This window comes from Coptis chinensis, chromosome 7 (assembly GCF_015680905.1).
Source record: "Coptis chinensis isolate HL-2020 chromosome 7, ASM1568090v1, whole genome shotgun sequence".
In the NCBI taxonomy this organism is placed as follows: Eukaryota; Viridiplantae; Streptophyta; class Magnoliopsida; order Ranunculales; family Ranunculaceae; genus Coptis; species Coptis chinensis.
Window position 1 is genome coordinate 20,411,068 of NC_141462.1, and position 60,948 is coordinate 20,472,015.

Genomic DNA, 60,948 nt, shown 5'->3' on the forward strand with positions numbered 1-60,948 from the left:
TAGTTAATTAAGTTAACATAGTTAATTTTCATGTTTACCGCTTTTATAGTTTAAGCCAACGAAGGCAAAGTTGTTTTAGGCCCATGAAAGCAATCAATTGTAATTTATTGGCTTTTCCAACATTTTGACCCAACTTGTGGGTTTTAGTTAGATTAAATTTGTAACCATAAAGAAAAGTTATAATGGTGGGTTGACACGCAAGACACCAAACACTTCGTCAATCCCACCACGTCGCCTTTAGCCCAAGGGTCGTGTACGCACACCTTGGGAGGAAATTTATAAACCTCTCACTACAAAGTGTAAGAGGATACTTATGTGCTACTAAGCATGCTTGGATAATTGTATGATTTACATTTCAGTCCCGTCTTTACATTTAACGCTAAGGCTAAACCCGAGCCATAAAAGAACAAAAAGTGGGATTAAGACCCACTATAGAACGGACGTTGCATGAAATGTTTGTTACATAGACCAAATTAAAAAGATAAAATCAATCAAGTAGAGCCAATTTAGTCACGTCCATCAGGACAAACATCTAGCACGAACAAAGAAAGTAGTAAACTACCAAATTCCAATAGACCAACCACCTTCCATACTCCCCTCCCTCAGAAATACCGTGGGTGAGATTCTTGGTGGCACACGATCTAGTGAAGTAGTGATCTTCTCCCTCGACGCATGTAGTTCCTAATAAGAGCCCAAAATTGAAGTTTCAACCCCTTAATAGTATTATATATAGGCCAATTGTGTTTATAATAAATAAGAGTTAGTAATGTTCACGTGTTTTTGTATATTTCAGGTCTTGGAATCAATTATGTGAAGAAATGTGTCACTTTTGTAAGAGAAAAAAGTCAAATTGTTTGCTAGAGAAATTATATGATTAAAGCTCAAGTTTCAAGGAGAAAAGGCCTTTTTAAAGCCTAGTCAAAGCTAAGAAGTCAAAGTCAACGCGGGTAGAAAAAGAACAAAAAAGTCAACAGAACTTCCGTAAGCCGTATCTTTGGACTCAGACCTCGGAATTAGGCATATTATATGTCAAAACGACCAGCTTGAAAAGAGCTTTCTAATGGCCCAAACCTTAATCCAATCAAAGCTGAAAAAGTAGCTGAAAAGGTTATTGCAGTAAATTTCTGCAGAGAAACCCTTTTTGGACTTAAGTAATTAGCTAGGTTTTGGGTTTGATTTAGTGGCCCAAACCATAGCTCCTAAGCCCATGCACGAAATTTTAAACCTAACCTTCTTCTATATAAAGAGGATGAAGGCAAAACTCTATTCTCTCTCCCTCCTATTAGTTAGAATAATTTAGATCTCTCTCTCCCCTTTCTTTAGTTTAGTATATTTTAATTAATTAGGGTTTATAATTGTAGCATCTATAAAACCTCCATTAAAATACTTTCAAGTTATTATTATTATTATTATTTTTTACAAAATTAAGCTAGGGTTAGGCAGACCCTCACCTGCATTGATTCAACTGTTTCGTACATAAGTTTGTCCACTTGCGTCATCATTTACAATACATTGTAATCTATGATCTAATAGAGGGACAAAATGTACAACAAAACTAGATGCGTCATGAAGAGAAGCTAGATAGTCCGCAGCTCGGTTCACTTCTCTATAAGCATGAGAGAAGGATATAAAGGTGAACCTATCTCTTTTCATATCTATAGCTTTAAGCATGTCAAGACAGAACCAAGGGGGTTTCTCTACCTTGTTGATTGCGTTCACAGCTCTCAATGAGTAAGACTTGACCTCCACTTCCTTGTAACCTTCATCGAGACATCTTTGCAAGCATATGTCGATAGCTTTGATTTCCTGAAACAGCACAGACGACAAGCCTCCACTGCCACTAAATCCAGCTGCTACTTGTCCCTCTTTGTCTCTTATAACCCCACCTTGTCCCGCACCATTACTACTCAAGGCTCCGTCTGTATTAGCTTTCACTCGGTTACCACTTGGAGGGCTCCAAACACATTCGATTTGCCTTTGCATCTTGTATTTGGGTTCAAGGTTGAGTCTCTGAAATAGATTCCTTGCGCTGTCCAAATCGCCTATTTCAGGTCTTAGGACTTGCAAATAATTCCTTGTGTCTCTCACCAGTTTCTCGTATATCCTCCTTGCTGACTTGGTAGTGTGCTGAAATCTGCGATCGTTCCTTTCCCTCCAGATATAGGTAGTGGCAGCGCAGAAAAAAAACCTTGTATACCTCTCCCACATCTGCCTCTTTGCATAGACGCATAATCGACGACCACTCCCTGTTTGTTGTTATACTATCTGTGATAATACCAAGAAGTCGCTTGACTCTAGAGATGATTTCCTTGGAATACGAACATTCAAAAAAGAGGTGTCCTGAGAATTCCCGGCTGTTATTATATAAACAACAAGCTGAAGAGTGTAGGATTTTCCTTTGCACCAATCTGTCTTGAGTCGGGAGACTTTGCGAGAACAGCTGCCATGTAATGAATGAGTGTCTTGGTAACACCCACTTACCCCAGACCAGCTTATGCCATTTTTTCTTATCCTTCACTGGTGAGAGAGCCTGATATGCATTGTGTGAAGTAAACTGTCCCCTCGGATGAGGCGTCCACACTACCTGATCCTGTGCGAGATGGGTATTGATGTCCACTGCTCTAATAACCTCCCATTATTCAATTTCTTATTATTCAATTGCTTTCTTATTATTGAAAGCGTTAATAAGAAAGCGTTCCTTTCTTATTATTCAATTGTTTATCTTTCTATTATGTCTTTTTCTCATTCTTTTATTCATTATAGTCCCATGAATCAAACCTAAACCTCCATTAGAAGGGATTGATTGAAGCTTTGATGAGGACTTGATTTGTTAGTATATAATTGTTGGTTAGAATTTCAAGTTAAGGTTTTTGTTGACTTAGAAATAAGAAGAGTTTAATCTAAACTAGATAATAGTGAGTTTTGCCATGGGAATGGGAACAAGCTTTCTCTCATGTTAATTTGTTTATGACTAGAGATAGTATAAAGTAATTAGGAATTATTAAAGGTCTAGTCTTTATATTTTAACCTTGTGTGTGAATATCTAGACTAGGGTTTTCTATACAAATCTATGCTAGCATGTTAAGAAATTAAAAAGTAGATTTCAATCTCTCTCCATTCTTCTCCATATTTTATTGAAGTCATATTCAATTGTTTTAGCTAAATTAGTATAAGTTAAATTCATATATTTAGTTTCGTAGTATAAATTATCATCCATAAATATTACTCTCACCATTGTTTCATTGTGTTTGATTAGTTGAGTTCGTTAAAGTCTAGAGAGTTAAGAGTGGAACGATTTCGTACTCTATATATTGTATGAATATATATATGAGAGTAGAAAATAAATAATTGATAACATAAGAAAACAGAGAGATATAGTTGCATTTTTACGGTTTATCAAATGGCGTTGTTGCCATCTTAAACTCATTCAGGACAAGAATTCAATTGGTTGAATCCAAGGGGCAATCGCCATTCTCTGCCCACCCACCCATTTAATTTTTCATTCTTGTTTCTTATATTTTTGTTTCTATTCAAACTTGATATTCACTGTTTTAAACTAAGAGTGCGTCGCCCTCCCTTTTGCCTTGTACAGAGCGCGCCCGCACTCCCTTTGGACTGTGGACTCACAGTGAAGAATACTGCAATAAAGGTATTTTTAAATTTTTGAAAATTCTGAAAATTTTCAAGCATAATCTTTAAGGTGTTGTTGATGTACTGGAATGTTTTCAGATTTTTCCTAGTTGTTTTACCTAGTGAACTATACCATCTTTACACTGCTGTAACACCGTAAGTTTCTGGAAAAATAGATGAGTAGGGTTACTTAGACAGTTCCAAAAATTCTAAATTTTTTTACAGGAGTATGTATCATAAGTTAGGAGTTTGTAGTAAATATTTGAAGAGTTTTTTATTTGTTTTGACCACCTAACTAGTGGATTGTTTCCAGTGTGTTTCTGCAGTTTTGTAACACTTAATTTCTAGAACAACAACCGATAAGGAGGGTTTTTAGAACTCCAATTGCTCTAAAAGTTTTACATAAACACGCATGATCTGTTAGGAGTCTTCAGTAAACTTTTGGCGATTTTTGGCTCTGTTTTGATTGGTTAACCATTCGATTGTTTGTATTGTGTTCGAAAACTTTTTCACAAACTTTGCAGAGCAGTAGGACTTTCATAATTCCGATTGTTATGAAATTTTGCAGGCTACTTGCTGAACATCTTAGCAAACTATTGTAAAAATTTCAAATTTTTTGGAGTGCACATGTGCCCTAGTTACCTTATATTTGAGCGTGCCCGTGCCCTAACCTCCAGTAACCTAAGTTTGCGTTTTTCTTCAGTTTTATTTTACAGCGTGCACGTGCCCTAGTTACCTTATATTTGAGCGTGCCCGCGCCCTCTGAAGTAAGCCCGATTTAAAGGTTAGTTACAGGTCATATTTTAGTTCAAAATATTTGCTGGTTCAGTGTTCCAAGCTTCTACAGGACACTGAGTTCGTATTGAAGAAACTATTCATAAGCGTAGCAAGGAGGCATTCAGGTTCTCCTTCTTTCACTCCTCGTCTCTTCTGTCAGAGGAGTTTAATTCTAGTATAATCAGGCTTGTTTGACTACTGTTCTTGTTCTTTCATATTAGACTTAGCCTTGCATGAGATTAATGTCTGCTAAGAAAAAATCATCTAACGCTATATATCATAAACGTTAACCCACACGCCTATCCAGAATATCACACACCACACCTGCAACAATGGCTAAAGAACCAGAGACTCCTGTCTCTGATTTTTATAAAGCCCTGATCGATGGACCTAAGTCATGCATCGTACTTGCAGACCCAGTGGGGGATTTTCAAATTCCCCCGAATATATTTAATTTGTTACTAGTTTTCCATGGTTTAGACCTCGAGAAACCTTATCAACACATGTGTAGGATAGAACAAGTTCTAACTATATTCCATCATCCTAGCTTAAGTCCGGATCAGGTTAAACTTAGGGTGTTTCCATTCACCATAGCCGACAAGGCGGTGTCTTGGTTAACTGCCCAAACGCTAAACTCCGTGGACTAATAGGCTAAACTTGTTCAGTTGTTCATGGAACAATTTTACCGACCACTGAAGACAGATGAAATGCTTCAAAAGATTCATTTCTTCCGCCAGAATTCTCATGAATCCTTTTCAGAGGCCTGGAATCGTTTCATTGATCTTCTTAGTGAATGCCCGCATCATAATCTTGCGAAAGACACGCTTGTTCGTGGCTTCTTCAAGGGGCTTTCACATCATCATAAGGGGGTTCTAGATATCATGAATGGGGGTAGTTTTCTTAGTAAAGGAGCCTTGGAGGCTTATAAATTCTTATAAGATCAATCTAAAAGAAACAACAAGTGGGGAGGCAACGATGTCCCCCGCTCCACTCCTTCTTATTTTGAGGTTAAGCCTGATCCCTAGCATAGAACTCTTATCGATGCCCTCACTAAAAAGGTAGATGCCATCTCTGTTCAACAACAACCCACTTCAGTCATGAACATAAACTCTACTCGTTGTAATGTCTGTTTTAGTCTTGAACATTCTGACTTCTATTGTCCTCTTGTCTATGAACAACCACCACCACAGCCAGAAAATATATGCGCTTTTAATAACAACCTTAACACATAATGGAGGCCAAACACTAATTATAATCCACAACAACAAGTTACACCTCCAGGTTTTAATAATCAAAATGTTAGGCCCATTACAAACTTCAACCAGTTTACTTAACATCAAGAACAAGGAAACTTAGGTGACCAGAATAGAGGTTTAGTGCCCATGACCCAGAACTATCAACATCAAGACATGACCACACAACAAGCCTTAGTTCCAGTCACTCCTCCTATGACCACTCCACTAGTCAAACCATCTATAGACGAAATAGTAGTGACCTTGCTGGAAAAACAAAATCAAATGATGCAACAAACGATGCAAATGATACAGTCTTTGTGCCAAACGGTTATTGACATGTCTCTTAACCAAAATAATAACCAAACAGGCGTGCTTCTAGGTCAAGTAGTGCCTAATACTACATCAACAAACACCTCCTTCGAAGTGAACAATATTCACTGTAATGGTAATATAAACCAAAGGGACCTACAAGTAGTCACTACCCTTCGTTCAAGTAGAGTAGTTGATAACAAAGTGACTATGCCTACAGATTGCCCACAAACAGAAGCTGAAAATGAAACCATACCGAATACTGTCATAGAAACTGAAGACCCTACAACTGTAGAAGTTCCAGTCCAACCACAACCAAAAGGTACAACCTTACTGAATACCACCATAAAAATTGATGATCTTACACCTGTAGAGGTTCCAATATGGACACCTAGATGGAAAACGGCTAAAGATAAAGCAAAGACTAATAATACTATTGACCCTTATGCTAAATATAGAGATAAACTACCATTTCCCCATAGACTAGTTATGTCTAAAAAGGAAGTGAATTTTGATGAGATAAGGGAAGGTTTTAAGAATTTGACTATCAACCTACCTTTTCTACATGCTATAAAAAGTCTACCTGGACACGCTACATTTCTAAAAGAGTTATGCACTAAGAAGAGGAAACCCAACATACCCAACGAAGCCTTCTCAACTGAACAATATCCCTCTTTATCTGAACATAACGGAATTGTTAAGTACAAAGACCCTGGTCGTCCTACTGTACAATGCACCTTAGGCAATATCTTCATAACAACTGCTTTATTAGACCTGGGGGCGAGTGTTAACTTACTCCCTTTTTATTTATATAAACAACTAGGTCTAACAAAACTTCAACCAACCAAAATAATTTTGCAGTTAGCTGATCGTTATATTAAGTACCCCAAAGGCGTAGTTAAAAATATTCTCGTTAAAGTTTAAGACTTTTACTATCCAGCCGACTTCGTTATTCTCGACATAGAAGTTGCTCATGATTCCATTCCCATCATCTTAGGGCGTCCTTTCTTGACAACCCCCATTGCCCAAATCAATTGTCGGGATGGCTCAATAACTCTTTCCTTTGGAAATCTTTCTGTGGAGGTTAACATATTTAGACTAAAATAGGGACAACTAGGTTTGCCTATAGAAAGAGAAGTGAAGTCCATTGAGAGTTTTGTATCTAGCATTAGTGCGGCCGATGCTTTTGTCCCCACACTAGTAGATACCCCACTTATGGAAGAAGACAAATATCACAATTTCAACTCCTTAGATAAGATTGATGACATTCTCAAAGATGTAAATGAATACTATAATTATGTGGATGCAACCAAGCTAGATGATGAATTTTATGGGTTTCTAAGAGCCTGTGATGATCCACCCTCTCAAGCACTACCTAGAGCACCACCCGACCACCATCCACCTAAGCTAATCCCTCATAGAATCCAATCATTCTTCCCACCCTTTCCTTCTAACACTTATCCACATTCAAAGTATTTTCCACAACCATTCATTTTCTCACAATCATTCACTTGGACACCCTTTCGTTCAAAAAAGAAGATAGTACACACTCGATTACGTTTTAGGACTATCAGGCTTCGCTCTTATTCCACTAAGTTGCGTCGTAGGAAGTCTTGGTGTTTGATTCTGTTTGGGGGTGCATTCTATGTTAATTATTTATGGAAAGACCTATAACTTTTTCGGTTGTTGATATATTGTAAGAGTATTATATATATATATATATATATATATATAATAGATAAAGTCTCAAGTATCTGACTTTATAAGACCTAATTTTTTGTACAATGCCACCTTTTTGGAGTATAGGCCACAAAATTTTTCAAACTTAAAAAGAGTTTTCAAATTTTGTTTGGGGGTGGTGTATTTTGATATTTCATTTCAAATATTTTTGTCACCCTTTGCATGTCATGTTTACTCTAGTAGAGTACATGTTAGTTAGTATGTAACAGTTTAATTGTGTTTCATGTTATCATATCATCTTTATAATATTTCTGTTATAGGTACTGCCAATTTTTGCCACGTTTTTATGGTAAATTATTTCCTTATCTCTTTACTTTTTGACGACAAAGCGTTCGATTGTTTGGGGGTGGGATAGAAACATTTGCAAAAATTAGGTAGTTTTAGGATGTAAATTACGCACTTTTCTTTATAAAATGTTAAAAATCATAAAAAATAGTTAGTTATGTAATTTAATTGTGTTATTGAATTATTTCATTAACCTCATTCTCCCAAATTGTTTAGGGGTGGTATATTTAATTTTAGCACATTATACGTCACGTATTAAAATTGCATGTATAAATATCGAAATATAGAATCCATAGGCCTTGTTGATTTTATTGGGATGTATAATGTAATAAGGTACCTTAATTTTGTAAAATTTACTATTTCACGGAATTTCGGAAGCTAATCCGATAGTAGTCACGATAGGCGCATGTTTGATTTGTGAACATATGGTATTATTTTATTTATGTTAGAGTCTGCTTATGTCTCAAACGCTATTTATTATTTTATGTTATCCCCATAATGGGTGGAACTCATATATGAGTTGCGTATGTTTTTATTTCTTTATATTAGTATAAATTAACTTTCTTTTTCAGGTGCTCCCATTTATAAGCACGTTTATATGGTACTCTCTATCCTTTATTTTCATTCCATACTTTGGGGACAAAGCATGATTCTGTTTGGGGGATGGTATAGAAATTAAACACGTTGTAAATATTTAAGCACATATTAGGTTGTATATTACGTATTATTTGCCTTATAAAAATTAGGAAAAAAATATATATCAAAAATATAGTTTATGCTATGCACTTAGTGATAATGATATTGTTCCCTTCTCCATGATGATATTAGTCTAGAAATCTCACGTAGTACTTGAATTAAGATTTAATTTTTAAAACTTAGATTAATATGTAGGTAATAGTCATTGCATCTTTTCATGAGCATCTATGATTGTACTTGACAATATTTTTCTGAGACCTAGGTTAGAGTACTTAATACATTATCATATGAGCATCTAGCCAAAAAGCACATATGAATTAATATTTGAGTGATGACACAAGGGAGAAGTTAATTTCGAGTAGAGAAATCACACATCCACTTGCTTGATCACCATACCGTATCCTAAGTGAGAATTTAGGCCCTCTTTGGATCGATATCGATATAGCTAGAAATTCACACCTATATGAAATTTATTATCCGCTAGTCGCCCCACTGAGCCTTTCATTAGCCTTTTCACAAACAACAAATCCTTTACCCAATAAAACAAAATAAAAAATAAAATCAACATACCTATCTAGATAAGTCTGAAAAATAAGATGAGTGAAGAAAATAGAAGAGAAAAACATGTGTATGTGTAAACAAAAATTAGTTAGTTGCTTCAAAAAAAAAAAAAAAAAACTAAAACTTAAAAAATAGAATCAGAAGGAGTCAAAAGCCAAAACAAAAGGGCTAAGGATGAAAACAAAGTGTAGAAGCAAAATAAGAACAAGGTTTTCTCTAATTACACAATATGAAGACCCTATTTTCTTAGATTTGTCTTTTTGATTATCCATTTCCTTCCTTCTTTAACTAACACCTACACCCCGTATCACCTAATAAAGACTTCTAGCTCAATTAGGAATAAGTTGGTGTGATAGTAAGTGATAGATGTGTTTGATCGACCTCGGCTTCCTTGGATTGTCATTGAGATTATGAGGAAATATGTGCCTACTGCACACTGGAGTTAGTGATAAAAGCCCAAAACTGTAGTTTTAACCCCTTAACAATAATACTTTTAGACCAATTATGCGAATAATAAATAAAAGTTAATGCTAATTACGTGTTTTTATGTATTTTAGACATTGAAGTCAATTATGTGCATAAATGTGTCACTTTGGTGATATAAAGGAGCAATGGTTGGTTGCTAAGAAGTTCTGTGATTAAAGGCCAAGACGGGCAGAAAAAGCACACAAAAGTCAGCAGAACTTCCGAAGATCGTATCTTTGGACTCAGACCTCAGAATTGGGCGTACCTTATGTCAAAACTACCGGCTCGGAAAGAGCTTTCCAATGGGTTAAACCTTGACCCAATCAAAGGAGCAAAAGTGGACGAAAGGCCTATTGAAGTCAAAGCCAGCTGAAAAGGGCCCTATGGACTGAAGAAATTGGGCTTTAGGCTCGATTTTTCAGCCCAAAACATGGACCCTCAGCCTATGCACGAAAATGTGGATTTGGTCTCCTCCATTTCCACACATAAAACTTAGCTCTTAAGTATCAATTAGTTTAAGATAGAAGTAACCATTAAAGCTTAGTTCTAGATCTAGTTTTTCAATTAATTAATTAGTTGTTATTCTTGTTTTAATTTCAGTATTGAATCATTGTTTATCATTCATTAGATAAATAAAATAGTTAGTTCTTGATAATTTCGATTTTGTTATTTAAAATTGCTTAGATCTAATTTCAATTCTTAGTCGTTAATGATTTCTTAGTTGTTAATTTAGATTTTAATTATTGTTTAGTTGAATTTAATAAAGTTAGAATCTTTATATTATGTCTTATTCAATTTCATATGGAAATGATAGTTTGATGAATCAAGGCTAAACCTCTATTAGAGAGGTTTGATGAAGCCTTAATGAAAACTTGATTGTGTAATATAGAATCGTTGTAAGAGTCAATTCCACTCTAGAAGGTCGTTAATTCACCATGAGAATGGGTGGACATCCTCACATGCTAGTTATGAATTGGTAGAGATGCCATGTATAATTAGGGATTAGAATGACCAATTCTTACCGTAAAAACGTAAGAATTGGATTACAACAATCTATGCTAGTTTCTTAAGTTGGATTCAAGGTGAATTCAATTCCCCCCTAATTCTTATTCTAGATTCAAACTTTAGTATTCCGTAGCATTTCGTAGTATAATTTGTAAAACTCTCATTGACTTTGGTAGGATTGATAGTCGTAGGAAACTTGAATGCTAAAGAACTAGGAGTGGAACGAATCTTCTATTCCAACTCTACTTCAATAGTATCGAGTAGAAATCTTTGATAATCACGAGTATAGTTCAAGTTTTACTTGCGTTTAGAGTGCTTTGGACCTCAAGGTTTTTTCCGAGAAAATTGGGCCCGGCACTTTGCATGGCCTTTTAGAACTCCAGCTTCGAACCGAAAAAAAAGACATATTTAATTATTTATTAATTAATTAAATTAATTATTTTCAAAATTAAATTTGGATTGGACTCGGGATCGTGGGCTTTTTTGGGCCCGAAAGCTTGGGTTTTAGGACCCAAGTATATAAACACTTTTTCTAGAAAATAGGGTTCCCGGAGAATAGAATATATTAAAAATGGGAAGCAGCTTAAAAGTTGGATTTCGGAGGGTGGAGCCTATCGGACTTCGGAGAAATTTGTAAACTGTTCATACAGTGAGTAGCTATTTTGCTATTTCACGGATTTTTGTTCACGATATCGGGTATACTACCTAAGATTTCTCTTGATTGATCTTGTTCATTTTCTGTTTTATTCGACGTTGTCGTGTTGTATTTATTAAACTCGCTCAATATCGGTTTTATCAAACTGTTGAAGCTCTGGAAGTTTGAAGCTTCGGGCGTTAATGGCGGCGTGGGCTTTGAACTTAAATCTTGTTGTAGTGTTTCAGCCGAACTTTGGACTGTGCCTTAAAACCGTCGAAGCTCTGTAAAGCTTGCGGTTCGTTAATGGCGGCGCACCCCGGGATCGTTTTTTGTATTCATATGGTAAAACTTGTTGGGGTCGTGGGTTGATATCGGTTTGTCGAAGCTCCGTTTCGACAGTTTAAACTACCGATTGGGCTGTGTTTTTGGTTTAATTGGGTGTTGGTGTATTGGTTGAGTGATGTTTTGAGCCGGGTTTTGTTGGAGCTTGGAGAAAGCTTCGAACCGCATCGATAAGGCGTTAGTTCCATTTCGTGGTGGTGTTGGGTTTTATGCGTTTTGTCTTATTTTGGTATTGTTGGTTGGGATTGATGATGGATTGAAGTGGGGTAGTGTAGGGGGTGTGGGGCTTAATTAGAGCTTGGTGGAAGCTCATTAATGGCGGTCGAATTTCTAGATCTAGTTTGAGGAAGATGGGGGATCTAATTATTTGGGGATTTTGTTTTAGTAAAGTTGTAAGATTTTTCGATTTGGATTAAAACCGATTGGTCAAAATGGGTGGTCGATTGGAATAGTGGTGGTCGATTTGGTGGTGGTGGAGGTGCTGGAGGAAGGAGATGAATTTGGGCACAGGTCGGTCTCTTTGAGCTTTTTTTGGGCGATTTTGTTTGGGCCAATTATTTCATTTTGGGGCGAAATTTCAATAGGGGTTGGCGAAATTTCAGTGGTAGTTGGGCGAAATTTGAGTTAAATTTTCGGACCACATTAGTGTGTTGGGCGGTTTTGTTTTAAGTTTGGACCCGGTTTTTTGTTTGGTTTGGGGCCGTTTTCCTTAAGTTTTATGGACCCGGTTTAATTTAAAGTTTTGGGCGAACTTCGGTTGTGTTTTGGGCGATTCGATTATCGTTTTTTGGGTCCGTATCTAATATTGCTTGGGCCAGTCCATTGGACTTAAAATAGATCTTGCTGGGTCTTTACATGTTTAGACTTTTGGGTTCTAAGGTTTGGGCTTGGCCAGTTGGGTCCGAACCATGACCTTGGTCATGAGCCCATGAGCCATACACCTTTGACCTTAGCCATGAACCATGGCTATGACCCTGAACATGTCGAACACGGAAACGACGGTTTGACTTTGACAATGACAGTTTGACTTCGACCATGACGGGTTGATTTTGACGTTGACCATGATGGGTTGACTTTGATTTTGACCATGATGCGTTGACTTTGACCATGATGGGTTGACTTTGATTTTGACCATGATGGGTTGACTTTGACCGTTGACATTGGACTTTGACTTTGACCATGATGGGTTGACTTTGGCTTTGACCATGATGTGTTGACTTTGACCATGATGGGTTGACTTTGATTTTGACCATGATGGGTTGACTTTGATTTTGACCATGATGTGTTGACTTTGACCATGATGTGTTGACTTTGACTTTGACCATGATGTGTTGACTTTGACATTTGACCGTTTGACTTTGACCGTTGACTGTGAAATGTTGACTTTTCCAGTTTTTCACATGTTTGTTTATATGGACAAATATAATAATAAAACGTTGTCGGATATTGTATAACTTGGTTGGTCATTATCTAATTTAGATTTGACGTGAGTAGTGTGTAAAGCATATATATATTGGGCTTTGATTGTGGACTGTGGACTGTTTAATTGTGCTACGTAATGTTGTATATTATATGGACACATATGGTAATAGAATGCTGTGGAAGCTAGTATATATTTGGTTGTCATTATCTAAGAAAGATTTGACCTTGATGTTATGTATTTTTGACACGTGACGATATTGAGATGTTAGGAGATATTATATTCCTAATACATTATAATAAAATGTATCACGATCACGTTGAAGCATTGTGACATGATATAATATCTTTGGGATAGTTATATCAATGCCATATCTTGGAGAAATGTATATACACTCCATTATTTTATATGTGAGATGCTAATATAGTATTGGTGAATATTTGCCCACGGGGAGTGTGGTGTAGTGCAATAATATATTGCACGTGAAAGAATGAAAATGGTTATGAGGTAACGAGATATTTCTATGTATTGTGGCTTAGTGCAATAAGGTAATTGACACCAGCGTGGTATAGTAGAAATGCTTATGAGTCATAAGCGTATGACACCTGAATAAATTACTAATCGAAAATCCTAGAACGACTACCACAACTCATGAGATTTGCCTTGTGTGGGCTTATGTGATATGATTGACCCATGTGTTGGGTGTATATATAAGATGTGATTGACCCATGTGTTGGGCAATCATCGAATAGTGGCTTGATATATTCCGTTCGCCAAAATAGAGCGATGATCATGATATTTTATGCGAATAGTGGCGGTGCTTACATAGATTTGGCTTCCGTGTGAGGATTTACGGTGTCGCGGCATCCATTTCGACTTCTACGCCGGAGTGGCTCATTATGTAAAAGGGAGGCATGTGGATGTACATGTTCGGCGTTGGGTAGCGATTGTGGTAGCCAGGAAACTAGGTAAGACATAGATCTGACGTGATTTTAGGGACACACAAAGAAAGCCCGAAATAATCTAATTATGGTAATATGTTTGGTTGGTTATTTGTTTAGTTAGAACCTAAAGCCTCGATGGAGGAACTACATGCCTTATTTAGGATCGCGATAGTTTGTTGTGTGGTTAGTGGGAAGTTAAAGAAAGCCTCGATGGAGGAACTACCTGCCTTAATTATTGTATTTGAGTATGTTATATTAGTCGTTGAAAGTTAAAATTTCGGTGGAGGAACTAAGCGCCTTGTGGATTGTGTTTATATTTGTATAAGTATATGTTGTTCTTAGGGCTACTCACACCAGCATTGTTTATAATGCTGACCCGATTGCATGTTTGCTTATCGGGTGTGTTCATTCAATGAACATAGTTGATAAGTTTTGATGGGTTTAGTGTTGAAGAAGGTTAGGTAGCTGCTTGCTTTTGGTTTTGCATTAGCGTTACATCTCGGATCGTTTTGTTTTTCCCTTGAGGTGATATAACTTTTTAGTCAAGACAATGTTTTTGTATTCTCATTTGTATATTTTAATTAAAGAGTTATTGAAAAGAGATTTGTAACATAATCTTAATTGGGAATTTTTGTAATGAAGAGGACTTATGTATAATTGAAATTTTGATTGGTTTTTAATTATCCGCATATTTTAAACTGTTTATGGGTTTTTAGAAGTGGAGAGTGCGTCCACCTCGGAAATCGAAGAGTCGGGAACAAATAATGTTTTTTCCGAATTCTGTCGAAATTCGGGGTGTGACATGCGCCCTACTTAGGCCTATTCCGGAAGCGACTGCGCCTACATTGAAAAACCCAATTTCCACGGGGATTTTCAAATTTCCATTTCATCATAGTTTTCAGTGTTTTAACTTGTTATACACACTGAGCACGCATAAACAAGACGCTATTCATAAGTGAAGCAAGGAGGCATTCAAGTACTCTTTTCTTCCACACCTCGCATCTCCTATTAGAGGTTCATACTAGCATATCAGGATTTTTTAGAGTGTTGTTGTGTTTTGTTAAGATTGGCTTAGCCTTGCATGAAATTAAGGTCAAGCCGAAGAAAAATGCCTAACGTAATCAACCGGCAACGTCAACAAACACGCCTTTCTAGTATACCACTCACTACACCTCTAGCTAATATACCACACACACCACCTAAAGTAATGGCTGAAGAAAGAGAGTCTCCTCTCTCTGACTTTTACAAAGCCTTGAACGATAGCCCTAAATCTTGCACCGTTCTATCAAACCCAGTGGGGGATTTCCGAATCCCCCCAAATATATTTAATTTGTTACCCGTTTTTCATGGGTTAGACCATGAAAAGCCTTATCAGCACATGCGTAAGATTGATCAAGTCCTTACTACATTCCACCATCCTACGATTGGTGATGAACAAATTAAACTAAGGGTATTTCCCTTCACTTTAGCCGATAACGCGGCGTCTTGGTTAGCTGTCCAAGCGCCAAATTTTGTGGACTCGTTGGCTAAACTTGTTCAACTATTTATGGAACATTTTTACCAATTTCCGTCCAAATAGCTAGCGTCACAATGCCTACATTCAAGCTAGCAAGCGTTGTTACAAACAGTTCATGTATAGAAGCACCTGACGAGCATGATCATCTTGTACTAAGATATTGTCCTATCTAAGTTTTGTTACAAATAGTAGTGAATAATGAGCAAATTATAGACAATTATTTTTTCTGCAATATAACACAAAAACCCATATCTTCGTTGTAGTATATATGGATATAATATGGAACCGTGTCATTCGATGGGGTGAGTATGACGAAATCTGCAACAAACAATGACTCAATTGCCTATACTCATTACCATCTATATCAAATCCATAAACAGCCTTCTTAAGAATAAACCTTAATGTAGTGACTTAAGGTTTCATCAATTGCAAATCTTTGTATGATACTTAAAAGAGCGGAACTCCAAGAGGATAAGCCATTTAAGTATAGATTTTTACCTTTGCGAAGACTGAAGAGTATAGTTTACCTTGTTCAAATAATCGAATGGCGTAGACTTACAACTCCTAATTGATTTGAAGCAATCTCCAAACTTACCCAAATCTGGAAGAACACAAACAAAAATTTTAAATTCTTATTATTGTTATAAGTCATTATCAAAGAAAGCTTTAAGATTTAACTATGATTAATTATCGAGATAACAATGGCAGCCTGATGCATGGAATTTGTCCATATAGAAATCAAATTAAGCTTGCATCTTAGAATTATCAAATTAAACATTGTTTTCTATAATCATTATCAAGTGTACCAATCTAATCGAGTTATAAGTATGTTTGTGCTCAATAACTGTTTAAAACAGGTGGATGAATCAAAAGTGAATTGAAGAAGACCAATAGAAGTAAAACTAACAAAGAAACTTCATTAGAAAAAACCTTAAAACAGAATTCCACTTATCGCATATCCTAAATATAAACATCTATTTCTTGGAGAACACTTTCCCAGAGGCTACATCCTTTAGAAGAACATGCTAACCTCCTCTTCCAATGGATAACTAACTTCCAAACATACAGACACCACAAAGCTACACTACACGCTGCTCCTCTCTTCCCAAATTGTCCATATCCATATTCATAAAAGGTCCTCATTGAGAGTATGGACATTATAAGAACCTATCATCTCCAGAACTCCAGAATTCGTTTCAATCCACATTCCCATATTCCTTCCAAGTGTCAAACTAACAGTTCACACTCCTGGAACTCCAGTTACGTGTACATGTCAAAGCTTTCGTTGCTGGTCTAGACTCTAGACTACCTTTCTCAGTGGCAGTTTTCTCAATAGCAAATAAGCGGATTGCCCAAGACACCCAAAGGCAGAACAATGATCGGGGTTGATAGCAAGCTTAGCATTGATAAAGACAAGGATAACATACTTGATAGATTCCAATCTAGTAAACGTCTAAGAACAATTATGCCAAAACATTCAACGACAACCATAGCAGAGTAAACCAATGTTGGTTAGAAGATCCCTGGACAACCATCATACTGGAGAATATCAAACATGGCAATGTCTATTGTCAACCCCTTATAGAAGCAAGATTGATGCTCCCAAAATATTAATAGATTTCCATTTGTGTGTTTATCCAGCAACAATAAACTTCTTACTTGTGCATATGTTCTCAGAAAACAGGGGTAATAAGTTTGGTGGTTTAAGAAGAAGACAACATTATATTGATCCATTCTCATCTATCTACAATCCAAGTCTTATATTATATTTATACATACTATTATCATTCGTTAATGTGGTATAACAATTATGGGATTCGCAACATGAGTTACACTTGGCCACTCTAGAGCTAAGTCCAATGATCACTTTGCAAAAGATCTTCCGAGCGTAATATGTGAAGTCGGTGTGACCGTGTAAGCTAAGTGCAGTGCACTACGCCCAAGGACATCCAATGGAAGTATCGAGTAAAAAAAGTATTTACCCACCCACACCAATACAATTTTGCATTGAGTCGTTGCCAAATACAATTTTGCTTTGAGTTCATTTGTGTTCCCCCAGGGAAATAGCTCGTTGTTCAAAGATACCCGAACACATAATCTAGATTGTTATAGTCATTCATCAGTTACAAAATTGTTAATTTTTCCAGTAGAATGTTTAGCAACTGTAGAAAAATTCCTTCATCAGTGGTTTCATGCTAGGAAAGAGAAGGTATGGATAAACTACAATCCTATTATGTACGGAGCTGACTGGTGAGAATTGGAAAATTAGAAATTTGTTAATGGAGATTACCAACTGTACGTAGGTCATGCATGTTAGAACATATTCCACGTAGTGGATCAAACCAACTATATAGTCATGATACTTGGATGGAGAAGGAAATATAACTAAGTAATAGATAATTGAATCAAAATCTTGACAACAAACGCATGAGAAGATACTGAAATTAACAAACAACATAGTAAAAAGAAAATAAAGAGGTGATTGATCTTACCATTGTGCCAAACTCCTCGATGGAACAGGTTTTAATTCTCGATGGTGTTTGATTCGAGTTCGCTAAAATATACAAACAATGCAACATAAGAAATTATTTATTGGTTAGCAATGGCATCTCACCCCAGCCTATTGAGGTATTGTTCATTGAAGTTTTCTTACTTTGTAGGATAAGAGATCATATTCATGAAAAATAGAGTGACCTAGAGATTCTTTCGGTGTCTGAGAAGTTTTGATAAGTGAAGGGGAGGGGGGGTAAAGTGGTGAAGGGTTTGAGAAGGTTTTAATAATTGGGTTTTTCCACTAAGAAAACAGAAACACGTGGTCATCGTTCTCTCGTAGGAGAGTGCCACCTAGGACAGACACTATCCACATCAGATGTACTCTGCTTTAATATAGAGAGAGGCGATAGAATGTAGGCCCCGTGCATACACACCAACTCTTTTGAAAACTTGCTCAATAATCATAATTATACATATAAAAAATTTATAATAAATCATTTTAATTGGGGGCAAAAAATTCCATTTTAGTTGCTAGCCCGTTTTAATTTCCTAACAAATTATTTTAATTAAGTTTTAACCCGTTTTTTAAGTGGGGGAGATATCCCGTTTTAATAGTTGACTTAATTTAGATGTGTGATTACCGTTTTAATAGGAGAAGTATTCTCGTTTTAATTAAAATTGCTAGATTTTTCCTTCTCAATAGGGGAGGAATTCCCGTTTTAATTGGTTATAGATTTCCGTTTTAATTAGAAGTGTTAGAATTTCCCTTTTCAGTATGGAAGGAATTCCTGTTTTAATAGGAGATGACGTGGAATTTTAAGAGGGCTAGAAAAATACCCCTTGTGAGATCTTTAATATTAATACTAGAAAGTAGGCCCATGCAGATGCACCGACTCTTTTGAAAACTTGCTCAACAATCGTAAGTATACATACTATACATATAGAAATTTTCTAACAAATTGTGATTTCCGTTTTAATTTCCTAACAAATTGTTTTAATTAAATTTTAAAAACCCATTTTTTAATTAGGAGAGGTATCCCATTTTAATAGTTGACTTAATTTAGAAGTGTGATTCATGTTTTAATAGGAAAAAGAATCCTGCTATAATTATATATGCTAGATTTTCCATTTTCAATAAGGGAGGAATTCCCGTTTTAATAGGATAATGATTCTCGTTTTAATTAGAAGTGCTAGATTTTTTTTATTATTATTTTTTTTTTTTTAATAGGAGAAGAATTTCCGTTTTAATAGAAGAAGATAATGTACGTGGATTTTTAATAGAGCTAGAAAAATACCCTTAGGTGCTTTGATATTAAGACTAGAAAGTAGACCCGTGCATGCACCAACTCTTTTAAAAACTTGCTCAACAATCATAACTATACATATATAAATTTTCTAACAAATCGTGATTCATGTTTTCGTCGCAAACCCGTTTTAATTTTCTAACAAATTGTTTTAATCAAGTCTTAAAATCTCGTTTTAATTTCTCAACAAATTATTTTAATTAAGTTTTAAAAACCCATTTTTTAATTGGAAGAGGGACCCCATTTTAATTTAGGAGTGTGATTCCCATTTTTAATAGGAGAAGGATTCATGTTTTAATTAGAAGTGCTAGATTTTTCTTTTTCAATAGGGAAGGAATTTCCATTATAACAGGAGAATGATTCCCGTTTTAATTAGAAGTGTTAGAATTTCTCTTTTTAATAGAAGAGGAATTCCCATTTTAATAGGAATTGATGATGTGGAATTTTAAGAAAGCTAGAAAAATACCTCTTGTGAGAGCTTTAATATTAATACTAGAAGTAGACCATGCATAAGCACCGACTCTTTTAAAACTTATTCAACAATCATAACTATACATATATAAATTTTCTAACAAATCGTGATTTCTATTTTCGTTGTTAACCCATTTTAATTTCCTAACAAATTGTTTTAATCAAGTCTTAAAAACCCGTTTTAATTTCTCAACAAATTGTTTTAATTAAGTTTTAAAAACATGTTTTTTAATTGGAGGAGGGATCCCGTTTTAATTTAGAAGTGTGATTCCCGTTTTTAATAGGAAAAAGATTTCCATTTTAATTAGAAATGCTAGATTTTTCTTTTTCAATATAAGAGGAATTCTCATTATAATAGAAGAATGAATCCCGTGTAAATTAGAAGTGCTAGAATTTCTTTTTTCAATAGGAGATGAATTCCCGTTTTAATAGGCGTTGATGACGTGAAATTTTAAAAGAGCTAGAAAAATACCTTATATATATATATATATATATATATATATATATATATATATATATATATATATATATATATATATATATATAATTGAAGTGTGATTCCCGTTTTAATTAGAAGTGCTAGATTTCTTTTTTCAATAGGCAAGAAATTTCCATAATAATAGGGGAATGATTCTCATTTTAATTAGAAGTGCTAGAGTTTCTCTTTTTAATAGGAGAGGAATTTCTATTTTAATAGGAGTTGATGACGTGGAATTTTAAAAGAGTTATATTAGAAAAATACTCCATGTGGGAGCTTTTAATTTCTCAACAAATTGTTTGGAGGAGGGATTTCGTTTTAATTTAAAAGTGTGATTCCCATTTTTAATATGAGCAGGATTCCCGTTTTAATTATGAGTGTTAGATTTTACTTTTCCAAAAGGAGGGAATTCCCATTATAATAGGAGAAGGATTCCCATTTTAATTAAAAGTGTTAGAATTTCTCTTTTCAATAGGAGAGGAATTCTCGTTTTAATATAAATTGATGACGTGGAATTTAAGAGAGCTAGAAAAATACCCCTTGTGGGAGCTTTAATATTAACTATAAGGTAAATCCGTCATACGCACCAACTCTTTTAAAAACTTACTCAGCAATCATAACTATACATATATATATTTTTTATAACAAATAGTAATTCCTGTTTTCGTCACTAACCCGTTTTAATTTCCTAACAAATTGTTTTCATTAAGTCTTAAAAACCCGTTTTAAATTCTCAACAAATTGTTTTAATTAAGTTTTAAAAACCCATTTTTTAATTGGGGAAGGGATCCCGTTTTAATTTAGAAGTGTGATTCCCATTTTTAATAGGAGAAAGATCCCTGTTTTAATTAAAAATGTTAGATTTTTCTTTTCAGTCGGGGAAGAATTTTTATTATAATATATAGGAGAAGGATTTCCGTTTTAATTAGAAGTGCTAGAATTTCTCTTTTCAATAGGAGAGAAATTCTCATTTTAATAGGAGTTGATGACGTGGAATTTTAAGAGAACTAGAAAAATACACCTTGTAGGAGCTTTAATATTAATACTAGCATGTAGGCCCATGCATACCCACCGACTCTTTTGAAACTTGCTCAAGAATATATACAAATTTCAAGACAATTGTTTGAATTGGGAATTCCCGTTATAATAGGAGAATGATTATGTTGACCACAAAGATCCCTAATACTCTCCTCTCTATCTCTCTTCCCTAGCCTCACTCTTTTCTCTCTTTTTTCTTCCTCTTCTTTTCTTTACTGTTCCTTTATATATCTTTTTCTTTTCTACTCCTGTTCAATGATCTCTCTTTCCATCCGATGATCCTTAACTTCCCACCTGTCCTTTTAGGGTTCTGCGGCCTCGCTCCTGTGCTTCCACTTCCCCCTTCCTTATCTCGCGTCTGGTATGACTCGAAAACCCTGCTGATGTTACTCCTTGCTGACGTCACTTTAGGGTTCCACGGACATGATTCCCTATTTCGCGCTCCCATCTCCTTACTATACTCCGGGCCTAACGACCTATCACCTCAATGGTCATAAAATGGGTTGATACAGATGCCCCCTCTCGGCCCTCGAATTGATATAGGTCCACGGGCCGAGACTCAACAGTTGGCTCCTCAAAGAGTTGTCTTGTCTGGGATACTTTGTTCGAATCCAAAGCATTATCTCTTCTGACAACCACGTTTTAACTCCTACCTTGACCTTTGAATCCTTACCATGTGTCCTTGGGCACGTGTCCCACAACGCACGCCTAACTGTCCTTGCCTCTTCAATTCTCGCAAACACATGTACCTACCTCTGGGTAGTTCGTTTCTCTACTAACGTGTTCTCTTTGACCATTTTTGCCCTTGCCTAATCGAATCCCGCCCAAACACCTTCTAAAGCACTCCTTCATCTTCCAAACTCTACATTTTCTTTTTTCACGCACTGCCCCTTCATTTTCCCTTACTTTCTTCTCCCATTTTCTCCACTTCTACAACCTTACTTTCTTCATTTTCTCCCCGGTGAAGCTTTCTTTGCACCTCACTCCTGATCCTCCATCGTACCTTGCTTGGCAACTGCTCTACCCCGATCAGGTTTGCGTCTTTCCCTTTCATTTCAATTTTGGTGCATATTTGTTGATCACGTTTATTTTTTCACTGTTCGTTCACCTTTTTCCTCACTGGGTGCCCTACACCAATCTTGTTCCCCTTCTCCTTCAAATTCTGGCTCTTGCAATGTCAGATTCTGATTCTAGTGGCTCATCCGCAACCAGATCTGCCATTTATGTGTCCTCGACCCCCACAATCTGTGTCCTCGCCCCCCTGATCTACCGACTCCTCCCCCAAATCTAGATCTTCCAGCCCCGCCGCTGACCAATCAGAGTCCCCTTCTCCTTAGCCAACTCATCCATCCGCTACCCCCTCCACCTCTGGGAGACCCTCTACGCTTCCTCCTCCACCATCTTACTATCGCAGACCTAACCTGGCTGCGGTCCAAGCGGCATACGTTATTCCTGAAGACATAGTCTTAGAACATGTGCCTGGTGTCACCCATTTTCCTCATCTAGTCCCACCGCGACCAGGTTATCTAGTAGCCACCGGGTTACGCTTCCCCCTGTCTTTATTGGATGTTGAGGTTTGCAACCACTTCAATATCCCGCCTTGCCAAGGCATCAGCAACTTCTGGCAGATCATGTATGCCACTAACTACTACAACAAGTCACACACTCCGCAGATTCGCCTCCATGACATCACTGCCCACTACTTCTTAAAGAAAAGCACCAAGTTTGGGAGTATATGATATCAATCCTTCTGTATGCGTCCGCGGAAGAAGTCTTTCGTTCTCTGCGTGACCACTTCTGATAAAGTCTGGCACCACTACCCACTGTACATTTTGGGGAATTTCCTTTCCGGGGACCTACCCCCTGAAGTATCCTTGAGGCAATTTTACTTCCTTAGAAGCGGTGAGTGTGGTTGTACTAATGTATATCTTCTTTTATATGTTCCAGGTTGGATTCTGGACTCGCTGTCCCAAATATACACCGATGTCTCTTCTGATATTTTTTCCAAGCTTCGCGACCTAGGGAGCGGCCAATGCGACATTCTTGGCATCGATCCGGATAAAGGCAGTCCGCTCCTCCTTGACCCCTCCCTCAAAGATATTGGCAAGTACCAGGGCCCTCTTTACCGATTGCCGCCGCTCAAAGAAAGGAAACCCAAGCCTTCTAAGCATAAAACTAAGCACAAAGTTCATCGGTCCTTTGGGTTTACTACTAAGATCTCTCATTCCCAGGTGCTTGCTCGGAAGGCCGCCGTCAGAACTTCGGCTACCGCGCTCGATAACATCCCAAAGTCGTACTCCTCCATTATCGACTAGGAAGACGATTTTTCCAGCCTCATAGCCAGTTCTGCTACCATGGATGTGTCTAAGCTCAAACTTTGGGATAGTGATTCTGATGGTGACGAGCCCACCGACTCCGCTACCAAGGGCCTTCCTGCTAAAAAAGCTAAGGTCTGCCTCCACCGCCTCTGCCAGGGAATCTTGACCGGCTTCACCACGGCCTGTGGCTCCAACACACCGCTCTGGGAAAGAGGCAGTTCCGATTGGTCCCCTGCCTACTGGGCCAGTGGAAATCTGGCATCCCCAATTAAAGGCTAGGGACCGGGACGTCACCACTTGTGACTCCGCTCTGGAAAATCCGGCGGTGACTACGTATCTATTCTTCAGCTCCCACCTACCCAGGGATCAGGCTTATGGGGATTTTGGCTCCTTCGCCTCCCATCGGGCTGCGATCTACACCAACTGGGAAAGAGTACGTCCTTCCCCTCTTTCCTTTTCTTTTCTTACTGTTACTTTTCTCTAACTTTATCCTCCCCTCCAGTTGAGCCTTGACGTCGGATACGTCATCCGCGGCCTCACCAATACCCTGGACGCGCTGGAGTCTGTAAAGAATGAGATTAATGGTCCAGAGGGGTGGAGGGCGAAGTACGCGCAACTGGAGAAAGAGCGAGATGATGCCCGCCTAGCCGCGCTTAAGCATCATAAGGAACTCCAGCGCGCCGAACAAGCTCACCAGGACTATGTGGCTGGCGTCACCTCAAAGGTTGAGAGCCAAAGGGAGGCAGATAGGGTCGCTGCTTAGGCAGTTCTAGACAAATCTTTGAAGGACACCGCGGACCATTTCAAGACGCTGGCCTCCAAGAAAATAGCCATGGAACTAAAGCAACAACTAGACGCCCTTGCTACAGCCGGATGTGTCCTCCCTGCCCCGTCTCCAGTCCCTGTCATTCCAGACTCTGTGGCCCCATCCACAACCCCTGAGTCAGAAGTCGCCGTACAGCCCGTTGAGGCGACCTCCCCCATAAATGTAAATGGAGCTGCCTCCAGGGTAACGGGGATCATCAACAAGAAGATGTGTTCGAGGATCCACAGTGAACATTGCCTGTATATTTTTCATGGGCTGCCTTGCTTTTATCAGCGCCCTCTTGTGTGTTTGTCATACAATTTTGCCTGGATTTCTGGGTACCCCCAGCAGGCCGTACTAGAAATTGTTTTCTCTTCTTTTTTTTTTTTGTCAACCTATGGTTCTGAATATATTCTCTTATCCATGCATTAATTTGCTTATTGTATTGCCACTTATTCACATTACATAAGTCCCTCATGCACGCCCATGGCCATAGAAATGTCGGGGGCAACCTAGTTTACCCCCGAGTAAAATTTGGACTTCATCGTCAGCGAAGGTCTCATTCCCTGCTGCCATGGAGATATTGGGGGTAGTTCTGTTTGTCCCTAGGTTGATTTTGGAGATGTTGGGGGCAACTCAATTTGCCCCCACTTTGAATTCAAACCTCATCATTTGCGAAGAGCTCATCCCCCCCCCCCCATTGCCATGGAGATGTTGGGGACAGCTCAGTTGGCCCCCAAGTTGAATATGGAGATGTTGGGAGCGGCTCAGTTTTCCCCAAGTTGAATTCGGACCTCATTGTCCGCAAAGGGCTAATCTCCCACGCTGCCATGGAGATGTTGGGGGCAGCTCAATTTGCCCCCAAGTTGAATATGGAAATGTTGGGGGCAGTTCAGTTTGCCCCCAAGTTGAACTCGGACCCCATCGTCCGCTGTCTTTGGCCTAATCCAAATACAAACAAATTAACACAAATCAGGGAGATGGAGTTTGCTATCACTTTCATTGACATATAAAAGGGCTCAAAATATCATTACAAAGCTCAATGTTCACATCTCATGAAGCAACTAAACTTTTCTTTAATTGAAAAACTATACACAAAGTTACTCATAGAACTTCTTCAACATCCTGATGTTCCACGGCTACTTAATGTTCTCTCCCATGAGCGTCTACAACTTGTAGGTCTCGAAAGTTCCTGCCTCTACCACGGTGTATGGCCCCTCCCAGTTGGGGCCCAACTTTCCATCTGTTTCCTTCTTGGTTGCCGGAGTCACTCGCCGAAGAACACGGTCACCAACATTGAATTTTTGCGACTTCATCACGCACTTGTTATATTGTCTCTGTAACCTTCTATGGTACTCTTCCAATCTGATGCGCACGGTGTCCCTCCTTTCCTCAGAAGGTTCAGCTCCCCAGCCAATATGGTCTCATTAACTCCTGCCTCAACAGCTTTAGTTCTGGTTGTCGCGACTATCATTTCCACAGGAATCACCGCCTCCACACCATAAGCCATTGCAAACGGCGACTCTCCGATAGATGTCTGTGGGGTCGTGCGGTATGCCCAAAGTACCTGGTGTAACTCCTCTGCCCAAGACCCTTTATGTTCCTCCAACTTTTTCTTTAGATTATCCATTATAGTTTTGTTCGAGGACTCTACCTGCCCATTTCTCTCTGGATTGTAAGGGGTCGAGAACCCTTGCTTGACTCTGAATGCTTAGAGAAATACTTTCACTTTTCCCATTGTAAACTGGGTACCATTATCCGCGATGATGGTGTGCGGTAGTTCGAACCTACATATGACGTTTTCCCACATAAACTTCCTCACTTGCTTCTCCTTCACCTGTTGCAGAGCCACGCCCTCAACCCATTTTGTAAAGTAATCAGTCGCGGCTAGCATAAACCTCCCTTTGCCACTCGCCATGGGCAGGGGTTCGACGATATCCAACGCCCACATAGCAAACGGCCATGGGCTAAAGACCTTGTGCATGGGTTCAGCTGGTGAGTGTATCAGCGGTGCAAAGCTCTGGCATTTCCTGCACTTCTTGGCATATTTTGTTGCATCTCTCTTCATGTGAGGCCAAAAATACCCCTGTGACAGGAGCCTATGAGTCGTTGTCCTCCCGGCCGAATGGCTCCCACAATCTCCTTCATGAATTTCTCCCAACACCTCTTGCACCCTCTGCGGTCCCAAACATTTCAACAGAGGTCCGCTAACGCTTCGTCGGTACAAATCCCCATCCAGCAAGGTGTATCTTTGAGATAACTGTTCCATTCTCCTCCTTTCTCGCTTGTCCTCTATCTCTATCCCCGAAAGGAAACTCTTAATGGGTTCCATCCACCCCGGCTCTTGCCCAGTAATTAGCCATATTCCCTCTTCCACTGCGGCACTCAGTTTACTCAACACCCTGACTTCGATGGATCTACCTTCGGTTCCAGGTAATACCGCGGCCACATATGCCAATGCATCGGAGTGTCTATTCTCTCCCTTGCCTAGATGTGCAAAACTAATCTTTTCGAATTCGTCTGCCCTTTTCCGCAATACTTCCAAATACTTTGCCATCCTTGGACATCAAGCCACGAACCCTCCGTTGACCTGACATATTACCAAATTCGAATCCGAATACACTATCAGCTCTCTCACACCCAGATCCCTGGCCAAGTTTAAACCGGCTATCACTACTTCATATTCAAACTCATTGTTTGACGCAGCGAAACCCAGCTTCATTGATAACTCCAGACGAGTATTCTCGGGCATGGCCAACACCACCCCAATTCCACTACCTGTATCGGTAGTAGACCCATTTGTAAAGACTCTCCATCCGTTTCGCATGTCCCAAGGATCCAGAGGGTCGTGGTTTTGGTCCATTTCCTGTTCCATGACCATCTCCTCCCCCCAGGTAGGGTCCTCAGCCAAAAACTCGGCCAGGAATTCAGCCATAGCTTGTGCCTTCCTTGCGGTCCTGGCTTGATACTCAATGTCATAAGAACTCAGCATCACCGCCCATTTCAACATTCTCCCTGATTTCTCCGCCTTCAGGGCCTGCTTAAGCGGCAAGTTAGTCACCACTATCACCGAGTGAGCATCAAAATAAGGTTTCAACTTCAGCATGGAAAAGATCAAAGCCAAGGCAAACTTCTCAATTCTACTGTACCTTGCTTCGGCGTCCAACATCATCTTGCTCTAGAAGTAGACCGGCCTCTCTGCCTTGTCCACTACCCTTATCAACACTGAACTGATTGCATATTCTGATACCCCCAAATACAAATACAGCTTTTATCCCTGCCCTGGGCATAACAAGATCGGGGCCTTTCCCAAATACTCTTTTAACTCCTGGAAAGCCCTTTCGCATGCCGCAATCCATTGAAAGTCGGTCGTCCTCCTCAAGAGTAGGTACAAAGGTCGGCACTTATCTGAGGAATTCGCTATGAATCTGTTAAGAGCTGCGACCCTCCCGGCCAACCTCTGAACCTTTTTCACATTCCGCAGAGACGCCATTTCCAACAGTGCCCTTATCTGATCCGGGTTTGCTTCTATTCCGCGATATGTGACAATGTATCCCAAAAACTTTCCGGATGTCACCCCAAACATGCACTTTTTTGGGTTCAGCATCAGTTTGTGTTTTCGCAGTATAGAGAATGTTCACTTAGCCCTGCCAAATGCTCTTCCTTGGCTATACTCTTCTCCATCATGTCATCTATATAGATTTCCATTCCCTTTCTGATTTTTCTTTTGAACATCTTCTCCCCCACTCTCTGAAATGTTGCCTCGGCATTCTTTAGCCCAAAAGGCATTCTAGTATAACAGTACGTTCCCTCCTCCACTATGAACGCGGTCTTCTCTTGATCAGGGATGTACATCACCACCCAATTATAGCCCATCGATGCATCCATGAACGAGAAAATCTTGAATTCCGCGGTTCAGTCCACCAATTCATCTATCCGCGGCATGGGGTAGCAATCCTTCGGGCACTCCTTATTGACATTAGTAAAATCAACGCACATTCTTACTTTCCCGTTCTTTTTAGGGACCACTACCACATTTTACAGCCATTCAGTAAACTTGCATTCGCAGATGATGCCTACCTCTTTCAACTTCTTCACCTCCTCTCGAATCCTTTGCGCGTACAGTGGTTTCATGCCCCTCATCTTCTGCTGGACTGGTCGAGCCCCTTCCCTCATATGTAATCTATGACAAGCGAACTCCGAATTCAATCCCACCAAGTCCTCGATTGTCCATGCAAACACATCCCTGTTCTCAGTTAACAAGGCAATCAATATCACTTTCCAATCCTCCGACAAACTTGCTCCCACATTCACGAACTTCTCCTCATCCGCGACCCCTATATTCACGACCTCCATCTCATCCATCGTCTTGGCCCCGACGAGCAACTCCTTCTCATCGGCCACGGATCTATAATTGCTATGCTAGCTTGTCACCCTTTTCCGGCGCCTCTTTATTTGGTGCGCGGACTAAACCTTTCACTGTCACTTGCTGGATGTTTTGTGTCACGACCTGATCACCCCTTATCTCATATGTTCCCCCATTAGTCAAGAAGCGGACCACTTGGTAATACGTGGATGGGATGGCCTTCATCTCATGGATCCATTTTCTTTCCAAGATTGCGTTGTATTGCGATTTGGTATCTACTATCATAAAATGGGTAAAAACCAACACCAGCCCTGAAGTCACCAGCAGTACCAATTCCCCCAACAGCTCCGTCATGCTGTCATTGAAGCTGGACAAGTTAGTTTGAAGGGGCTTCATCTGCGTCCTGTCAATGCCCATCTCTTCCATTACACCCTTGAATAATAGGTCCACTGAGCTTCCACAGTCTACTAGGAGCCTTTTCACCATGTAATTGCCCATCGCTATTGTGATCACCAGTGCATCCTCGTGAGGAGAGGTTACAGACTCCAGATCTTTCGGAGTGAACTCTATCCTGTCAACTCCCTTGCCTGCCCCTGGAACCGGCCGCGGAGTACTCAGAACCTCATTTGTCTGCTGCAAGCTGGCTGTCCTCCTCACCTTATCTCTATGGGTGTTCCTTCCCAGTGTTTCTCCACTAAAAATAACATTAATTGTACCTAAGATCCTAGCCGCGGTAGGAACCCTTTCGACAGGCTGCACTTCCTTGATAAACTCCTTCAGCTTTCCTCTCTCAATCATCCTTTCTACTAACCATTGCAATGCAAAGCATTCATTGGTGGCATGATTTCTGACCTGATGATATGCACAAAACGGTTTTTCCTCTATTTCCCTGGGTGTGTTCCGTGGCTCTTCATAATACTACTGTCCCTTGATTAACTGCAAAACTTCTTCCAATGGTTTGTTTAGTGGTGTTAACTCTATTTCGCAATAAGGTTTTCCCTCCCTGTATTCTCTTCTGGCTTGATCCCTGCCACTTTCCGCCTTTTGTGTTTCCCCTCTGTAGGCTCCCCTCTCTCGTGTCGTGGTCCTTTCTCGGTCTCTCCGATCCTCCACTCCCACAGCTTGCACTGACTTTTCAGACTTCTTGTGTTCCTTACTGTTTCTCTGCAAAATGTCCTCGTACCTTATATATCTTTCTACCTTCAGATACAAAGCATGTAATGTAGTAACTTTGATCTTAGATACAGACTCATGGACTCTGGTTCCCTGTTTCAGTCCATGCTGGAATGTTATGACCGCAGTGCGATCATCCAGATTTTCCACTCGTAGTGTCTCTTCCTTAAATCTGCACAAAAAATCCCTCAGTGTCTCGGTGGGCTTTTGTTTTACATTAAAGAGATCCGCGACATCTACTACCCTCTTTTTCTGGTGGATGAAATGATTTACGAAGGCCTGCTCCAGTTCCTCAAACCTTCGTATACTCCGCGACTCCAATCGATAATACCAGTCCGACGCTCCTCCCTTCAGGCTAGCAGGAAACATCATACAGCGGAGCCTATCATACTCCACCTCTTGCCATAGCGGCATCTGCTACCTAAAGTGATGCAAATGGTCCACTGGATCCCCTTTCCCATCATATCTCTCAAACTCGTGGTTGCGTGAACCTCTTAGGTACCTCGAAATTCCATACTGAGTCAGCAAGTGGATTCTGATTCAGGCTAGTCACCACCTTCTGTGCCGCACCTTGTTTCTCTTTTTCCGCCGCGTGGCTAGCTTCTCTGTCCCTTTCAATCATTGCCTGCACCATTTCCATGGTAATGCCTCCTGTATTGTTTGCTCCGGGTTCTTGAGGGAGTTCATCGCCTTGTCCCTCCACTTCACTACCCTCGGGTTCTGCTGTTTCCGCTCCCCCCTGAGTGGTTTCCCTTTCTCTCCTCAACTCATCATTCTCCTCTCTAAGCCTCCCTATCTCCTCTTGAAGCAATCTAGTCAATTCTGCCACCGTATCTTCGACTTCCTCTTCTGGCATCTCCTCATTCTCAATATTCACCGTTTCTTCCTCCCTTACCTCAGCTCTCACTCTTTTGGGTCTCCCCCTTCCTCTTTCTCTCCCTCTTCCCCTCTTAGTTGTAGGAGCCATGCTCTAACCTTTCCTTTTTCTTACTAGGTCGTGGACTAACTCGTCCCCACAGACGGCGCCAAATGTGTTGACCACAAAGATCCCTAATACTCTCCTCTCTATCTCTCTTCCCTAGCCTCACTCTTTTCTCTCTTTTTTCTTCCTCTTCTTTTCTTTAATGTTCCTTTATATATCTTCTTCTTTTCTACTCATATCCGTTGATCTCTCTTTCCATCCGATGATCCTTAACTTCCCACCTGTCCTTTTAGGGTTCCGCAGCCTCGCTCTTGTGCTTCCACTTCCCCCTTCCTTATCTTGTGTCTGGTCTGACTCAAAAACCCTGCTAACGTTACTCCTTGCTGATGTCACTTTAGGGTTCCACAGACATGATTCCCTGCTTTCCACTCCCATTTCCTTTCTATACTCCGGGCCTAACGACCTGTCACCTCAATGGTCATAAAATGGGTTGATATAATGATTCTAGTTCTAAATTTCATGACAATTGTTTGAATTGGGAATTCTAGTTCTCCTATTTAGAACTGTTGAATTTCATGACAAATTTAAAATGGGAATTCCTCTAGCCTCCTATTGAAAAAGGAAATTCTAGCACTTCTAATTAAAACGAGAATCATTCTCCTATTATAATGGAAATTCCTCTCATATTGAAAAAGAAAAATCTAGCACTTCTAATTAAAAAGAAAATCATTTTCCTACTAAAAATGGAAATCACACTTCTAAATTAAAACAGGATCCCTCTCCCAATTAAAAAAATTGATTTTAAAACTTAATTAAAATAATTTGTTGAGAAATTAAAAAATAGTGAACACTTCTCCTTTTAGAAACCAACTTCAAATGGGACTCTCTTTTGCTCCCACAAAGGGTATTTTTCGAGATCTATTAAGATTCCACGTCATCTCCTATTAAAACTGGAATTCCTCCTCCCTATTAAAAAGGAAAATTTTAGCACTTTTACTTAAAATGGGAATTTATTTTCTAATTAAAGCGGAAATCCTTCTCCTACTGAAACGGTCCTTTACCAAATTAAAAATGGGTTTTTAAAGCTCAATTAAAATGATTGTTAGAAACTAAAACGGGATTCTTTTTTCTTATCCCAATTCAAACGATTATAATTTCATAACAATCGTTTGAATTGGGAATTCCCATTATAGTAGGAGAATTATTCTAGTTCTAAATTTTTGTGAGGAATTCAACAGTAATGCTAGACCGACACACTTATTTGATGTATTATTTGGACCTACTAATATGTCAAAAGTCATAATCATTGATTTATATAGAGATACGTGTCCGTGTGTATTATAATGCAAACCAACATTATCCAAATAGTGAGCCGCAATAGTAGGTCTAAAAAGTAGGTCCGTGCGGCACTACTCGGAATTCAATGACTGATAATTATTAGCTTAAGTTTTTTAAGTTGATTTAGCAATGTTTTCTTATTGGAGTCGTATAAAATTTCCTTGTCAGATGTTGATGGACTTATTAGAGTTGTGTTGTATTAAGAAACTTCTTAAGATTAAGAGTTCATATTGTATTAGGAAACTTCTTGTGATTAATTACGAGTATCCACTTGGCATACATATGTCTCAAGAATGCGCCATCTAGAAAAGAGATTGTCCACAAAAGATGTACTCTGCTTTAATTAAGAGTTCATGTTGTATTAGGAAATTTCTTATGATTAATTAAGAGTGTCCACATGGCATACATATGTCTCAAGAATGTGTCCCTTAGGAAAAAAAAATTGCCCACGTAAAATGTATTCTGTTTTAATATTGAGAGAAGTGATATATATATATATTGATATTGATTGACATGATTCTATCAATATTTAATAACACTAAGACCCAGTAGGATCCAAAATTTGGTTTCTTATTACAAGGAGAAATCCTTTCAAGTTGCATGATTGCTTAGATATGGCATATCTATCTACTTTATTTGATGTAGCTCATTTTTGACTCGGTACTGATCAATAGTATGTAGAGTTGCGCAAATACCCTGTTAGATAACCAGATTTCTGTCTCGACTCTTTAGACTTTGAGAGCCCAAAAATTAACTGCTTGAACTTTGATTATCATCAGAATAAAAATCCGTCATCCCTTTTCAGAATTTCCACCAAGCAACTATATAAAGTGTAGGCCAGCTAAAAGGATATTCAGAGCATCTAATTAATGTTCTAGATGATCATAAGGTCATTTTAGACGGACTTTTCCAGTTAAAGAAAATTCGTTGGCATTGGTTTGATTTTTGAATGATAGGCAACCACTATACTATAGGTTATAGAATGCAAAAATCGTATTTGAATTGATTTCCAGAGAACTGATAAATGTGCAGTTTTAATTTCAATTACCAACACGAGGTTGCGTTTTTAAGCGCTTTTCTGCAAAATTATAATTCTCAAATCTAACCATACGCCTGCTTCCACAATATAAATTACTTCTGAGCTTCGTCATACATTTCAAGCAGGTAAGAGAAAAATAAAACTTTAGAAGCACACTTCGCACTGTGCTTGAATGCACTTGGCCACAGTACATGAGCACAATCAGTTACTACTTTGTTAAATATATAACTAAAACGTTTATATATTGGTACTACAACTAATCGATCGCATTTCTAATATAAATTAGTATATATACAATCACATACTTAACAACACTAACTGAACTTCCATGGAAGACATTGGAGTCTAGTACACGACCCATCCCAGGTACTTCTGCATACCCCTTCCTTGCCATCACAACATTTACAGCCTATTCCAAGGGTCTTGAACACCTTTGAATACCCTATATCAATATCAAACAACTACCATAATAAGTAAACATCATCAAAAGTATATAAGTTGAGAGAGAGAGAGAGTATAGTATAAGTTGAGGGTTAACTTGATTCTACTTACTTGTTTGCTCCAAGATAGGGTGGGGTCTGGAATCAGCACCAGGTAACCTATGAGCTTGAGCAAGAAACATCAAAACCAAAACCAATAAAACACAAGGCTTAGAAAGAGCCATTTTCTCTTTGGAATGACAATATGATTGAGAGCAATATAACAATATATGTGATTGGGAGCAGTTAGCTGCTTAGCTATATATTTGAACAACAAGGCCAATCAAATAAGGACTATTCGGAGTGTCGAATATATATATTAAATGACTGATTAGCAATATATACTAATTATATACTGTAGTTTATTAACTCTTTCAAGTGTGAACTTGTTTTGGTATTGTTGGACTTCTAGAACAAATTTGTTGGGCGTACGAAAATTTCCACGTTAAATACGTCGTTTTGAGAGTGGAAGGTTCCTCTCAAGTTGGTTGAAATACCCGGCCCACAATTTGCGCAATTCGGAGTAAAAGATCCTTCCATTTGTTTTTTTCTGACTGATTTTGTTTTTTTCTCTGAAACTTGTTTGATGGTGTGATTGTGGTGACATTGACGTACACTTCTTGTACGCGCAAATGTTAATATGTGGTCACGGAGTTTTGGCCTCGATGGACACACTAATAAGTTGAAAGTTCTGATGCTGCAATAAATACTCTGAACAACTGTTTGCGGACAACTGTTTATTGATCAATTTAAAAGGTCATATAGCAGCCCTTTGCAATTTGCATCCACGTCTGCTTAAATATGCGGCTAATTTTTTTTTGGTGAAGTTAAATATTCGGCTAATTTAAAATAGATTATCTATTGACTTAAAACTTTTCCTTCTAGAATGACAAATCGAATGATTATAAAGCCATTTGATTTTGTACTCTAGCTCACCGAGGAATAGGCTGCATATCAAATGCGGCAATCGAACACTTCGTATGCTTCATGTTTGAGTTTGAGTATTAGTGTATTACCATTTCACCTCATGCAATACAAGGTTGAGTGAAACTCAAGCCTACCGCTAGAGTCGAGTTTCAGTATAGTCAGGGCCGTCTTTGAGTTTTTAATGGCCCTGTGCAAACGGCGAAATGTGGCCTTCTTTCCGTCTTCCATCAACACAAATTGGATCATCGAAATATTTCTCTTCTCGCATTTTTGGCTGCAAAATCATCAATGAAGCTTTCAAAGTTAATTTTATTTAAAAATTCATTTTCAATAGATATTAACGCTAGCCCATTTAGACTTTCTTGTGACATAGTCGATCTAAGGTATGATTTCAATAATTTTAATTTTAAAAAACTTCTTTCTGCATACGCGTCAGTAATGAGAACAATCAACAAAATTCTATAAGCTATGAATGCATTAGGAAAACAATCATGTCGTTTCAAGAAATCAAGTTAGGTGAATAATATTAGACTAGATTACTTTTGAATTAAATTGAGTTATTGAAATAATATTTAAGAAAAGGAAAAATTGATTTTAATCTCTAACTTACTTGAAAAATAATCAAAATTTAGGTGAATAAGTAATTGAGATTGATCGAAATGAAAATTAATACAAATCCACAATTGTAAATAAATAAATTATTGAGAATGAGAGGATACTAGATGGTCATAAGGTGAATGAGGGGTTTTTTTTTTACTACTTCTTTTTGTATTTGAGTAATTGAGGACAACTCAAGCAATTAATTGGAATGATTTTCCAAAAGAAAACGTTATTAATTAGGAAGAGAGAGATCTAGTCATTGAGAAGATCTCCTCATCTATTATATTTATTGTTATTTTTTTTTATGAACATAATTAACGAGAAAAGAGAATATGAGAGAATCAACTGTTTACGGTAAAAATTTTTGGTTTTTTGGGTTTTTCATCGGTTTGGGCTTTTGATTTGTGAAATAAATCTTTTCCACTAAAACTATTTTTTTGGGCCTTATATATTGGGAGCCCTATGCAGTCGCCCACATGGCACCTGCTCAGGGCCGGGCCTGAGTATGCTAACGCTCACGTAATGTCGAACGAGCTTAAGCGAGCAAGAAAGAACTTGATACTGTGTCTAGCACAAAATTCATTGTAAACAACTTCTTTACACTCTAGGTTTTGGTATTCAAGCCGAGCCATTGGAGTTTATCTTCCAAACAAACAAATTTATTTTTCAGTCATGAATATTACTAAGTTATTTTTTCTTCTATCAGAGAATATAGTTTGGAGAAAATAAATTTAAAAGAAGTATGTATATACAAAAAAGGAGGGGGAATCCAAAAAACCAATTTTTAAATGAAAATAACTCGTAAAGACAAATAGTCCGGATTTGAAATAAATGTTTTCCGATTTTACCATTTCTGTCGTTTTGATAAGGTATGTTTCATGGTGATGTATGAACAGTGATTGTGATTGTTCATAGGGCTGGAAATGGAGCGGGTTCGGGTCGGATTTCCACTCAAAACTCTTTACCATATTTGGATCCATCCAAATTCGAGTCGGATTTTGGATATCCATATCCATTAAAAAACAACAAAAAATACACTATTTTAATAATTTTCATATATAAATGTAAGATATAAATTAATTTTTAGGCATCAAAATAGAACAAGAAATGGGCCTCAGCCCTTTGTTTATATTTTGGTTATGTGAAAACACCCTCCCATCAGCCCATACCACATAACCTCCTGTTTTGTGCATCTCATCAAATAAACTCTCTATTATTGAAATTAGAAAAAAAAAATCACGGTATGCTTTATTTTCCCAAATTTTTTTGCTTCCTTTTTTACCCTTTTGATGTAAGGTGCCATATTCATCATCATTTAAACGAAAAAGAACACTGATTCAACTTTGACATTAGAAGAACAAGGTTCGGCGATGAAGAAATTAGGTTTGGCAAAAAAAGATATATTTTTCAACAATGAAGAAATCAAGTTTAACAATGAAGAAATATGGTTTCATGAAGAAGAAACAATAAATAATCACTATCTTTCTCATTTCGATTGATTGCTGTGAATCTTTGTTTTTGCTTTATTGATTCTTCTTTTTTCTTTCTAATTTGAATAAATTAGGTTTCCGTGACTATGTAAATTTATTTTTACATATTGATTTTCCTTAGATCCTGTGACTCTATGTAAATATGGTTTTACATAATCGTTTTAGTATGTAAATTTAGTTTTATATGATGATTTTTCTTTGCAGCTGTGACTATGTAAATTTGTTTTTACATGGAAATTTCAGTATATAAATTTATGTTTACATAGTGATTTGTGTATGCAGATCTCATGATTGTAAATTTGTTTTTATATGAAAATTTCAGTATGCAAATTTATATTTACATAACAATTTTACTATGTTAATTTATTTTTACATAGACATTATGTATGCAAATTTATCTTTACATATGAAATTGACTATGAAAAAATATTTTTGCATATGTTTTTTCAATATGCAACTAGTAATTATACTATGTAAAATTGTTTTTGCGTAGTATAAAGTTTATTATACAAACTGATTTCTCATATAAGTTTTGTAATACATAGTTTTTTCTTGCATTGCAATTTACTTATGCAAATTTACTTTTGCATGGCAGTTGACTATGTAAAGTTATTTTTGCATATGTAAATTAATAAGCTTAATTTCCATAGCAATTTATCTGTGTAAATTTACTTTTGCATAACACTTGACTATGTAAATTAATATTTGCATATATAAATTAATGTTTGCATATGCGAATTTATTTTTACATAGCAAATTGATTGTGCATTAGATTTTGCATACAAATTTTGAAGTATTTAGGTTTTTGTTTTGCAAAACTGTAAAACCACATTTTTTTTTTAAAAAAACACAATGATTTTTATTTAGTACACTGTAGATCTTGTTTCTTTTGAGTAACAACTGTTGGATCTACAAATCTACAATCATCTTTACTTTTTCTTTTTAATGTTCCAATAATTTCTTCTTCTTTTTTTCCATTTCAAACGTTTTTGAAGATAGAAATTTAATCCCTGTGTTTTTGGGTTGTTTTTTTATATTATATTTTTTTTTCGATGGAAAGAGGTTGTAGAAGACTAGGAGAGAACGTGGATATTTTTCTTTTGGGGGTGGAAGGGTATTTTGGTCAGTTTTCGAATGTGGTTTTGCATTTTAAAAAACAGGAGGTTTTTATCACTTTGTCCGTGTAGAGGGAGGTTTCATGTACCGGTTTATGGAGGAGGGAGATTATTCTTAAAACAAATCTTGTTAAAATGATTCGGGTTTTCGGATATTCGGGTCGAATTCTAGTCACAAATATAGAAACCATATCCGTTAAAATAGATTCGGATATGGTCGGATTCGGGTTGCATCCCATACTATTTCCAACCCTAATTGTTCATACCTAAAATAGGTGAACATATCTCATACACTATGTTGAGATATAAACAGTGATTGTTCATACCCCAAATATGTTAGAACAAATACTCTAATAGGTGTTTTTAATTTACTAATTATACATATATCGAGTTGTTTTGGTAAGGTCGGGCTATTTTTTAATTTCGCGTCAGGAGTAAATTTGAATTTTTACCACTTTGGGCTTTTTTTATTTCGCGTTAGGAACATACTTGTCCTAAAATCTACTCGATCTTTGTGAGTAATTAAAAAAAAATAGTTTTGAAAATGATTTTTTCGTCCTTTTTGTATTTGAGAGTAACTCTCTATACGTATATATTGATGTCACTGAGGAATATTTCCTTTGAACCCAAGTACGTAACTACTACGTATATATCAGTCTCAGTCTCAGTTGAAGAATATTTCCTTTGAACCCCTTATTGAAAGGCTAAGTTGCTAGTTGGGAAAAAAAAAAGTAAAAGTAAAGCTAGAAAAGAGCTTCGAAAATGAAAACGTTAAAGTTTTAGAATACGTGGTCGGCAGGATTCGAACCTGCGCGGGCAAAGCCCACATGATTTCTAGTCATGCCCGATAACCACTCCGGCACGACCACTTGCTTGTACGTTTCTTTAATACAATATATAAATTCGTTATGGTTTCAGCTTCCATTTCGGTATACAGTTTATAATGTATTACGGTCTAATTTGTTAAAACGACATCATATAATCTCTCAACTTATCAAGGACAAAGAAAATTCATACTTCTGCAGCAGCAATTCAGCATCATATATGCTAATTTCTAACTTCTTAGTACTGTTAAATAGACGTTAACTTCATCCAGATATTGCATGATAACCACCATGGCACTAATAAGTGATTTCGGGTAATTTGTGCTCAACAAGAGGCAGCTTCAAGAAAAGAAAAAATCTTCACTGAAATTTTCGTCTTATCAACGAAGAATATCACAATATCTAGCCGATTCCTAAACTTTCAACAGATATATTCCGATATATTTAGCTGATATATTCCGACATTGCTTACTATGCCTAGGAGCATCTAGAAGTTGAAACTTGAAAAGTGCCATTGAGAAAAAATCGAAAACAATTTGCTAGATTCTAGTCATCTGCAAATACAAAAGAAATTTATTTTTATTTTATTTTTGAAATTTATAAAAGTAGTAAAACATCTTTCATATGCATCGTCAAGTGACAATTACTACACACGAATCTACGCAAACAATTGCTCAAGAAAATTATCATTTACCGCATAGTCTCATACAACTTTTACATAAGGACTCCAAAGTCCAAACAACAATAATACACAAGGCAAACTTACGATAATTCAGACTTCAACACACACAATACATTACTCACTCCGTTACTCTCTTACATATTTAACCAGAGATATCAATGGCCTTGACATCAGGTTTCTTAACTTCAACCTTAGGAACAGTAACAGTAAGCACTCCATTCTCCATTTCAGCTTTCACTTCATCAACCTTAGCATTCTCAGGAAGCCTAAATCGCCTTAAAAACTGTCCACTGCTACGTTCCACGCGATGCCATTTGTCATTCTTTTCTTCCTTCTCTTTGCTTCACTCTCCACTAATCTGAAGAACCCTCCCTTCTTCAACTTCCACTTTCACTTCTTCCTTTTTCAGTCCTGGAAGATCAGCTTTGAACACATGACCTTCTGGTGTTTCCTTCCAGTCAATACGAGTGTTCGCGAATTGGGTTGTTTCATTTGAGAACTCAGAGCGGAATGGAGAAAGTGGGAAGTCTTGGAATGGATCCCATATGTCTAGAGAGATTGGGTCGAAGATGTTGCTTCGTCGGCCACCAAAGATGCTTGGAATGATCGACATTTTCAGATTTGGATTGGGTATATGTATGGAGTGAAGAGAATGTGATGGAAATGTATGCAGATATTAAGTGCCTGAAAGAAACTCTTTGTAACCTTTTTTGTGAAACTTAATATGGTGTGAGTGGTTGGATGATGCATATTTATAGTGATCATCGATTTGTCCTGAGTTTTCCAGAGCAATGTATAATTGAAACGTAAAACTCTAGTAAAGTTCTATACATTTCCAGATTTTTCAAGAGCCTGGAACCTTCAGGAACTATTGAGGCCTTCGGCTTGGTCGTTGATTACTTACAAAGCCCATGTTTTGTAACCACTCTTAAGTCTTACCGGATTAGGATGGGTCCGGAACTGATCTTAATACACTTAAGGCTAAAACCGAGTGGGCTGGGGTTTGATTGGACTCTAGTTTAAAGTCTATGTCCTATGTTACTGGATTGGATAAGACTAAATAGAGTTTCAGTCTTGGCCCAACCCATTGTCAGCCCTATGGCTGCATTATGCTCCTAAGCATACAAAGAGACATACCGAATTATCAGAAGGGAAAAACAAACGAAAAAAAACAACACACGCACACAAATATAACATAGGACTGTCTGAAAATTCTCCTAATATATGAAGCTTCACAAGAATTTCCTAAGACAGCAAGTTTGATTACACAGTCAATCACAAACTCAGAACTCACCAATTCGGAAAATTTGTTTAAACAAACCTTGTTCTCAGTTTAATGAGAAGTGACTCAAATGAGATTGGATCATCTGTGCCCCGAACACAAAGTTCAAATTCTGCTCTTCCCTCTGCACAGACAAGCCACAACTTTTTGAAAACATACTTATGGAAGAAATGCACACCATGACGTTGCATGATGCAGAAGTGGTGTTGTTTGGTGTAAATGGTGCTCCCACAGTTTTAATGATCCAGTCTCCACTCAAAAAATGACTCACGTTATCTGCAATTCCTCGTCCAAAAAGTGGTGTAACTGCAAATGTCTTACTTGTGAGTGCTGAGCAATTGACTGCCAATCTCTTACAGCTCACTTCAACTGAAACACCAGTATAGTCTATTTGGATCTCTTAAACAAAATAGGGATATGAAATGAGCGCATAGCATTAGAGCCTCCTGCAAAGAGGAAGCAAGAAAACAATATAAGTGCCAAAATGTAGTATAAGATGGGAACCTAAGTAGTATCATATTCTACCGCAGGATGTTCTAAATGGCAGAGTAACTACAACACCGTCCAACCAGTTACCAGTCCCATAAATGTAATATGGTCTTATAGTTTCTTACAACTGTTCACTGTGTACTAAAGAGGTGTTTGTGTATGCAGTAAGAAACTACTGAGACCCAAGTCATCGATCTGTAACATGATAATTTGCACCATAGCAACTACTACAAATTCTTCATTCAACTTTTACAAACAGATTAATTTATTATTTTACTCTTTCTTATCCAACTGATTTCCCATTGTTGCATGATGTTTTATGCACATTCTGTATATGGTCTCGCAATTTGTTGAGACCCACAACTAAGATTCGTGTGTTTCAAGTTCAGCCACATAGTAGCTTGAGAGTTCTTTAGACATTTGTGTTTACAATCACCTCTCTAGTGTCAATTTTCAACAAATTCTCATGAACATTAACATCATCGTCAAGAGTTCAAGACAAAATAATAATATAAGAATAAGCCCTCTAGTAGGATGATGCATAGGGGATGGTCATTTGTGCTTTCCATCTGTCTTGAACTTTTCCTCTCTCCATCTCCGCCTCTCCCTCTTTCTTTTCTTCGTTTCTTTCATGACGCACCCTTTCCCTCTCATCTCTCTATCTGAACCTGAACGAGGCTTTACTTGTTGTTCACTGCCAGTGATTTTACTACTTACTACCTGTAACAATCTAGTTGGGGAATACATGACACAGCGTATTTTACACAACCATAAAGAAGGCCATCAATTGTTCTGGTTAACAAATTGGTCGGTGATACAACTTACTGAAGGCTGATGTCAGTTTGTCTTCAAAATTTTCAATAGTTGATGAAATTGCATATCTTCCTTAGGAGACAAAACATAGATGTCACAATGAGGTCATATTTTAACGTGAAAATCACACCTTAATACTTACCACTTGCAAGTATGCTATAAAAGTAGGATACATCCAACAAGTAACATGACTCGAATTTCCTAAGTGTTTCAGAACTAATTTTAATATGACAGCAAAGTGCTAGTAGCCTAGGAGATACATTTTCCCTCATCAGCTCCATCAATTATCATTGTTATGATTGTCATGGCAAAAACTTAGCCAAAGACTCTCAAGGCTGTGTAATTAAAAGGAGATGAATGCCAACATAAAAACAAACAAAAAGAACGGACGGGGAAAAAAACTTAAAAGTATGTAATTAACAAACCGAATAAAAAACTACCAACCTCAACGCATTCCAAATATCTCTTCGGGAGGATCATATATATGTCTATCAGGAAATATTTCCTCGAAATCTTCCTTAACCCTGTTTCTCAAGAGAGGATGTGGTAGAAGTCCCTTCAGCAAAATCCGGAACGGCAATTCTTCTGGTGGATCGGGAGACTTCTTCATGTCTTCATAAATATTCATCGCATCTGCTGGCGATCCATACCGCAGGAAACCCCGAATGACTTCAGAATATGTTTGACAATCAGGGAACAAATCCTCGTTCTTCATAGCTTCCCAAACTTTCATTGCCTCCTCCATCTTTTTACTTTTCGACAATGAAACAATTAGATCTTTATACAGGTAGACATCCGGCTTATACCAGTCCTGCTTTTGAATTATACAGAAAATCTGAAATCCAAATTTCTTGATTATAAGTCCCAATACACATTGGCTCAACAACACATAACTGATTGAAAATTATGCAACTAAGCAAAGCGACAGCCACAATGAAACAAAGAATAATGAGCACAAAAGATTGTATATGCAACTGGTAATGAAACGGGTCACAAACAAAAGATTGACCACGAAAAAGCCTCTGAAAAGTAAAACAAACCTCATTCTCTAGAAAAAAAACTCTTATGTTGCCTTCTGCATTTCTCAGTTATAAAGTACTCATCTAAAGAGTTCTACAGCATAATGATACATATCTTCAAAACTAGTCTACAAATGTACAAAATTTCATTTTACAATAAGCAGAAGGCATTTTCTATTAACTTTCCAATTGATCATTAAGGTTCTAAACTTGCAGAAATCCTAACTAAGATGGAGACATAAGATAAAAGTATCTTAAACAACAGAGCCAAAGCAACTTGAACAAATATTGATTAAGAATATACATATCTACAAAACTAGTCTGCATGTGTGTAAGATTCTACTTAAATAAGCAATAAGCAGAAGCATAAAAAAATTAGCTTTATAACTGCTCATTATAAGCATCAGTCTTCCTTTAAAATCAACAACTGAAATGTTAAAATGTATACCTTGAGAGCCAAAGAAACCTCTTCTTGTCTTTCAAGTTCAGTAAGAACAGCAATCAAGTCCATCTTCAATAGTCTCAAAACATGTGATTTAATGAACTTGTTAAGGTTGTCTTCATCCTCTTTAAACCTTTTCAAACCGGATATAACAAACAATGCTTCTTTCCCAATCATTTTTTTACCTTTCCATAGTGGCCCTCTTGGTCTACCATCATGGTAATTTCGCATATTCAAGAACTGCTCTTTTGAACTGATTTCCACATTTGGGTTTTGTAGTTTAGTTAGTGAAGATGATTTTTGGAAAGGTATGACAAGGTTTTGAAGAATTGTTGTGGATATAATTGGGATTTTTGATTTCCATATGGCTCGAATCGCCATTTCTGTGGAAAATTAGTCTTAAACCCTGGTGGTTAAGGGCTTAAACCCTGGTGGTCGTTGTTTTGTGAAGAGAAAGAGTTGCTTAGAAACAACTCCTTTTAGGAGCGTGCCACCACACTAACAGACAAGACCCTTTGTGTAATGATTGCGAATTTGTACGAATGGTTCCAAATATCACCATATTTCCGATTCGCAAATCGTCTCGTTGTTTTTCATGAATATTGTAGTTGGATTGATAACTTTTCGATCAAGAAAATATGAATGGTTTGGTGTTTAAAAAATTTGAAGTTATTCACTATCAGCTCTGAATTTTGCAAAAATGATTTGCTCATAGTCTCATACAACTATTTTATTTTCTCCGTTTAACAGTCTAAACTCTTAAGTGGGCTACTGGAAACTGGAAAGCAGAAAAAACAAAGTCCTATGATCAAACAACACCTCCCACCACAAACAGAAACTACAGACAACAATCAAATGGCAGTTGTTAATATATTAGAATCGAGTTAATAACCACCTTACAAACTTCTAGAGTCATCAGCCACCCCAAAAACACATACATTTGTATTTTTTTTTTTTATAGTACACATACATTTGTATTGCACTATTGCACCTTCAATGTTTCTTTTTTCCTTGATAATACACCTCGTAAAAGCCTGAGTATGTTACAAGCATGAGTAAGCTAGCTTTCTGTTTTATTGATACCCAGACACAGCTCCACTTGTACATACAGAAGCCGCTTAAAATCTGATCAAAATTGAGAAAGATTGTATAACACCTGCAATGAACAACCGCTGTTACTCACCAAACAAATACTAATGGAGAAGTGGGCCAAAGGACACGGTTCCAGTTCTACAACAAATGCATTTCAATATTGTTGATGATAAAAACTGGACCAAGGGGCAGTGACTCATTTTCTTGAAATATACTGAATTAATGTAAGTACCAAAAGCTGCACAATTCATTCAATTGCAATCTCATTTGCAGAGAACCACTAACTCATAATAGAACAAGCCGCAATATAATTAAGTTGCCTATAGAATCTAAGGGGGTGTTTGGATCCTATTTATTTATTGCCAAAAAGTGTTTATTAGTGAAAAAACATTTTTTGAAAAAATAAATGTGTTTGGTTTCTATTTAAAAAAAAATAGTTTTTCATCCAAAAAACACTTTTTGATCCCAAAAAGTTGTTTTATGATAATTAGGTAAAACTTGTTTTTCAAGTTAAAAAACTATTTTTCTTTGAAGGAAACACTTTGAGTGCTAAAGGCAAATGAACTCCCCGGATGTTTTAGACTTTAGTGATTTATGCCACGATATGCCAAAATATATCGAGAAACATAGTGTGAAATCTATTTTCATAAAATAGGTTTTAAGAAAAATCACAACCAAACATGTTTATTGAAAAACTGTTTTTAGAATAAATACTTTTTCATAAAAATGTTTTTTAAGAAAAAATGATTTTTTGAAAAAATGAGAACCAAACACCCACTAATGCTTTAGCAAAAAACAATTGCAACCAGTTTCTACAGTTCAGAAGTAAACCCAAGAAGCCAATGAGCAATTCGTGAAATTGAACAACAAAAACTAAAACACACATCTAAATATGCATTCACCAAACCAAACAAGCATAAATCACAAGAGATGACCATAAACCAAAGACGCATGAGAGCTGTTACCTCAAGTTCAATTAGAACTGTGAGTTGCTGAGAAATGTCACCATACATCTAGCACTTTGGAACATCCTATCTACTTTCTGCCACACTGAGCTTTGAATTTCAAGGAGTTTCGTTGCCTTATCCTGCAGAGTCACTTGGCGTCGAACCGTTTCACCATGTATCTGATCAAAATAAGATATGCCAGGGATGAAAGTCATTCGTCATTTCATCAATGCTAACAATAGTCATAACAGCCCCCAGCACAGTAAAAACAGTGGGGTAGAAAAGAAGAAGGAAACCCACTGTCCCATAATCAGTTGAAAATCAGAATTTTGGTTCAACTGACCCAGATAGGATTTTATGCACAACATGTTACGTCCTTGATTCTAAGGGGCCAACATGTGTAGTCAATATTGAGTTTCTGATTTCTATGACTGAAGTCCAATTAACCGATCATATACTAAAAAGTAGAAACAGTAGCAAGTGGCCTTAAAGCACAAAGTACATAAGTTGTGTTCCATTGACTTGTACATAATAAAAGTGTATTTGTGCAAAGCTCTTATCCTTGACTCAAATAAGCACATTATTATCGGGAGTCAACACATTTTCTCTAAAAAGAAAACCTAATGGCCGCCGCCGCAACTCAAGACAGCTATCTGCTTCTATCTTCATCTATGGTTCTCTTCATCTCGAAGAGGAAGATGATGCTATTATACTGCATCAAGAGAAGCTTGGAGCACATATCTCTCTCCCATTGAACAAATCTAATTCCACAAAGCTTCTCTCCCTCTTCACTTCTACGGTTGGTGAAACTTTAAGGAAGAAAACGAATGTATACTGATTTTTGTAATTTCCGAAACAATTTTCAAACAGTGTTTAGCGAAAACTTACCAGTAAAACGAGTTCCTCATGCGATGATTAAAATAGGATACGTAATATGTCAGTATGGTTTTGCTGGAATCGGCTTTTGCAAAATTTCATGGAATTTCGCTGCATTGTGTTCTATGGTTCTAAGAATTACAAAAAGTGTCGACTTGGCCAATCACTTGAGTGCACATGCAGCCTTTACACACCTTTAACATGGATAAGACAGGTAATTTCCTCATGTCCAAGTCTTAACATACAGCAGGTTGGAATGTGAGATTGATAGATTTTCTAAACATTGACGTTCTGCCAGGGGTGGGCCATCAAAACAACTTTGACACCCTCCAGTATCATCGACATAATTCATTCATTTGTGGCCTTGTGGGGATCACAAAATCCTCTATGTTTTACTCAAAGCTATGACTCACACCCAGTTATTAGTATGATAAATGCAGTAGCTCATGCTTGTAACACCCCAGGCGCAGAACACATTCTGGCACAAGTACTTTTTTCATTTATACTACTTAGCCGAAATAGAGTACGTGATTGGTACCTTCAGAAACAATCTTATAACAGCTTGGATGAACTCAAAGTTGTTCCTGCAGGAAATCTCATGTATAAAATAATCCAGTAGAAGTTGAATGTAATACAATTCAGGTCTCTTTTCAGGTTCCTGCTGATCTTCATCATCTATAATTTGAAGCATCCTCAGTTCCATATCAAGGGCTGATGGAGATAAAGCTTTGATGTAGTTTGTAAATTCTAAAACTGCAAGAGAAATAGGATAAATAATTTGAGGGATTTTTTAAAAAAATAAATGAAGACATTTTAATACTGATGGGCTGATCCGAACTGAAATAGCAGCATCTTCATTACTAAAATACTAAGTTACATTGACACGGATACGTGTGTCCGCATCTGAAACGGATACAAAGTGTCGGACACGGAAAAATACCAAAAATTAAGTATATCATGTACAATATATGTGCGTGTGTCGTGTCCGACATGGACACGTATCCGACATGGATTATTTTAAAAATATGGCGTGTCCATGTAAGTAACATAGCTAAAATATGGATACACTGCAGTTATATCAGTGATTCTTCTCATTTTCTTTGATATGTTCAACTGCTATGGCTCATCGGTCCAGAATAATTTGAAACCATACAATAGAAAAGTCAAAAGGCAATCTAGTCACAGATCCCAACCACTTGGGCTCAACAAGGAGGTTATGGAAACAACAACCTTAACAGGAATCGACAGCAAACAAAGAATCTGTCCAAAAGAATTACTAAACGATATTAATACATCCTAAAAAAAAAGTGATATAGAAGATGCATGATGTCAACAGCACAGTCATTGCTGTCATCCTACAAGGAAATCAACTATGTCGAAGCTACCAGAAGATAGGTCAATTGGCGCTCAATGTCTAGCAGGACAATTAATTAGTCCGCAGCACACATTATTACTCAATAACTTAATAAAGCAATAAAGAAACAACGGGGACTACTTACAGTTCTCCATTTCAGCAGAAGACTGAAGAAGTTTGGAAAATTGTGATTGTGGTAAATCAGGTTTTCTTTTACTGTTTTCCAGTTCATCGCCTTTTAGATCTTTTGCTTCATCTGAATCGTTAGGTTTGAACAAAATTTCTCCTGAAAAAGATGGAACTGAGGGCAAGAAGAATGGTGCCTTTTCTGGTTTTTTCGGTGGCTCAATTGGTTTGTTGCGAACCTAAATATCACAGAGATATCAGTATTCTTTCAATAAGAGAAAAGTTTCAACAAAAGTATGCAAGATATTGAGGTTCATAAGAAACTGAATCCAAATAATAAGTCAATATAAATGAAGTCTAACATCAATTCAAAACACAAAACTCTGTCAGGTAACTTAAGTGCTTGGAAAGGTAATAGAGGTCATGGAATCAGTGGTGTAGATACTTTAATCAGGGTAAGCAAGATAATAAACAACAGTCTATCTGTTTTGGTACACTTCCATTCTCATTAGGATGATAATCTAAAATTGAGTATTGCATCCAGGATCTACAGGATTATGATAGATGAACTTCTTACTTCTCCATGCTCTCGGTTTGGTGCAACTTAAACTTCACCGTAATCATTTTTTGATGTGTTAGGAGCTAGTTGATAGGTGACGACTTTCTGATTGAATCAATTCAATAACTACTACAATTATTAGTCAAAACAGCCAAAATGGATATTCATATAGAATACATTGCACACTAATTCAATATAGAAAACAGCCAAAAAATAGATATTCATATAGAATACATTGCACACTCATTCAATATAGAGACCAAAATTTCAAAAATAAATGCATAGATTGCCTATGACATGTCCAATTTTAATTCATAAGCAATATTATTCTGTTTACCCTGAAGGCCTGAACAGACCACCCCAATTTTCGTATCTTTAACTTGATAAGGTGAGCACACACCAGGGTAACAAGTGATAAACTAATCATAAACGAAAGTGCTAACTCAATATGTAAGAGAATCTGAGGGCTGACATTGTCTATATGTCCCTCTTTTATGGGTAGCAAAACTCTTTACCAATTAAGAGAATTAGTAACGTTCAGGGGGTGAGATTGCAGACAAACCCCCCACCCCTTTCCCCTACATGAAATTTAAAAATTACATAATAGACAAACATATGAGTTGAAGTAGAACTAAAAAATTGTGTTGTCAACAAAACAAGAGCTTCTTGAAAAAAAATAAAGGAAAAACAAAAACCTTTATAATGTCCAAATTGATTAGGCCTTGCCACTGGCTCTTTGGAAGCAATGACAAAGTAACAAGTTCAGGAATTTGAAAATCAAAATGCAGAGCATGGAGTGTATCCTTCATATTTGACTGCTGCCCCGTAGAGTGATCAGACATCACATCCTGAGTTCCTTCTTTTGAAGACACAGCTGGTAACTTAACGCTTATGACTTCTCTCCCACTAGCATATGAATCCAAGTTAGACAACCCGGAGAACATTGCTTGGTTGACCCTGAAAATTAACAAAAGGAAAACCTATTCAAACACACACAAACTTGTGCGCAAAGCTAGGCATACAGATTCAGTTCTACAACATACCACAGGTAGACCCCATTTTGATCAACATGCGAAGTTGCCAAAACATCCATATTGGGTGAAAGAGACAACGCTGAGATAGATACGTCAACACGTAAAGCATCTATCTGCCTAGCCAAGATAACATCCCAAATTCTAAGACTACCATCCATACTAGATGATAAAAGCCATTTGCCGTCCTCACTGAAACATACGTCTGTAATGCGGTCGGAGTGACCCTCAAACTTCCGAACCATCCTTAAGGCGACAACGTCAAACACTCTGATAATCATGTCATCTCCTACGGTAGCTAAAAGACCTGGACATAATCAAATGCGGTTTAAGCAAAAAGTTCTTCAAAGAAGATTATTTAATTCAAGGGAAAAACTGATTTTTGGTTAGGTACAAAAGAAATATCCATTACCATTGGGACGGTGGTAAACAATCTTCACAACGGCACAACCAACTTCCCATCTATATTTTAACTCGCGTTCCTTGAAGTCCCACACCTACAGAGTTCGCCAATTAAAATAAGTAACTGTAGAGTCTGGTGAAACTTAATAATGTTACCTTTTTCAGAATGAAGACTTAAATAATATAAATAGAGTTAGCAATTCTAAGGAATACATGATACATGTAAGCATAACGAATTTCAACAAAGAATGAATATATTCTGTTGTCGTGTCTATACAAAAAGGGTGAGACATGCTGTCTATACAACAATGACCGGATCATCACCACATACTCTTCTCTTCATAAAAATTTAAGGTTTTATAATTTTTATTACGCTAAAGCTCGAAATATTGGAAAGTGAATTTTTATTGGAAAATTTAGATCATTTTTTCGCCTCCATGCAAGTGTGGTGGATCGATAAAACAAAATTACATTGACGTCACAAACTCACAAGTGTGAGTACAAAAATGGGACCCAATCTCCAAATTATTACTACCGTAGCAGGATGGTAAGGAAATTTAGTCCCACAAATAGTTTACAAAATATTAGAATCCCATCCCACCGTGTAATATCAAAGGTGATAAACTGATAATCTTAGAAGAAAGGATTGGTCATTGCCCAAAGAGAAGAGGAGATCAAATCCCAAATATATGAGAATGATCCAAAACTTTACATATAAGTTACTTAATCCAGATTGTGGTTGGTGTGTTAGTAATTGTCAACATATTCTTCATATTATCTGCATATTAATATGAAAGTTAAGGTGTGTGTGTTAAGGTGTGTGTGTGATATACATATTAGCACAATAGAATAAAAACATTAGATAATGCTGTGGACGAAAGTTAAGCTCGGACCTTTATATCTCCATGATATCCTGCACTCATCATTAGAGTATTTGTAGCGTCACAAGCAACTCCAACGACTTCCCCATCATGAGCAGAGCCTTTTCCCTCAGATTTGTCCACATAAATGCCTCGGCTAATCCCTGATTGGAGATTGAATCGCTCAATCCATCCACCCTCTGTTCCCAGCACAGCAAAATTTCCACACACACTGATGGAACAAGCCTGTCAAAATAAATATATTTGATTGGCATAATTTGAAGGGTGCCAAGAAGTGAAACACACCAGCTACAGAAAAAGAAATAGAAAAATCTCTCTAAATTTTCAGTAGGAAGCATAACTAAAAGAAAATTCCAAAAGGATAGGAGAGAGGAAACTTAAAGGAATGGATGCAGGCTATTTTAGTGATCAAGGCCTTTTTCTTCCTGGGCCATATAAACCAACTTGCCCTTTTACTTTAATGAAATCCTCACCTTTATTAATAAAATTGAATAAAAGGCAACCCCCCCCCCCATCCTTTTCCCATAACCTATCATTTGACTGTTCAATTGTGTATTAAAGAAGTTGAGATTGTTTATGTTTACATGTTTATAGAAAATGGTTCCAACTGTTTGCCGAAACAAACAAGTTTCCTAATTCCTCAATGAAGTTCCAGGTGAAACACGAGCGGGTTTCCCATTAAACAGATTGTAAAAAGTTTCACAGCAATTACCACCAGCAGAAAAGTGTTCAGGCACTAGGCAGTGGATTGTGCAACTTTATATGTATTTTTGCAAACTACTCAATCAAAATGAAATGCAAAGAATAAAACGTGAATACATAAATAAGGAGGCCGAGTAAAATTAAGTGACCTGATGAGAAAAAAGAATACCAACATTTGAAAGCATACCTTAACAGGTTTTTGGTCATCGCAGCATGGTGTCAGAATGTGCTCACCAAGAACAAAATTCTGAAGTCTCCATACATATGCCCGTGGAGTATCCATATGACAGGTAACAACATTGCACCAATCCCGCTCACGAATTTCAGCTAACATTGGCACATGAAGAATGAAGAAGTGAGTTATCACAAAGCTAGAAGTAAAAATAGAAACATATGTAATGTTTTCATTCGCAAAAACTAGGTTTCATTTAAAAAATGGGAATCATGCTGTAGAAAAATCCAAAATAGAAGATGGTCTATCAATAAAACAGGATATAGACAAGTATTCAAGGTTTTCATACCATTCTTTTAGATATATGGCTTCTAATCACCCATGTGTAACAAATGTATCGAATAAGTGTCTAGGTCCCATAGCTACAGATCGGTTGATTTGAAAATTGAATCATTCAGATTTTAATAGCTAACAAAACTTGTCCCAAAATAAAGCATACAAAGATATGTACTACACGGCATCATGTATTACATATTCACTCTAATGTTTTACAACAGATCCAAAAAAATATTAAAAAAAAATCAGAGAACAGAAACAATTTGTTTTCAACACAGTTTTTATCATTGCTGTTGTCTTTGTTATTGTTCACTCAATTGTCAAGTGCAATCAAAATATGGGACCGGTTTCAGGCATCTATACAATGGCAGAGGGAATGGAGCGGCGACCTCCACGTGAAAAATCCAAACGTTAACAGGAAATACAGAATTTAAATGATAGAACCACAGATGCGTATCTTTAAAACACAAGATTCCATAGAATGGTAATCTGTGGTTCGATTGGGTAATGGCAAAGGAATGTAACAAATAATAATTGCTTGAACTGCTCTTAAAAAGAGGTGCTGCTCAACCCAAAAAAAGTGTTTTGAAAAACTTTAAATAAATAAGGAAAGCACACACCAAACACCGCAGCATTGAAAAAATATATTGTTACCATATTACCAAGAAAAGCAAACTCTTACTTGAAGGACAATGCAGGAATTACTAGTCACAAATCAAGATGAAACAGGATCTTTCGTGTGCAGATGGGAGTCCATTATGAGCTGTTGATAGGATTTTTCTATGTTTTTTCTTTTGAGTATTTAGTAGCTTGTACTATAGGATATCTCATCCTTTTTCTTTTCGATATATATACACTCTATACTTTACCGATAGAAAAAAAAAAAAAAAAAAAAAAAAAAAAAATGTGAAAACTTTACTATGCAAAGAATGACGAGTCGTTATTTTTTATTATACTTTATCAAATACTATAACAAAATTTGACACACAAGAAGCACAATTCATAAATAAGATATCATACCGAAATCAAATGAAACAACTGGCTTCAACTTTATCTCTTCTTCCTGAGACACAAAAATTCCCAAAATTAAGTAGCTTGTGTGTTATATACATCATTAAATGTATCAAGCAATTGGGAAAGCTGTTTGTAGTAATGGACCCAAGGAAACTATTGAACAACTGGTGAATGAGTAGAAGCATAGGGGATCCCTGAACAAATGATATCACCTCAAGTATCAATGCTTCGTAAGATCCTGACTTACAACCTATGAGTTTTTTTTTACTATAACAGGTGAGATTAGATGACATGAAAATGGAGTAAAGAACTCCAAAGTGATATAGTCTTGCATAAATACTTCACCCGTCATTCATCAAGTCCCTTTTAAACATAATTAGCTGGGAGATTAGAACCTCAGCAAAATCGTAACCATGTGACATAGCCAAACGTGAAAAACACAACTCATACTCATCATACCTTCATCCTGAGTCTCTTCGCTCTTTTAGACACATGACGCTGAGAAAGTTCTCGACTTTGTTGATCCTGATAATCCAACAAAATATCAGGGTAGCCTCATACATAGTGAGTAATTTTACGTAAGCTAAGAACTGATGACCCACAACAAGGTACGCCATCCATTTTACGGTGTACAAAAAAATATCAGAGCAAAGCAGCACAAAGACAATATAATAGATCAATAACATATAGATTTTACGTGCTCGAAAATTTGGACAAAAGAATAAACAAAATGCATTCATGACTACTAGTATTATGTTCTCTATGACCTGAAGTTGGGTCTTATGACTTAGGAGAACATAAGATTCTCGAACTCATCCAAAACCCAAAAGAGTTCCGTTGGATAGTTGACAATCAGAAAGAGCTGATCCATCTAAGGATAAATCAACCAAGGAGGAAAGCTTGGGACTGACATCTCCTTTTTTGTCTACACTATTGATGAAAAAAGTAACCTGTCATATATCATGCAATGAGGTCAGGGGAAAACGTGATTTAGGGCCTATATTTACTCATCTGTGGTTTGTGAATATCATCCTATGCCTATCATTAAAAACTGAAACATCGCAATGTCTTCCTGTGCGGCTGTGCATATATATGTCCACTGGGGGTAAGAATTTTATTCTTTCAGATTGGTATGATCATGTTATGGTGCATGTGGGTTGGAATAGGTCTTGTTGGTTCATTCTTCTTTATGCTTGCTGATCAAAAAATAAGAAAAAGAAAAACAACTACCACAAATTTAACAAAATAAGCTTTCTGACATGACTGCCTAAAAAGGACCAAAACAAGATTTTATTTTCCGACATCCAAAAAAGGTACAATATTTACTTCTGAGAATAGGTTGTTTGCAATTCAACTTTTTTTTGTTTTTTGTTTTTGCCGGAGGTCAATAGGGCAGCTGATTCATTGGACACCACTAAAGGCCCTAGTTACCTAAGTTTCCTTTTAGACGTTAGGTAAAGGGGAATTCTACAACGTAAATTGTGTGGTGCACTAGTGATGCTAGCTTTGTAAACAAAATAAGTCAGTATACTGCCAACTTGTGGCCAAAATCCAATATAAAGTTAACCATTATAGAGTAGCTTGCGTCGTGAACAATAAAATACTAATCAGCATATTATTCGTTTATTCATATATGCTGGGAAATTAACAATAAAAGTTACAGTCGGTGGATAGCTAAAGTCACCATAGCAATATAAGGATTTAGGATTAGATAAACTGGACCTTGATCACAGTTCACAGAGAATGATTCAGAACAAATTTTCACAAACAGAATAGAGTAAAAAACTAACAATGTTATGATAGTAACTATGCCCTGAACGGAACATGGGCACGCTTCTGACTAAGTAATAAAAATAATACTATTAAAGTATTAATATAAGTAATTTTAAGACTGAAAAGAATTCGTATCGCACTTGGATGACAGAGAAAAGACGAAAAGCGCGATCCTGGCCAGCAGATAGAATGTGTCTTCCATTGGCATAGAACCTGGTAAGAAAATAAGAAGTACAGTAAAAGAGAATTTGAGAGTGAAGGCCAACTAAAACAGAGTACATAAGGTCCGAACATCAAAAATGACATGAGATATACGAAGCTCAAAAAACATTGGATGAAAAAGGAACAGATAAATTGTGCAAAAGGTAAGTACAAGCATATTTAAACATTTCTACTAATTATAGTTTGAACACTGCAATGATTTCAAAGGCACAGAACAGTAACTATATATTATCAATGGACACAAGTAACAACTTCACAAAGGATTATTACTCAACAAGGAATGCTCTTAAGAAAGATCACCATTTGAGGATATTAACTAAGACCAAACATTCCATATATCTTATTCTTTCTTGCATTAGTGTGACATCTTTTATATCACCCTTTCTATAAAATGTTGTGATTCACATTAAATGGGCCAGAGTTGTCAATGTGTCTACTAGAACCACTAAGCAGCTATAAAAAAAACAATGAAACCTATCATAAAATAGCCTTTCACTTCTTGCCTCTGGGGCCTGGTGTCATCATATAGAACTGTTTACTTGGAATCCCTGTGCAACTATATAATACTGATACTCCAAATTGTGTCGAATACACGGATACATATCCGGGTCAGAGATAAGGCCAAATATTTTAACACACATAGAACAGTCGCTAACTAGAAGTGCCAAAATGCCTAGCACCAAGCAGTCGTTTTTTATTTTTGGAAATATTTAGACTACAGGACCTGAAATCATATGCTCAAAGATGCATGTTTATTATTTGAAGATTCAAAAAGAAATATTAAATCATTTGCCACACGTACATGGAGTTGTGTGCAGTACTCCATAATGGATAAACACCTACTCATACTAACCCTAAGTTGTGAATCCAAATTGGAGAAAGTTCTATGCCCTGGGAATCAATAGGGCATCATAGCCAGTATAGTTTCTAGAATTTACACCCTATCTTCAAAACACTCATCCAATTGGGGATGTAAACAGTATATGATAGTTAACACACTCATTGGAAGAGACATGGGGAGTAAACCGACACATTATACATTGGAGATGTATTTGGGCCCATGTGGGGGTGTAAATTCCTAATGGCAGCACTATGGGGAGCCTATGTGGAGGGGTAAATTTACACCCTCCCACTGAATTGCCCTTACTAGTTTTACAAATGCAACCAAAAGAAGGTAGAAACAGGACCAAGAATGTTCAAAATAAATCTAAAAACATTAGTGAATTTCCAATATCTACTTCAGCCTGATCCTTAGGGCTTTTGATCACAGCTTGATTGTCCCTTTCCAGTATGTTATGCGCCCAACTTGACAGCATGAAATGCAGCAAAAAAATCTGTTTCGTCGGCTGATTTTAGAACTCCATAATTTGATAGCACCAGTTTTCGACTTTCATGTGGTATTTGTATAATTTCTAAATTTTATTTCATTAATAAAACAACATTTTCCAACCAAATGGATTGCATAAATGAAACAAGAAACATAAGACAATCACAAAGGAATCCATAATCACCTTATGCAATTTGGAGGAGCACTATGCCCACTTCTAAAGCGTAAAAGACGAGGATCCCCATCACTTGTGTCAAAAATCCACATCTGTTTCATAGAAGAGAAATATAACCAACTTAAGGTCAAAATTGAGTAATAGAAATCTAAAGACAAAAGGTATAGAGCTATTAAAAAGTTTAAAACTATGTCAGCACACAGTCATCAAAAACAGATTTCCTCAAAGTAATTCTTCCAAAACATAAAGGAGAAACAAATCCATACTTTTATTGAGTTGTCTGCTGAGGAACTCATAAGGACAGGCTCATTTGCAAAGAAATGTAGAGATATAATTGAACTGTCATGAGCATCTCTTATAACAGTCTGGAGCCTTCTTTTCTCAAGATTCCATATGCTTATGACACCTGACGAACCACCAGATGCTAGAAGAGGTTGTCCATCTGTAAAATCATATTGAGAAAACGCTAAGAGCAATTATTTGAGAGTTCTATCTTCTATGTGAGCTACTTCTTTTTTTGCGAATAGTATTGCGTAAGGTAAGTACACAATACAGGCCTTTATCATGTTAATGACCCATCTCACAAATCTGTAAAGAAATAACACAGACTACTCTGGAAGGCAATACATCAATTATAAGGAGAGACACCAACAGCAACTTCTGAGCCACTACTAGATGTGATGCTGAATACACACCAGTATTATAGTATTATCAATACTCACTCGTAGATTGATATTATTTGAAGTGGTGCTTGCTGGTTTTGTGCAGCACACAAGGGTACAAAACGATTATATGGCTGAAGGCTTGGCTATACTTGAGAGCATAAATAATTGTTAATAGTGGATGGTTCTCTCTTTTTAACCAATCACAATTATTCAGACTTGTGATTGCTTTGTTAATGGTGCTGCAAGAGGAAATCAAGGACCTTCGGAACTTGGAGATTTTAAAGTGACGAGGTTGTGGAAATTTTATGTGTTTTTTGAAGGAACATTAGGGTAAAAAAACATATATAGGTGAATGCATGGCTACACGAACTAGCAAAAGCGCCGTATACTTCAGAGTTCAGAGCCAGGTAAGTAAGATGTACCAAGACAGAACAACTGGCCTCTAATTGAATGTGAAAGTAAGATAACAGATATGATCAAAGCTGTTCTTTTTCTTGCCGTCCTGAGGGGGGGGAATTAATAAGATTAAGAAGTCATTACCAGTCCTGAAAGACAACGCAGTTACAGCACCTCGTGTAGAATGTGTGAAAGTAACTAGCTCTTCATCATACCGGAGATTATGAACATGGATATTTCCATCAGCACAACCTACTGCAACTACATCAAGGGCAGGTGAAGTAACACAAGTAGAGATAGACGATTTCCAGCCTTTGAACTCATAAATTTTTTCCTTTGTGCTGATATTCCACAGCTGGAGTGTGCCTTCCTGACTCCCAATCAGTACCTACTTACAATAACAAGAGAACTTCAAAATGTGATGCTGACACAATCTTCGTCTTCAGAGGTGACAACAATTGCAAACATCAAATTAGAAAAGAACACAGTTACCTTATTCAAGTAAGTATCTGGATGCATTATGCAGCTAGGAGTGAACTCATCTTCTAGCAGGATGTGTCTAACTGGCGCAAGATTCTGATCAATCCCTTTAAATGCCCATATAAATAGATTATGTTTAGCATCAACACTTAAGATGTATTCTCCAAACAAGAGCAACAAATTCACTTTTTCATTATGCCTGCTCCAAGTTGCAACCTGTTAAAATATCATTGTCAAGAGTCATCCAAGGCAACAATGGAAACAATAAGCACACAACACACTAGAAAAATAAAATATATCACTACCTAACTAATATATCTTTTTAGAATAACAGAGGAGGGCGGGACTGTGGGAGAAAATAAGCAGCAAAGTAGCCATGAAGCCAACCAGTAATGTCAATCAAAGAGAATATTAAGTCGAGCTTTTATCTAACACTTTCTAACCATAACCATTCATGCCATATCTTTTTCGGAGACAACAACGAAATGAGACGAATAAGAGAGAAGGGGAATCTAAGTATTTCTACAAACCTGATGAGCACGTTTAAAAACACCAATGTGATTTCCATATGCAGCAAATGTGTAGTCACGGAATGACGCAAGGGCTCGAATCTTCTTCGGCAATTGAGGTCCTTCAATAAAACTTTTTCCAAATTACAATAGAGGAACAATAATGAAAGTAAACGTATATCCAGCATATTATGGAACAAGTAAAATAAGAATCGTTTCAGTAACCTATCAAACTTCAAAAGCAAAAGGTGGATTCTAATTCAGGAGTTGCATAAAATTTCACATAATATAATTAAATTTGTTCCGTTAAAGGTTTCATGTGAGATTCTTTGCGAATACCATTCAGAAGATGGAACCTATTACTTTGCCAACGTAAACATTCGTTTGAAGAAGGCACTTGTTGTCTAAATAAAGGATCTCATTTGAAGATTTAAAATTTTATATTTTTGGTTTGGACTTTATTCTCCCACTAACTACCATAGACCATAAACACAAGATATGTAAAAAAGCAAGGTAAATAGAAAACAATGAAACAAGCTTGAGGCCAAGGCAGTGATAGTGTCAAAGTCATGATACTAGATGTGAAATGTTGATAAGAAAAGAAAACACCTTAACCAATAACAAAAACTAGTACCAATAAGTAAAGATGACAGTAGATAGTTTGAAGGCTTACCAACAAGAACCAGCGTAAGTTTCGCACACTGCAAAAAATAAAAGGTTTCAGTTATTTTCCATTCAAAATCAACTAGTACTACTTACATTATCAAATAGTCTCTTCGTTTTAATTACAATGATGACAATGCACTCCAATATAAGTTGGTACCAAACAGTATAGTTTGTGAATTTGCAACTTACGTCGTAAACTTGAAAAGATTTACCGACACTGACAGTGACAAAGGTTTCAGTTCCAAGTCTCTGAACAGAAAAAGGTACACCACTTGTGATGTAACCAATTGCTCGAAATGGTTCGAATATTCCCATTCTTTATGAAACGATTTTGAAGAATTTGTTGGTTCAACGTTCTGGTTTTTAGGGATGGGAAAAAATATTTTTGAGAAGAAAAGAGATGAGGGTTTAGGGTTTATGTTTGGCGGGTCGGATTTTGGGCCTAACCCCAGTTACTAAGTCCATATTTTAAGCAATTCAATTCAATATATATTAGCCAGAAGTCCAGAACAAGGGTGCGACTGTGGGTTGACCCTCTTGTTGTTTTGTAAGTGCGGTCTTCGAAGACCGTAATTTGCCTTCACCATGTCTACTTCTTAGGCATCTGATTTTACTCATTTTAGTATGTTTGATATTTTTCATCAGGAACACACAAAGTTTCTCTGTTATAAAAACTATAAATTACAAGCATGTTTGATAGATGAGGAGGTATCGCTGCGTATATATTTTTGTGACCCTACCATATGATGGTTACACGGTAATCTGTTACAGTGTTACCAGAGTTTGTCTGATTGTTTTTTGGGGAATTTTGAGTTAACCCCCCACAGATGAGTAGCGGTTTGACTAAACCCCCCATTTTTAAAATCATTTGAGTTTGCCCCCCACTCCGTCAATTTTGTGTGTAACAGACGTTGGTATTTTAGCTATTGACCATTTTACCCTTATGAAATATTGCCACCCACATTAACACGTTAAACCTAGCTTTGCGAAAACCCCCCAAACGTTGCCATTATTTAATTCTTGCACTCTCTCTCTCGTATTTTACATAATACCTATTTTGCCCTTATGAAATAGCCGTTGAGTTTTATATAAATCTCATCACCTCCTCGACGGCTCGACCCTTTAGTCTGCAATCAACACAAATCTCATCTCATTTTATGGGCGTGGCACTTACGAAGTTAGCAACACAAATCAACCATCTCGTGTTCTATTATTACACTTAATCTTCTTCCCCCTTCTTCTTCTTCTTCTTTCTTCTTCTTCGCTGATTGTTTACTTAAACATTGGGGTTTTATGCAAATAACATATTGACGCTTTGGGGGTCTACACTAACTAATATTAAACCTCAACCTTAATTTGTTTTGTTCTGTTTTCAGATTGCAATGTCATCATCAAAAGCAATCAACTATGGGTCTTGTTTTGTTTGTGGGGATGCGGGGCCTTTGGAAGGTTGATTGTCGTTGGCTTGATTATCCCCGTGTTTTAGGATGTCCGGATACTATGAGGGTTCATTTGGAGTGGGCAAGAACACACTAAAGGATTGAGATTCCTCGGATGTAATAGTGCACCAAGATGCAACGGTTACAAATGGATAGATGTACCAACTAAAGCAAAAAGGGAAGGTCAGTGGAAGTGGAAGTGGAAAGGAGTGAAGTGAATAACAAAGAGAAGTCTAAAGAGGAGGGAAACTTAAGTTGTGTATTGATGGTGTTATTAAGATGAATATTGAAGGCAAGTATTAATGCGATGTAACCGAACTTGTGAGGAAATTAGC

General features: G+C 37.1%; 5 protein-coding genes, 1 non-coding gene and 1 pseudogene across 6 annotated transcripts; all 7 read right to left on the reverse strand.

Moving 5' to 3' along the window:
- Window positions 1-1,461: 1,461 nt before the first annotated feature.
- On the reverse strand, window positions 1,462-2,208 carry LOC147486527 (uncharacterized). The gene has a single exon (XM_086573764.1). The coding sequence runs from the start codon at window positions 2,206-2,208 to the stop codon at window positions 1,462-1,464; it is 747 nt and encodes a 248-aa protein (XP_086429890.1).
- Window positions 2,209-27,035: 24,827 nt separating this feature from the next.
- Window positions 27,036-27,641, reverse strand: LOC147486528 (uncharacterized). The gene has a single exon (XM_086573765.1). The coding sequence runs from the start codon at window positions 27,639-27,641 to the stop codon at window positions 27,036-27,038; it is 606 nt and encodes a 201-aa protein (XP_086429891.1).
- Window positions 27,642-28,886: 1,245 nt separating this feature from the next.
- Window positions 28,887-29,633, reverse strand: LOC147486529 (uncharacterized). Its single transcript, XM_086573766.1, has one exon. The coding sequence runs from the start codon at window positions 29,631-29,633 to the stop codon at window positions 28,887-28,889; it is 747 nt and encodes a 248-aa protein (XP_086429892.1).
- Window positions 29,634-38,705: 9,072 nt separating this feature from the next.
- Window positions 38,706-38,787, reverse strand: TRNAS-AGA (transfer RNA serine (anticodon AGA)). Its single transcript has one exon. It is a non-coding gene; the product is annotated as a tRNA-Ser (tRNA).
- Window positions 38,788-39,412: 625 nt separating this feature from the next.
- Window positions 39,413-40,179, reverse strand: LOC147486531 (17.8 kDa class I heat shock protein-like; annotated as a pseudogene).
- A 447-nt stretch (window positions 40,180-40,626) lies between these two features.
- LOC147486532 (Pentatricopeptide repeat (PPR) superfamily protein) lies at window positions 40,627-43,915 on the reverse strand. Its single transcript, XM_086574377.1, has 3 exons — window positions 43,476-43,915; window positions 42,453-42,843; window positions 40,627-41,152 (listed from the first exon to the last, which is right to left on the reverse strand). The coding sequence occupies exons 1-2, from the start codon at window positions 43,848-43,850 to the stop codon at window positions 42,454-42,456; spliced, it is 765 nt and encodes a 254-aa protein (XP_086430503.1). The 5' UTR covers window positions 43,851-43,915; the 3' UTR covers window positions 40,627-41,152; window position 42,453.
- Window positions 43,916-44,308: 393 nt separating this feature from the next.
- On the reverse strand, window positions 44,309-59,615 carry LOC147486533 (transducin family protein / WD-40 repeat family protein). The gene is made up of 19 exons (XM_086574376.1): window positions 59,364-59,615; window positions 59,182-59,209; window positions 58,530-58,630; window positions 58,012-58,215; window positions 57,664-57,907; window positions 56,725-56,900; window positions 56,468-56,550; window positions 54,875-54,947; window positions 53,421-53,486; window positions 52,968-53,010; window positions 51,627-51,766; window positions 50,750-50,962; window positions 49,867-49,951; window positions 49,467-49,761; window positions 49,119-49,380; window positions 47,884-48,103; window positions 46,923-47,137; window positions 45,527-45,687; window positions 44,309-44,625 (listed from the first exon to the last, which is right to left on the reverse strand). The coding sequence occupies exons 1-18, from the start codon at window positions 59,487-59,489 to the stop codon at window positions 45,538-45,540; spliced, it is 2,724 nt and encodes a 907-aa protein (XP_086430502.1). The 5' UTR covers window positions 59,490-59,615; the 3' UTR covers window positions 44,309-44,625; window positions 45,527-45,537.
- Between the last annotated feature and the right edge of the window lie 1,333 nt (window positions 59,616-60,948).

What these genes read in the sequence shown, in the direction of transcription:
- LOC147486527 (XM_086573764.1), bottom strand. Translation starts at nt 2,208, where the DNA reads ATGTGGGAGAGGTATACAAGGTTTTTTTTCTGCGCTGCCACTACCTAT.
- LOC147486528 (XM_086573765.1), bottom strand. Translation starts at nt 27,641, where the DNA reads ATGATGTTGGACGCCGAAGCAAGGTACAGTAGAATTGAGAAGTTTGCC.
- LOC147486529 (XM_086573766.1), bottom strand. Translation starts at nt 29,633, where the DNA reads ATGATTGAGAGAGGAAAGCTGAAGGAGTTTATCAAGGAAGTGCAGCCT.
- LOC147486532 (XM_086574377.1), bottom strand. Translation starts at nt 43,850, where the DNA reads ATGGCGATTCGAGCCATATGGAAATCAAAAATCCCAATTATATCCACA. An exon ending in AGGTTTCTTTGGCTCTCAAG is followed by an intron (nt 42,844 to 43,475) that starts GTATACATTTTA and finishes TTTGGATTTCAG; the next exon opens with ATTTTCTGTATAATTCAAAA.
- LOC147486533 (XM_086574376.1), bottom strand. Translation starts at nt 59,489, where the DNA reads ATGGGAATATTCGAACCATTTCGAGCAATTGGTTACATCACAAGTGGT. An exon ending in CAGCAGACAACTCAATAAAA is followed by an intron (nt 56,551 to 56,724) that starts GTATGGATTTGT and finishes TCTATGAAACAG; the next exon opens with ATGTGGATTTTTGACACAAG. An exon ending in AGTTGTTTCATTTGATTTCG is followed by an intron (nt 51,767 to 52,967) that starts GTATGATATCTT and finishes TGCCAATGTTAG; the next exon opens with CTGAAATTCGTGAGCGGGAT.